Source organism: Medicago sativa, chromosome 6 (genome assembly GCF_051527215.1).
Source record: "Medicago sativa cultivar Bolivia chromosome 6, Bolivia_mono, whole genome shotgun sequence".
NCBI lineage: Eukaryota > Viridiplantae > Streptophyta > Magnoliopsida > Fabales > Fabaceae > Medicago > Medicago sativa.
Window position 1 is genome coordinate 8,876,722 of NC_140754.1, and position 52,292 is coordinate 8,929,013.

The window sequence follows — 52,292 nt, forward strand, 5'->3', positions numbered from 1 at the left end:
TCCAACTCGCCCTGAGGATCCATAAACAAGGCCGCCGAAATACATGCAAGAAGAAACATCGCCCTATTTCTATGAAAAAGCCTTCAAAAAATTCGCCTACCAAAGAACAATAAAAGACCGCCTCAAAAGGCTTATCAACCATCTCGCCATCCTGAACACACCTTGCAAGACCATAAATCTCAGTGAAAAAGGCGATTTCGGGAAAGAAGGAAAACATTTGTGTTAAAAACAAATCGGGAAATAAGGAAAGCATAAAACAAAAAGAGACAACGTCATAATTAATCACTTCGCCTTGTTCCAAGACTTGTGCTTGGGGGGCTGTGGACTATCGACTTCATAATTAATCACTACACCTTATCCCAAGACTCGTGCTTGGGGGCTGTTAACCATAAGTATATGACTAAGCACCAATAAATCCCTGAAAGATCAGCACATACTTATGGAAAACCCACGAAGCCCTTAGGGGGGCTCTGAAGCTTCGGTAGGAGCATCCAGAAACACCTGCAAAGTACAGGAAAACGCTATACAATAATTTTTTAAGAAAGGAACGTCATAATAATCACTTTGCCTTGTTCCAAGACTCGTGCTTGGGAGGCTGTGAACCGTCAATACCGTCCTAAGGACCTAGGAGTCATCCTAAACGGTCTTAGGGCTCTCTTGGAGGTCTCAGCGTCCTTCTAAAGGGATCTAAGGCCTAGGGAGAGCCCCTCTGTCCGCTTCTGGAAGCCTCTAGAGCTCGACGGAAAGACTTAAATGCCCTCATTGCTTGGGTCTTAAGTCACAAGTAATCAAGCCCATAGATGGCTATAAATACCACCCTTGAGAGCCTTCTCAAGGATGACCAATACAGTACAATTGCGTCGTCTGTAGGAAACGGTAAAATTAACCTATACCACACTTATAAACCTAAAAACCAATCGGCGATCTCGAAAAACGGTTGCCAGCGAATACCAAGCCAGCTTCGGCGATCAATTTTTGGCGAATACCGAATCTGTTTCGGCGATCAATTGTTCCAATAACCAGGTGCCATCGATTTCAATTCTCATGAATCCAGTTTCAGTTATTCATATATCATTGTTATTATTTATTTTTTATTTCTCTGGTTATGTTGATCGTTCTTAAATGCATATGGTTTCGGTTCCACTTTATAAATTTTTGCATCCGGTAAAAAGGCATATTGAGTGTTGATGACTTTCATTGTGCATATATATTAATATCTGATCATATATTTACGGCTAAAATATGGTTTCGGTCCCTGCAAATATGTCTCGTTTTGGTTTTAGTCTCTGTAAAACTTTTTTGTATTTTTTGGTCCCTGTAAAATGTTTTGTTTTTTAAAATAATCCCCCCATGGACTATTTCCAAAAACAAAATATTTTGCAAAGACCTTTTTAAAAATCAAAATATTTTGCAGGGGATATTTTTCTACAAAATGGTTTCAATCATCATGTGTCACATGTACAAATCAGCACAAAAATGAGGCCAAGGACCAAAACCTAAACGAGACATATTTGCAGGGACCAAAAACTTCAATTTTTTTTACAGGGACTAAAACCAAAACGAGACATATTGGCAGGGACCAAAATCATATTTTAGCCTATATTTACTCAGTTGTGTATAGTGATATACATGTATTATCAAATATTGATGCTTATCCGTTAATTTCCCTTCTTTGTTCCATTAAAATTGTTTTGGCATTCCTGACCAAAATAAAATAAAATTGTTTGGGCATTATAAGTTTGTTGCTTACACATAATAACACACAATTTAATTATTTCTCTATTACATGACTTTCTACAAACGGACCTTGTAAAGCCATATGCTTCTTGAATAATATATTTATACTTTTTGATTTGAAGAAATTTTTTTGCACAATATATTTTAAGGCTATATATTTAAAAATTTTGATTTGAAGAAAAAAAATTTGTTCAATATATTTTGTGACAATATATTTCTACTTTTTGATTTGAAGAAAATATATTTACACTATTTGATTTGAAGAAAATTTCTTGCCTAATATATTATGTGAAAATATACTATTTGATTTGAAAAAAATTTATTGCCGAATATATTTTGAGAAAATATATTAGCACTTTTTGGTTTGAAGAAATTTTTTTACTCGACATATTTTGAAACAATATTTGATTTACAACAAATTTTTTGCTCGATATATTTCAAGACAATATTTTACAACTTTAATTTGAAAAAGAATTTTTGTTCAATATATTTACACATCTAATAAAAATGGTTTTTGATATATTTTGTAAAGCAACCCGAATATACGCAGCAAAAATAAATCAATCACAATTGCTTGCAATTTTACACTTTTAACGTGCAAAAAAATCTTGTCAAAAAAAAAACGTGCATAAAAATGTATCTTCAATATATTGGTACGCGTAGAGTTGATATGAAAAACATTACTTACCAACTTAAGTCCTCATGCTTTTTCAAAGGCTCTTATCGATTTTGTTAATTTTGCATTGTTTTTCGGTGCTTATACATAATATGTGGATAATCAGACTTATGGACAATTAACTTTAACTTAATTTGTTTCACTTGCTATTAATTCTCGCTGTGTGATTTAGTTACAATGTAATAAAGAAAGAAAGATGAGTAAAACACAAGAGGTAGGACCAAGTTAATAAAAGAAAGACCACTCTAGTTACCCCGTGGCTGAAGTAGAGTGTTAGTATTGTTAAAGGTCACATATGAGGGATTATGGCGAGGAAAGTCTTAGTATTTAAGAGGTCCAAGTGACCCACCTCTCTTTCCTGGGAACCCCTTTCATGTACCATCTACTTTGCGAACTGAACTAACTGTTTAGTAAAAACATAAATAATGGATTAATAGTGCCAGACCCACGTAGAAGAATAACATTGAGCAGAAGAATAACATTGTGCCAGACAAAACTTCATAGGAGGAAGTAAAGACATAGAAAATAAAATACCAAGAAAGTTAAAATTCAAGTTAGTAGGTGAAAAAGAAGGAGTATAGAATAAAAAGAACGAAGTGGGCGAGTTAGTTTAAATCTAATAAGGAAGTAGTGAATTTTCATTTAAGAAAAGTATAGTAGGAAGACTTAGTTCCAATCTAATAGAAGAAATAAAAGTATTAAAAGCACAAGATAATCAAGTAAGTAGGTTATTTCAAATCTAATAAGAGAATGATAAGAAAAGGAAGGGGAGTATAAAATATGGGTGAGTTAATAAGAGAAGACAACGAGTAATTAGTTCTCATTAAATAGGATTGAGTATGATTAAGACTCCGTTATTTTAGAAGTTCGGAAGTAACATTATATTTAAGATAAATAAAGTTTGGGAGGAAAACAAGCCCGCCAAGGACAAGATTAAAAAAAAGGAAGAACTCACCAAACCACACGCCATAATGAAATGTAGAAGCAACGTCCCCGCTATTAAGAGCTTGAAGATGAAACACATAGTTATTCTAACCTTTCTCGACCTTTCATATTTATTTTGCAGGTTTTTAACGAGGCATCCTACTTTCTTAGAACTCTCTTTCTTCAGGTTGAAAAAGAACCCTTTTCAACAAAAAGCACGAAGTCACAAAAAATAAAGATACAAAAGCAAAAGCTATGAAAACAAAAGCTATCAAAACGAAGTTACAAAAGCAAAAACAAAAGAACTAAGACCCACAGGGTCAAGAAGACATAACGACACAAGTAAAATAAGGCCAAAAGGTCGTGAAGAATTAATGCCAAAAAGGAGAACCAAGGTCAGAAAGCCAAGATAAATTAAAAGCAAAAGAAGAAATAGATTTAAAACAACGAAGAACCATTAAGGCAAAAGAAGAAACAGATTCAAAACAACGAAGAACCATTATAAGAAAAGGGGAAACATATTCAAAACCATTAAGGCAAGTCAACATAAATATGAAACCTCATAATAAATGTCCCATCATAAGCTTAAAGAGTACTAAAGGCGCCTTAGAGGGCTCGCCCACTTAAGTTACATAAAAAATAAAGTTACAGAGTACTATAGTGCCATAAAGGGTTCACTCATACCATACACCAATGAACTCTCTGAAGAACATGTTAAATGCAGATATTGCCCATACTCCAATATCGAAAGAGCAATGTTACAACTAACCACTTTGTCTTGTCCCAAGACTCATGCTTGGGGGCCTGTGGACTATCGACTTCATTATTAATCACTTCTCCTTGTCCCAAGACTCGTATTTGGGGGGCTGTGGATCGTTAATGTATAATTAAGGGCACAACACCCTCCATAAGGGTCAAAACGGCCTTAGGCGCATCCTCTTAATGGCGCCGCATCAAAAGGCTTCTAGAAGCATCTGGAATGATGTATGGTAACTTATACGAACAATCGACCTTATAAATTCATCTCTTTGCCTTGTCCCAAGACTCGTGCTTAGGGGCCTTTGGACCGCCAATATATTCCTAAGGGATCGAATGCCATCGAGAAAAGCTTAGGCGCCCTCCAGAAGGTCTACTTAGGCCTAGACGCGCCCTTCTAGAGCCGTCGCCTCAACTAGCTTCTAGAAGCATCTAGAGATTAGTAAAATGACTTAATGCACAGCTTGTTTGGGGCTTAAGTCACGTGAAAGCAAGCCCACAAAGGGCTATAAATACACCTCTTGATAGCAATCTCAAGGCATCATAAAAACAGACTAAAGCCTAGTTTCTAATATTGTACTCACTGCAAGTACAATTTATTCTATTATCTTAGGTCCTTAGGAAGGTATTGACGGTTCAATAATGGTTCTAACAAGAATAAGAATTTAACAGAGTTTCTTATATTTCCTTCATTCATATCCAATGAGTTTGTTTCCTCCACTTTTGTGGGTTTGTTTCTTATTGATCTTATCGACAAGATTTATTGAACTGATTAGTCGTTAAGTTTCCTTTTTATCTTATCCACTAGAGTAACTTCTGCCGTAATTTATAATTAGAGGACTCCACTTAGTTCAAAAAGTTCAATTGAGTTGTCGAGAACTCTTTCTCTCTTCTCCCTCCAGGCTGTGTCAACGAGCTATTCTTCTCCTCATCTCCTTGTTTTTTCCCTTCAAAATTAAGAGTGTTCTTAAGACCTTAATCCCTATTCGGTATAACGTCTCTTTGAAATTAAGAATGGTCTTAAGAGCATAGTCTCTTCGATAAAACATGTCCCTTCAGAATAAATATTACTTTCAAGATCATAGTCCCTTTTTAGAATAATAATGTCCGTCAGAATTAAGAATGATCTTAATAATATATATATATATATATATATATATATATATATATATATATTTTCTTTCAATATTTTTCTACTTTTGGAGAATTTAAAAAGTCAGAATGGTGGCATCACCATATTTTAGTGGTCATAGGACCATAGTTGGAGAAGTTAAAAATTAGAATGGTGATAACACCATATTTAAGTGGTCTCAACACCATAATAGACTGATCACAATATCATATTAGAGTGGTTTCAGTATTAATGAGTGGTCTTAGTACCAGATTGGAGGTGTAAATCTCGAACGGTTGTAGCTGGCTTGTTTTATCCTGGAGACGGTGTGGTTGATAGTCTGCCTTGCACAATTTTAGACAGTGCGATGAAACGTCTTAAAAAGAGCAACATGGTTGTGACTCAACCTAGTAACAACTTTGGTATATATTATCTTTCAAAATAGAATTTAAAAATTCAAATACAACAGTTTGGAAATCCAAAACTAACACATTATGAACATACAAAGCTTCCCCGGGCATAAGCATAAGTAAATTACCTCAGCCAGTGTAATTTTTTAGGATGAAATTCAACATGTAATTTAATACACACTTTTACACTAAGGTATATATACCTGCTCATTTTTGTGGATAATTACATGTGTATATTCCTTTACCTAGGGGTTTTACCTTGTCTGTTGTGGATATTTTTTTTTGTATCCGATGTAATATAGGAGGGTATTCTTATTATTTTATTATTTTAGCTCAGGTTTAGTAATTTTCTATTTTTGTTTCAGTTTGTTATTTTCGGTCTATTAGGGTTTAGTTATTTCCCTCTTTAACCTTAACAGTTGTAGCTTAAGAGGCAAGTTTTATTCAGTCAATCATATTTTAGAGAGTTTTCTCAATTCCTGGTGGATTCCGGAGCCCTATTTTCAAAGGTTTGTCTGTTGCAAATTTGTTCTTTTTCTGTTTAAGTTTAGCGCTTACTAGCCTACGCTTTCGACTGTGTTAGTTGGTATCAGAGCATGTTTCTCTTGTTCTTTTCCAAACGTGATCAGCCATGGGAGAAGGAGGACTAAATTTGGCTATTAGGGTTCGTAATTACAACCATACTACTGATACATACAGAAAATCAGAACATACCCGTGAATCTGATTTGGGATACTATGAGCATAGATATTACAAAAAACTGAAGGATGATTACTACAAGTTTTAAATCTCTGATTCGATATATCGTTGTCCCTCCTTGACCGACCTTTTGAGACATGCTTCCAGATTGGCAGGTAACCCGCGTAAGACGGTTAAAATTATTGTTAAACATTCTACTTTGATAATGTATATTAAACGGTATCTTAATGTTAAAGTTGATGAAACATTTAGCATCATCAATAATGACACAACTAAAATAAACGATGCAGAGTTGGAAAGGTTGTAGGTGTAAATGAGGAAAGTGCCAAAAAGCTATATTCATGTGTTTTGGATGAATAGAAAGATTTTGAATTCAAAGATTTATCATAATGCTGAAACAATTGCTTTATCTTTGTCATCTTCAAGAAGTTTTTGAAATTAAAAACACTATTGTGTCACGCTCAAGGCAATATATTGGAAAAAAAACTATAGCTTGGCAACCAAAATAGACGAGGCAATTAAAAAGAACAAAAATTTGGAGGCTATCACAAAAGAAAGTGTCTGAATGGATGTAACCAGGTTGGAATATTCAATGCCTAACACTTATTGGGTTACTTGTGTTTCTTATATTGGATTGGTGCTGGAAGGCATGGGATCTTGTATGTGTGGGATATTCGTGGTGGAAGAGCACCTACTACATTCCTTCAATGGCATAAAGGCAATGCTATATTTTCCAAAGAAAACCGTCTTTGCATTTCACTCAATGTGATTCAGGAGGGTGGTCTCTTGTTCATTTGAGGAGTCGACATGAATGGAAAGCTCTTTATTTGAATGAGAACTCGGGGTCGAGTTCTTCAGAGGTGGAGGAGACTGATGTAGGAGGGATTCCTTAGTATTTTATTATTTTAGCCCAATTTTAGTAATTTTCTGTTTTTGACACTTTCTCTCCTGTTGCTAAATTCATAACCATGCATTTGTTACTTAATATTGCAGCTGCACACGGTTGGTTCCTTAAACAATTTGATGTGGATAATGCTTTTCTACATGGTGATCTAAGGCTTTGTTTGGGAATTTGGAGGGGAAGGGAGGGGAGGGGTTTGGGGGGTTGAAAATGTATAGAAAAATGGACAAAAAAATCACATTTTTTGAAAGAACAGTTTTTTAGAGAATGATAAACTAATACTTATGATTAATATACTTTTAATTTTAAGAATATAATAACAATATAGATTGAATTGGAAAAATTCATATAAACCCTCCATAACCCCTCAAAACCCTCCCCCAATACAATTTTTAAGTTCCCCCAAATGAGGGGGATTTTTTATTATGAGTAAAAAATTAACCTCCAAAGCCCCTCTCCTCCCAATGTCTTCTATTTCTTCCACTTACTCCTTCCTTTTTTCCAAAACCCTCCCCTCCCCTCCCCTCCAAACTCCCAAACAAAGCCTAAATGAAGAGGTAGACGGTGGTTCTTCCACCAGGACTTCAAACTGAATTTTCCAATCAAGTTTTTCGATTGCAAAAGTCCTTATATGGTCTATGTCAAGCAAGTAGACGGTGGTTCTCAAAATTGTCAAATGCTCTAGTTTCTATTGGTTTCAAACATTCAGAATATGATCATTCCTTATTTACCAAATCTCAGAATAGTTCTTTGATAGCCCTACTGGTTTATGTCAATGATATTATACTTACGGGAAATTCCCTCGATAGTATTGAATCTATCAAGAAATTTCTGCATGATACATTCAAAGTTAAAGATCTTGGTGATTTAAAAAATTATTATGGCCTAGAGGTGTTAGGTTGCCACAAAGGATTTCATCTTTGTCAACGGAAAGCAATGTTCAACTCATATGATTCATGATTCCAAGCTTTTATATGACATTTCTTCTCCACCTCATGATCCCATTGCATATCATCGTATATTTGGAAAATTATTGTATCTCACAAATACAAAACTTGACATTAGTTTTGTTGTTCAACAACTTAGTCAGTTTATGCAACATCCCACCATTCATCATTATGAAGCTGCCATAAGAATATTAAGATACATTAAAAGTTCACCTACACAAGGATTGTTTTTTCCAACAGAATCCTCTCTTCAGCTCAAAGCTTTTAGTGATTCTGATTGGGCTTCGTGCTTGACCACACGACGCTCCATTACTGAATTTTGCATATTTCTTGGCTCATCTTTGTTCTTGTGGCGTTCTAAAAAGCAAAACACAGTTTCACGGTCCTCTTCGAAAGTTGAATAGGGTACACTCGCATCAACCACTTGTGAACTTCAGTGGCTCACTTATCTATTTCAAGATCTTCAAATCTCTTTCATTCAGCCATCACTTCTTTATTGTGATAGTCGGTCTGCACGACATATTGCTTTGAATCCCACTTTTCTTGTAAGAACAAAACATATTGATATTGATTGTCACGTTGTACGACAATAACTTCAGGTTGGTTTATTCCATCTTCTTCCTATTACTTTTGCAAATCAGTTAGTAGACTTTTTTCACCAAAACTCTTGAACCCAGTGGCGGAGCCACGTTAGCTATTGTGCAAGCAAGTTTCCCCACTAATTTTTTGAGATTTTAGTATCCATCCTACATAATATTACATCATAGATCCCTAGTACAACACATACATATATACACATGATTAATAGAGTATGATAACTAGATTACATATTATAAATAATACATGCATCTCTCTTCTATGTGTTTTCCTACTCTTTGTTTCTTTTATTTAGCTCCATTTTTCAAAAACAGTACTTCTATAATGTTATATACCTATATATGATTTATGAGAAATGTTAATTTGTGTCCTTAGGACACAAAATAAGGATCTTATAATAGAATTTTAAAATAAATATTGCATTGAAAATACAAGTTTTTAAGTAGGAAGGTACAATTTTCAAGATTAAGTTTCTACATTTAGTTTCTTATCTTGTGCCATTAGGATACAAGTTAGCAATATATTATTTGAAATAATAATAAAAATTATAAAAGTTCTTTCTTTCTAAAAAAATGTTCTAGTCAATATATTTTTGAAACACTTATTTTATTCTATTTTCATTTTAGAATAAAGGAAATCCACACAAAAATATTTTAATATTTTACATATATATTTAATGATAGAAATTTATATGTAAATATTGCCCCCACTACTTAAAATTTCTGGCTCCGTCACTGCTAGAACCTGCAACTTTTTGCAAGCTTCACTCCAAGCTCGGAGTGATGAACATTCACTCTCCAGCTTGAGAGGGGGCGGGGTTAATAGTTTTTTATTAGAGCTAACTCTCACATTAATAGTTTTAGGGTTAATTAAGTTTTTAGTCCCTATAAATATTCACAATTTTGTTTTTAGTCCCTACAAAATAAAATCACATTTTTTAGTCCCTATAAAATTTTCCATCAGAATTTTTAGTCCTTATAAAATTTTCCATCAGCACTTTTAGTCCCTATTAAATTTTTCCATCAACATTTTTGGTCCCTAAATTGCTTAAGGAAAATGTCACAGGGACTAAAAGGTGTGATTTTATTTTGTAGGGACTAAAAGCAAAACTGTGAATATTTATAGGGACTAAAAACTTAATTAACCCATAGTTTTATTACAGAGTTAATTTGGCAGATTTGAACTAATTTTGTCAACTGTGTTTATGCTATATAAACACCACCCTATGTAATTTCATTTCAAGCAATTTTATCAATGACAATGTATCTGCCTTTCTAATATTATTTTCGGCTCATTAGGGTTTTGTTATTTTCCTTTTTAAGCTTAAGAATTGTAGCCTAAGAGGCAACTTTTATTCATTCAACAATATTTAAGAGATTTTTCTCAATTTCTGGTGGATTTCGAAACCCTATTTTCGCAGGTTTGTCGCTTGCAAACTTGTTCTTTTTCTATTTAGGTTTAGTGTTTTCTAGCCTACGCTTCCGTCTGCGTCACAATGGGTATGAGCTTAATTGTATTTTCGGTAATTAAGAGGCTTTAACATCCAAACCGATCAACAATAAAATTGTAAGCCGAACCAGAAAATTAAAACCGCACAAAACAAAAATTGATTGGATATGATTTTGTAACAATCACTTGGATAGGATTTTGGATACATAAATATTAGTATTAAATTAATTTTTTTATAGTATAATAATACTTATTAGTTAAATTAATATATATTTATTTACTATTCCCTATGCTTCAAATATAATTAATTTTTTTTATTCAAAAAGAAAAATTTATCTGAGTAAAAGGAGTTTTATTTTTCTATTTGATTTGGCTCTACTTATCTTACGATAGAATTTCGAATCACTTGAGTTTTTTCTCCTAAAAATCAAAGGATTAATACAAAAAAATAAATTTATTTGGGAATGATGCATCCAAAACATTAAAACTTTATAAGCTGCTTAAAAAAACATTTTTGTTTATTTTTTGGTAACAACTACACAACATAAGTAAATATTTGTTTAGATTTATTGAATAAATGATGTATGTGATCTATGTATATACTAGAACAATACATCAATTATTTACTGAATTTAAAAAGATAATTATGCTTATAATAATTACCGGAGGAAGATTAAGAGTATGAGTTGAGAAGAGTATGGGTTGAGATGTGTTTTTTTTTTTTTGAAAACTCGGTATCCGATCCAAGAATCGACTAATCCGAAGGGACCAATCCCACCGCCCACTTGCGGGGGGCCCCGTTTAAAGCCAGAGCAAGCTCTGTATGGACTTAGCCCACCGAAATTGGCACCAGAGGGAATCGAACCTGAGACCTTTGGAGGAGCAAACTCGAAGATCCCAAACCAACCACTAGGCCAACCTCAAATGGGTTGAGATGTGTTGTTAACACTCTTCTTCAAATATATTTAAAAAAGCTTATTTTGAAAGGTTGTTTTTTAAAGGTATGTTTAAAAAAGTTGAGTGTGTAATTTTTTTTTTAGCAAGAAAGTGTAATTAATATGTACATGTTGTGTAAAAATATTATTGACTTGTCATTGGTATATAGATTTATTCTAAGAATATTTTTTAAGAGTATTAGTTAGGAACATGTTAATGCAAATGTTTTTTTTTTTTTTTGACTTGTCATCGACTTGTTTTTTTATTATTAATTTTTGTCATTTTAATAACTCTCACTAATTAGTATTCTTTAAAAAACTGACAATTTGTTTGTTTGTTTTTTTAAAAAAACCGATAAGATAAACAAAATTAATTTGTAAAGCAAAAGTATGAACAAAAAAATAAGATAAAAGAGGATACTGAATCATAAGTTTCTGAAGCATTTGTACATGTCAAAATTGAAGAAAAGAAACAATGACCTCTCACTGCTATATTTATTATCAAAATAATAAATATATGCAAGAAGGGAAACTGAAAAAGGCTTTATAAATCCACTACTAAGTGCTAGAGAAGCTCTACAATGGAAACTGAAAAAAAGTCATCACACGATGAAGGGCTCCAGCCATGGGCAGGGCCAAAGCACCCCATCCCATTTTCACAAACATACACATTATATATAGTACATATATAATATAATTTATTAAAGGAGCTATATAATATTGGTTTGCGCTTCATCTAGGTGCATACACATTTGAGAAAAAACTAGAAACAAATAATTAAATAATATCTAATTTTAAATAAATAATTGATCGTCTGTATTTTTATGAGTGTGAATTGTGTTAATACATTGATGTGAAGTTTGAAGAAAATATTGGAAGATTAAACACCAAATAATAAGACTTTGAGCTAATGTGATGTGAATTGAAAAAAATAGAGAAGTAGGTAACACATAAAATAGAACACATATATTAGTAATGTTTAAATTGCGGTATTTAATTTTAAATACTTGATAATGATAAAAATTGTAATTATTATTTTTATTAATGGACATCACTTATCATAGATTAAGTTTTTGTTGGTTCTAACAAGAATAAGAATTCAAAGGAGTTTTTTATCTTTCCCTTATTCATGTCCAATGAGCTTGTTTCCTCCACTTTTGTGGGTTTGTTTCTTATTAATCATATCCACAAAATTTGTTGAACTGATTAGTGGTTAAGTTTCCTTTTTATCTTATCCACTAGAGTAATTGTTGCCGCAATTTTACCTAAATCAGTTACTCCACTCAGTTCAAAAAGTTCAATTGAGTTGTCGAGAACTCTTTCTTCTCCCTCCAGGTTTTGCTAACGAGCTATTCTTCTCCTCATCCCCTTGTTTTGTCCCTTCGAAATTATGAGTGTTCTTAAGACCTTAATCCTTATTCGGTATAATATCTCTTCGGAATTAAGAATGGTCTTAATAATATATATATATATATATATATATATATATATATATATATATATATATTTTCTTTCAATATTTTTCTACTTTTGGATATGATTTTGTAACAATCACTTGGATATGATTTTAGATAAAAAAATTCAAATCTAACCGAACCAAACCGAACTGCATACATAAATATTAGCATTAAAATAATTTTTTATTAGTATAATATATTGCATTATTATATTATTTTTTTGGTTTTTAATTTTTTTAATAATACTTATTAGTTAAATTTAATATATATTTATTTACTATTCCCTATCCTTCAAATATAATTGATTTTTTTATTCAGAAAGAAAATTTATCAAAGTAAAAGGAGTTTTATTTTTATATCTACTAGCGAAAAGACGGGCACATGTGCTAACGTTTGAAAATTTTGAACAATGTTTTTTATGAAATTTTAATTTTGATTAAAAGTAAAAATATAATTGTTTTTTACTTTCAAATTATAACAAATCAAACTGATTATCTATTTCAATGAAACTAACAATATAACAAAAATATATAATCTAAATTCCTTTTTTTTAATGACACCAACAACAATCTTTATTATAGAAAAGGTAGTTGTTTAAGGGTATAATTGGGATAATGAATATATATATATAGACACACACACATTCATCTAGTTTGTTACACTTTTTAAATGATAAAGGAAAAAAGTGAACATTTGTGTTTGTTACATTTTTATTTTAATTAAATTTATTCTTATCTATTTGTTACGTGTGTTATTTGTATTGAAAATTAAGGGTATTCTTGGAAGGAAAAATTCAAGTCAAAAGTGCTGAAAGGGGTAGTTTTCTTTATATATAATATAGATATGATTAGGGATGGCAATTGGACCCAAGCCCTATGGGTACCCGCAAAAAATACCCATAATGGGTAGGGTAAAACCCCGCTTTCATGGGTATGGATACGGGTTCGGGTAATACCCACACATTTAAATGGGTATGGGCACGGGTAAGGGTACCATACTGCCCAGCCCCGCAACCCTGCATATACATATTTATATAATATCATAAATAGTTTATTTATTTTTGGTGTATAATTAATTAATTTATTTAACTATTTAAGTCTAAACCTAAACCTAAACCAAAAAACTACTTAATACAATAACATCAATTTTTTAGGGATATTTTAGATGTTTTTTATTTGACTAAATACTACGATTCGTACTATTTTACGAGTTATTTTTAAAAAATTTGGAACATAATTTTATTTCAATTGTGATGTTTTTATTGTCTTTTCATAGTTGAAGTGCGGGTAATGGGTGCGGGTATGGGCACTTAGGTACCCATAGGATATGGGGAAGGGCACTGAAGTTGTTGTCCACGAGGGTACGGGCACATGTACGGGTATTTTTTACAAATGCGGGTATGGGGAAGAGCACTGTAAGTAGTACCCTACCTATAGGGTACCCATTGCCATCCCTAGATATGATAGTGTATAGTCATAGGAGTAAAAACTTGAAAAATTATTTTTTACTCAATTATTGGTCCACGAACCATGCTTTTGTGTGAGTATATATATATGATCCATGCAACTCATTTTCCTTCACATCTTCATTCCTCTCATAATTTCAACTCAAAACATGGGTAATTTCTTGGTAGGTATGGCATCAGGAAGTAGAGAGTGCATTAGAAATGACAACAAATATAATTGTCATGTTTGTGAATATAATGCGACAAGTAAGAAGACACTTCAAGACCACATGAAAATGCATCCAGGAAAATACAAGTGCAGAAAGTGCAAACGGACTTATGTGGTAAAAGCTGACAGAGATGAACATTTGAAAAATGGAGATTGTAGTAAGAAATAAGTCAATGTTGTCTTCTAAAGCTCCTTTCATGTTTTATGTATTACTTTCATTGTCGTTGTTTTATTTGGATGTGTTAGTGTTCTAAGAGTCTTCATTGTCGTTGTTTTATTTGGGTGTGTTAGTGTTCTAAGAGTCAGTGTTGTCATATTTTGTATTTTCGTATTATGTATTTGTGAGAATGCTCTTTGTTGTAACCAAAAATAAAAGAGAATGTTCTTTGTTTAACGATTGTTTCCTCTCGTTTGCTTTTTATGTAATCTTTTTTTTCCCTTCTACTTAAACAAAAAAAGGAACTTCTAGATGTAATTAAAAGAGTGAAAGAAACTAACTCTCTATGATATAAAAAAAACGTATCGGTATATAAGAAAAGAATATAAAATGAAAAAACACACCAAATCACATGGTGAGATTTTATTTGGGAATGATGCATCCAAAACTTTAAAACTTTATAAATTGCTTAAAAAAACATTTTTGTTTATTTTTTGGTAACAACATCTAGATCTAGACTAGATTTTGTCCAACGTAAGCCACTCCACTCCATCCAATATCTCTCCTTCTATCTAGTTAGTACTTTCCTCCATACCTGAAGTTTTTGAACCACTAGATTTTAAGTCTCTCATCATTACTAATAGTTGTATGTAATGTTTTTCTCTCTTTCATGCATATTTTATGCTTGTATCTGACCTATTTTTGTTGAAAATATATGTTATGAAAAAAATATTTTACCCTCATGATTTTAGTTGAGAAAAGATTTAGTTCAACAATTTGGCTACTAATTTAGTCCAAAAAATAGTTTACCCTCATGATTTCAAATCCTATAAATATACCAAACTGCAACAATATATTTCATTAGGAAATCAGAAAACCTTGATTTGCAACTTCAAGGGTTTACGGGCACCAGTGATTGAAGCTGGTCAAGAGAAGGTGTTTTGGTAACGCTTTAACCTAATCCCTTTTTCTTGTTTCCTATAATATTCTTACTATTTGAGTTTTCAGTATCTTTAATTTCTTGTCAATGGAGGCAGTAGATTGGGGAAATTTAGAAGCACTTCCTCTTAGTTTGATTTTTGACAAGTTAGTAGAGCGTATCGATCACATTTATTTCAGCGTGGTATGCAAGAATTGGTATTCAATCGCAAAGTTTAGTTATCAAAATCGCCAAATCAAAAACAATGTATTACCTATGCTAATGATTCCCACAAAAAGAAGGTGTAGAACAAAGAGATGTTTATATGGGATTTCATCCAACAAAATTTACCACTTCCAGTTACCAGTCCCTTATAACAAGAGGCTTTGTGGTTCAAGTCATGGTTGGGTAGCAAAGGTGGATTTTATTTCCAAACTTACAATAATAACCCTACTAAATCCCTTCAAAAATCTAGTTTCCATCCCTCTACCACCCATCTACATGCCAGATATATATAGCAGAGTTAGATATTATGAATGTAACGTTCATAAGGTTATTTTATCGGCAAATCCTACAATCAGGCCTCACGATTCTGTTGTAGTTGCAATTTATGGTATGCGTAAATGTCTTGCTTTCATAAAAGTTGGACAAAAGTTTTGGACTTATGTTGATGACGACTATTTTTGCTTCAGTGATGTTATATTTTATAAAGGGTTAGTCTATGCTGCGGGACGATGGAATAACATTGTCTCTTTTGATATTTGTAACTCGAAGGATTCTTTTGATTGTGAGAAGATCATTCCTAATGTTGTTTCACCATGGGGGGATGATTTTGCTCATCGAGCATATTTTGTGAAATCATTGGAGGGAGACTTGTGGCTTGTAAGGAAATTTATTGGTTTTCCCGATGATGACACTGATGATGAAGATAGTAACTTGCCTAGTAGTGGTACTAAAAGATTCGAAGTGTATAAGTTGGAATTGGATCTTCAAAGTGGTAAGCTTATACAAATGTTAAAGCTTGATAGTTTGGGAGACAATGTTTTATTTGTGGGTGATAGTGATTCTGTATCTAGCTATGTCGGCTTCGTATTTTGTTAATTATCTACAAAAGGATTCAATTTATTACACTGATGATTATTTCGAAGAAGCACCGGATCCTTAGCCTAATGGACCATTTGATATGAAAATCTATAATGTAAAAGATGGAAGCATTAGTAAGCATTGCAATTTCGAACATTGGTTCACACGGATGCCACCTTCGGTGTGGGTTCTTCCACCATTTCAGTGGGAATAATAGCTTCAACTTGAAGCATGTTACTTTGTTTTATTTTGATCAGATTATGTCTTTTCATATTTGTTTATTTAACTAGTATTGAGAGCTTATGCAACAAACATGAAAAAAAATTGTTGAGACAGTTAAAGTTAGTTATTATTTACAATTTATTGCGTTGATTGAATGTCTATAGTATTGTGTAATTGATCTTACATTAATTATTACTGCAATATGAATTTGTCTTTCTCTTGATAATAGCAATTTGTAGAAGGTAACAAATACTGTAAAACATTTTTACTTATATGTCCCTTGGCAAAAATGGCTTTCTTATTATTAGCTTGAAGTAGAATAAAATTGTGAGTGACACCATAAACTCATGAATGCTCAAAACGTCACTTGATCAAACAATGAACTTACTTTCTTTCTTCAAAATATTACTGAGATCATAAACATGAAGGATTTGTCTTTTGACCTACCTTTAGGCTAATAAAACTTGAACTAAAACTAACAAACAAACAACAATTTCTAACTCTGATGAAACCTAAGCATACGTGTGTGTGTGATCACATGTATCAAGTTTCTACACCACACTACCAAAGAAGTTGCTGATGGTGACAAAGGCTGGAAATGGAAAAAGTTATTTGCTTGAAACATATGCAATCTAACACAAAATAGTGAAATTTTTGGCTTTAAAGTAGAAAAATAAAGCCCATAATAGACATTTCTTTCTTTTCAAAGAAAACAAAAATAAAGTTGTCTATTATCATGTCATGAATGAAAAACAATTCTTCATCTTAACATTGTTTGATTAACAATACATGGAAGATTTATGGGCTAACAATAATTTCTTTGTTATTCCTTTAAACCACAAAACCAATATCTATCGCAATATGATAGATGAATTTCACTAATATGGTCATAATATGAATTTCACTGCATATTTTACTATTTAATAAGAAATAATGACCTCTCACTGCTATATTTATTATTTTATATATACAAGAAGGGAAACTGAAAAAGGCTTTATAAACCTACAACTAAAAATGCTAGAGCTCTACAATGGAAACTGAAAAAAGACATCACACATGAAGAGAATCCAGCCATGAAAATTGAAGAAAAGAAACAATGACCACTCACCGCTATTTCTTTCATCGACAATATTTGTTGTTTTGTATTTTGGTGTCATGTGCTTTCATTCTTTTAGGACGTTCTTTTCTTTTGTGATAGCAATAACACCTTGCCAGGAACTATCATCCTTTAATTATATTAAGCTTAATCTATATGTTTCAATGTTGGGTAAATTAGTTTTTACTGTTTCAAAATAAAATTGAGCAAAAATTTTTGCTCAATTTTAATTGAAGAAAATTTGAAGAATTTTTTTTTTTGCTCAATAATTTGAAGAAATTTTTTATTTAATATATTTTAAGAAGAAAGAGATGGTGACAAAAGCTGGAAATGGAGAAAGTAATTTGCTTGAAACAAATGCAAACTAACACAAAATAGTGAAATTTTTGGCTTTAACCAATGAATAGAATCTAATAAGAAATAATGAAGAGAATCTAATGCAAAATCATTTCTGCTTTCCTCAGCTGCAACAGAAAATACAAACTAGTATGAAATTTTTTTTGGAGTCCAAATTACCTATACTTGAGGAGGATTTAATCCAAACAAACTTGAATAAAAAACTAATCAAACTAATAAAACTTGAATTAAAACTAAAAAATAACAACAATTTCTAACTCTAACTAAACATCTTCATAATATAAACCTAAGCATACATGTGTGTGTGATCACATGTCTCAAGTTTCTACACCACACTACCAAAGGAGTTGCTGATAGTGATAAAGGCTGGAAATGGAAAAAGTTGTTTGCTTGAAATGAATGCAAACAGCTCTGATTCTCAAACACAAAATAAAAAGATTAAATTTAGTCATCAATTAAAACTTACCAACACAAAACATGAAAGAAAAGCAACAGACCTAGATCATAGCAGTGAAAAATTTGAAATACAAACTAGTGAAATTTTTGGCTTTAAAGTACAAAAGCAAAGGGCGTGTAGTTATTGCTGGTGCAGGGATTGCTGGTATGTATTTTAATTGGATTGGTGGTGGTAGATTGAGTTTTAAAGAAGGCATCTTTTTTGGTTTCTTTTGCCTTGTGGGCCTCTGTATGTGTGACCTTTGCATAATGGTGTTTTGTTTTTGCTTGCCACGCTTGTATTGATTGCTCCAAACCAATGTGCTACTATAGCATCTTTGGAATCTTGCTCTTTGTCACGTAGCTGCTCCTGCTTATTGGATTTTTGCCTTGGTCACCATCATAGTACCTTCTTTAATTTATCTTCTATGCTATTAGTCTTGGTCAAAGCTCTTTTGCTTCAGGCCTTGTTGTTTTTTATTTTAGCTTTCATTTAGTGGCTTCATTATAGTTGGGGGATTGGTATATCTTTGATAGGTCCCATTGTCTCTCTTGCGTGTTAGGGTTTATTTGTATTGAGAGTGTAATATTTGGGCTAATCCTCCAAAGCTTCATTTGTACTTGATTTGTGGTTTTAACTGAGTTATTGGTTATACCGTCTTATTAATGAAATCTCATCTCTTTCGACAAAAACAAAAAAAAAACCTGCTGAAGAAATTTCCAACAGAAGAAAACGACAAATAAAGATACGTAATGTATTCATTGACTTGAAATGAATCACTTGATGGCCAAGTTGGGTGCTCCTCAACCATGAAAAAATATATGAAGTTTATCACACATTTTATTTGTTAAAATCCATATAAATTTCATTTATTTGTTAAAATCCATATAAATTTCATAGAGATTTGGTAGATTAATAAATTTTAACCAACAAACAAGACCGTATTAAAAGATGTGTTAGAAAATTTGTTACTAATATTATTTTAGATGCAACTATTCTTTTTTTTTTGGGGGAGATGATGTATGCAATTACGTAATGGCCAAGTTTGGTGGTCCTCGTAGAATAAATAGATTTAAATACCCATTTTATCTATTGATTCATGATTTTAATCCACCAATTGTTTTATTAAGAAACTAACCATTCAATTTTTTCTCCAACTACATATTTTTTATTTTTTTAAGAAGTCAAACTAACTTATTAGATTTGACACGTAAAATTGAGCTTGAGACCTTAAGAGTGTGTTTGGATGGATGGGAGAGGAGGGCTTACTTTTATTTTTTAAATTACAGACATTATAAAATGATTTTTAGAAAATTAAATTAACAATATGATAAATGATTATATAATACTTCAAAAACACTTCATTTATTTAAAAAAAAACACTTTACATTGTTCATAATTTAAAAATTCAAAATGAATTCTAAGTGCTAGGAGAAGCTCTACAACGGAAACTGAAAAAACAAGAAAAAAAATAATTAATGGTTTGCGCTTCATTTGGGTGCATACACATTTGAGAAAAAAACTAGAAAAAAATAATTAAATAATGGATCGTATGTATTTTTGTGTGTGCATTGTGTTAATACATTGATGTGAAGTTAGAAGAAAATATTGGAAGATTAAACACTAAACAATAAGACTTTGAGCTAATGTGATGTGAATTGAAAAAATAGAGAATGAGGCTCCCATGTAAAATAGAACACATACATTAGTAGTGTTCAAATTGCGGTATTTAATTTTAAATACTTGATAATGATAAAAATAATAGTAATTATTATTTTTATTCATGGATATCACTTATCATAGATTTTGTTTATGTTTGTACTTGCAAAAGTACAATAATCGATATTAAGGTTTAGTATTGTAATGGTCATGCCGTGAGATGGCTCTCAGAGGTGGTATTTATAGCCCTCTATGGGCTTGATTACTTGTGATTTAAGCTGGTGGAGGCGACGCCCTCAGAGGGGCGCACCCTAGGCCTTAGAGCCCTTTAAAGGGCGTTGAGACCTCTAGGAGGGCCCTAAGACCCTTTTGGGAGGACTCCTAGGTCATAAGGAAGGTATTGGCGGTTCACAGCCCCCAAATACAAGTCTTAGGACAAGGCGTAGTGATTATTTTGACGTACCTTTCATAAAAAATTGTTATATGCATATATATTATATGTTGATTTTAATCGGTAGATTATTGCACATCCGTCATGTTTTAGTTATTTTAATTGCTTCAAACTTTCATCGACAATATTTTTGTTGTTTTGTATTTCGGTGTCATGTGCTTTCATTCATTTAGGGCGTTCTTTTCTTTTGTGATAGCAATAAGACCTTGCCAGGAACTATCATCTTTTAATTATATTAAGCTTAATCTATATGTTTCAATGTTGGGTAAATTACTTTTTACTGTTTCAAAATAAAATTGAGCAAAAATTTTTGCTCAATTTTATTTGAAGAAATTTTTTTTTTTTGTTCAATAATTTGAAGAAAATTTTTGCTTAATATATTTTGAGAATATATATGTAACACCCACGGCTGACGAGAGCAGGGGAGTGATCGCCGGTGCACAAGGCACGACAATGAGCGGCTCCCAACAGTTTCTAGAGGAACCGAATCACATCGGAATGAGAGGGATACTGAGGCCGTGTAGGTATGGGACTACATGGTTGAAGGAAGACTTATAAGAATTGTTAGGTACTACCTATATCAACAAGATGCATCTTCTTTTTGGTAGCTCATTACATAAGAACTTCATAGTTAAGCGTGCTTGACTTGGAGTAGTCTTTGGATGGGTGACCTACCGGGAAGTTTCCCGGTAAGCGTGCGAGTGAGGACAAAACACGCTTAAAAGACTCGTGTTGGTTTGTAGGGTCAGTCGACAATGCTTAAAGTCGTCTGGGATGTTACAATATATATATACACACACACACACTATTTGATTTGAAGAAAATTTATTTCCAAACATATTTTGAGAAAATAGAAATATACTATTTGATTTGAACAAAATTTATTGCCCAATATATTTTGAGAAAATATATTTACACTTTTAGATTTGAAGAAAATTTTTCGCCCAATATATTTACACTTTTTTTTGTCTGGGATGTTACAATATACTAGACTCTTGACCCGTGCTACCGCACGGGTCTTTCCAAGAAGAAGTTAAACGAATAAGTCGCAACAATGTAAACATATATAGTTTAATAGAAGTCATATAAAAATTAAAAAATAAAATGAATTGAAAATTGATTTCATCGGTTATGGCCATTATTTGATGGTGAAATGTCAAAAATTTAAAATTACAAAACAGGTTGACACTATTAAAAATTACAAAAGAAATTAATAGAGATAAATGTTGCAATAAAAATAAAAATCTTCATAACATTTGAATCTTACCAAAACACCTATTTACTTTTAGCAGATCCAAAAACATACTCCCGCCGGTCACATTTATAAGCAAAAATGCACTTTTTAGGTTCATTGAATAAATAATGAATTTGGTCTATATATTGACCAAATACATTAAGTATTGAATGAATCTAAAAAGTAATTTTTTGCTTATAAATATGACTGGAGGGAGTAATTTATTAAGCTTATTTGTTTGCTTTTTGATAACAAAAGTTAGGAAAATATTTTTTTTAAAAGGAAAATTAACACACATGTTAGCATGATCTCGAAAATCAAAATAAGTAGAACTATAACTAATAATCAAGACCCGTTAACTATAAAAAAAACCACATATTTTACTGATATTAACTAAAATTTGAAGTAAAATTGGTGATGTCCTTTTTTCAGTTTACAATAGGATCCCTTTAAACAACCATTTATAGGTGGTATGGTACCCATGTACTTTTTTGGATGATGACTAAACCGATTGTTAGAGATTCCACATTGAGGCTTAAAGTCAATTATATAATCCAGAAGAATAATTATTTATATATAAGTTTAAATATATGTATTAAGTTTAGAGATATATACAAAGAATTTCCCATTTTTTACCATTAAACAATAGAATTTTCCATTTCAGAATCTCAACAATAATAATGTGGAGTGGCGTAAACTTTCTATTTTTTGGTCATTGCTACTATCTTTCTTCCATTGAGAATCATGCTATGAGTATCCTATTTCTTTTCTCTTTCTGAAAAGCTTTTTGGTTACATTCTCTTTCTGAAATGCTACAATATGAATCTGTCAATGTGAAAGAAAAAAATTAATACCAGTAAAAAAGAAACAGCTTTAACTTGTAAGAAACAACAACACAATGATACATGTACACATCTCATATTCCCTAACACTTATTCAACACCCTATTTTATCTTTATGATCAAAAGTTTATGCATAAAAAAAACAACAAAAGATTCATATTCATCCAATAAAACACACTTAAGCTTTTTTTGCAAAAAAAAAAAAAGATTCATATATTTCAAATGAGGATTAGTGCTATTACATATAGTTTTTTGGCTCCCCAATTCCACTATATTGGGGAAAAAATGTTGTGGAATATACAAAGAACTTAGATATCAAGGACTAAAGCTAATATTATTTCAAAAATAAAAAGGACTAAAACTAATATGCAAAATGGAGTTATATATGTCATTCTCAATGTCAGAGTCAAGAGTGATCACTCTATTTATAGGTTGATGGGATAAATTAAAGGTGAAATCCTATTTATAATTTTATATAGTTCAGATGGCTTCAAATAACACAATATACCCAACTTTTTGTCTCTGCATCAAAAGGCTCTGAAGTATTATCCTCCTTATCAATCATTGTTGAAGATTTTTTTTGGTAAAAATCCCCAAAAAAGATTATTAAACTGTTTCTAATCAAACCCATAAAACAAAATAAAAAATGAAAATGAAAGATGATTCAACTTACATAATTTGTAGAGGAGGGAATTTGGATGAATATTAAAGACAATACACACTTGAATCTGCAATAGTGAGGAGGGACAACATCAGTGTAATTGTAGCCCAAACCATGTTGTCGATGAAGAACAGTCCTAAAACTCACTATTCCAAAGCAAATTAAGAAAACAATTTGTACCTCGAACGAATCAATAATCCATTTTAGCCATTCAGATACACATTAAGAAAAAGGTCAACAATTGAAGATAAACCAACTATCCTCAAAAGAAAAGGAATTGCACATGAATAAAAATGATGAGAGAAAAGTACCTCAACGACAAAATATTCAAGACGACGGCGAGGTAAACAGGAGGAGCGGCGCTGGTACAACCTTAAGAAACTGAGTGATACAGAAAACAGGAAATTAAAGATCATCCTTGCTGCTCCTTGAGTAGGCCTTCTAGCGCCCTGCATAAAAAGAGAATAACAAATTGTTACCACATTGATTCAAGTCCAGCACAGGAAAAAAAATGACACTGTTGCATTCTTACATCCCTAACATGAAACTGAATGCAAATCCTTTTGTATTGAAGTCGTAATTCATTCACAATTTTGTCAAAATCAATGACTGGATTTAGATTCAAAGGAGCTGCACAAAAAAACACCAAGCAACTGATTAGAACCAAATATATTCAATGAAACATGATTAGATTGATCAGAACAGAAATTGTATGGAAATCAATTAAGATTAACTGTAACACAAAGGTATGTGCACGACACTATTTATACCGGACTCATAGACAAAATGAATTTGAATCATGGTGACATGTGTACACAACGAATTGGGGAGTTGGAGAGACTTCTCGTGGAATTCAAATTCACTTGCTGCATGGAGAGATATGGAAGGCCACATTAAATGTTTAATGGATCAGTGGGTAGTTGGCAGGAATGACCGAAATTAATGCAAGAAAATTTTGTTAATTTTGTTAATAAAGGTTGGAGCGATCTGTATTGTCAAAAAAATAGGAGTGGATATGCAACATATAAATGGGAGTGGAATTTGTTAAGAAGGACTGTAGCGACAGATAAGAGTGGATATGCAACAGATTTGTTGTTTTTATTGTTAATAATATTTTGTTAATAGGAGTGGATAGGAACAATTTGTTAATAGGAGTGATTTTTTTTATGTTTATCTGTTTAGTAGGAAACGATTAGGAACAATACGATTTTTGGCTTGAAAAAAATAGGGTTAATAGGGTTAAACAAATCGGAATTAAGCTTTAGGGTTAAAACAGTAAATTTCAGCAATAGGGTTTAGGTTAAAATTAGAGCTAAAATAAGCTTTCGGGTTAACTTTTATAGATAAATAGATTAGGGTAGAAAATATTTGCTTCATAAAAAAAAGGCAGGAGGATAGGAATAAAATTGGTGCGATGCATTTTTTTAGATGGAATTTGTTATGTTAAATAATTGCAATCCTAAAAGTGTAGAAAATATTTGCTTAAAAAAAGAATGATAGGAATAAAAAAAAAAAGAGGATAGGAATTCAAAAAAAAAATAATAAGGATTCGGCCGGCCAAAAGGAGGATAGGAATAAAAAAAAAAAGGAGGATAGGAATTAAAAAAAAATAAGAATTCGAAAAAAAAAGGAGGATAGGAATAAAAAAAAGGAGGATAGGAATTCAAAAAAAAATAATAAAGATTCGGATGGACAAAATTATAGCAAACTTGATAACAAAATTCGGCTGACATTAATTAAGTAAGATGATCAATGGCTAAAATTGAATGGCGCCTAAATATGCAAGATCCAATGGCTCAGAAAAGTGGAGGGAGAAATGGGGGGAAAAAATTAGGGTTAGAAATGGCTTTAGGGGTTAAGCTTTATTATATAAGATATAAGATATAAGATATACACACACACACACACTATTTGATTTGAAGAAAATTTATTTCCAAACATATTTTGAGAAAATATAAATATACTATTTGATTTGAACAAAATTTATTGCCCATTATATTTTGAGAAAATATATTTACACTTTTAGATTTGAAGAAAAATTTTCGCCCAATATATTTACACTTTTTTTTTGAAGGAAGAATATGTACACTTTTAGACATTGAAGAAAATTTCTCGCCCAATATATTTTGAGAAAATATATTTACACTTTTAGACATTGAAGAAAATTTCTCGCCCAATATATTTTGAGAAAATATATTTACACTTTTAGATTTGAACAAAATTTCTCACAGAATATATTTTGAGAAAATATATTTACACTTTTTTATTTTAAGAAGAATTTTCATTCAATACATTTACACATCTAATAAAAATTCTTTTTAATATATTTTGTGAAGCAATCCGAATATACATAGCAAAAATAAATCAATCACAATTTCGTTCAATTTTACAATTTTAATGTGCATAAAAAATGTATCTTTAATATATTTTTACGCATAGAGTTGGTATGTAAAACATTACTTACCAACTTAATTCCTCATGCTTTTTCGAAGGCTCTTATCTATTTTGTTCATTTTGCAATTGTTTTTCGGTGTATATACATAATCTGTGGACAATCAGTCTTATGGACAATTAGATTTAAACTTAACTTGCTTCACTTGATCTTAATTCTCGCTTTGCGATTTAGTTACAATTTAATAAAAAAAAAAAGATGAGTGAAACACAAGAGGTAGGACCAAGTTAATAGAAGAAAGACTACTCTAGGCACCCCGTGGCTAAAGTAAAGTGTTAGTATTGTAAAAAGGTCACATATGAGGGATTATGGTGAGGAAAGTCTTGGTATTTAAGAGGTCTAAGTGACCCACCTCTCTTTCCTGGGATCCCCTTTCATGTACCATGTACTTTGCGAACTGTACTAACTGTATAGTAAAAAATAAATAATTGATTAATAGTGCCAGACCCACGTGGAAGAATAAAATTGAGCATGAGACTTAGTTCCAACTTCATAGGAGGAAGTAAAGACATAAAAAATAAAATACCACACAAGTTAAAATTCAAGTTAGTAGGTGAAAAAGAAGGAGTATAAAATAAAAAGAACGAAGTGGGCGAGTTAGTTTAAATCTAATAAGGAAGTAGTGAATTTCCATTTAAGAAAAGTAGTAGGAAGACTTAGTTCCAATCTAATAGAAGAAATAAAAGGATTAAAAGCACAAAATAATCAAGTAAGAAGGTTATTTCAAATCTAATAAGAGAATGAAAAGAAAAGGAAGGGGAGTAGAAAATATGGGCGAGTTAATAAGAGAAGACAACGAGTAATTAGTTCTCATTAAATAAGATTGAGTATGATTAAGACTCCTTTATTTTGGAAGTTCGGAAGCAACATTATATTTTAGATAAATAAAGTTTGGGAGGCAAACAAGCCCGCTAAGGACAAGATTAAAAAAAAGGAAGAACTCACCAAACCACACGCCATAATGAAATGTAGAAGCAACAACCCCGCTATTAAGAGCTTGAAGATGAAACACAGAGTTATTCTAACCTTTCTCGACCATTCAGATTTATTTTGCAGGTTTTTAACAAGGCATCCTACTATCCTAGAACTCTTCTTCTTCATGTTGAAAAAGAACCTTTTTCAACAAAAAGCACGAAGTCACAAAAAATAAAGATACAAAAGCAAAAGCTATGAAAAATAAAGCTATCAAAACGAAGTTACAAAAGCAAAAACAGAAGAACTAAGACCCACAAGATCAAGAAGACATAGCGACACAAGCAAAATAAGGCCAAAATGTCGTGAAGAATTAACGCCAAAAAGGCGAACCAAGGTCAGAAAGCCAAGATAAATTAAAAGCAAAAGAAGAAACGGATTCAAAACAACGAAGAACAACAGATATTATAAGAAAAGGGGAAACATATTCAAAACCATTAAGGCAAGTCAGCATAAATATGCCACGTGTTATTTTTTTTATTTTTTATTTTGCCTTGGGGGGCCAAAACTGCTACAGTTGCAAAACTTGGGGGGCGGTTTTGAGGTTTTTTTTCTTAGGGCCAAAATCGCAACTTCGTGAAAGTTAGGGGACAAAAACTGCTATTAAGCCTTATTTTTTTTAGCAAGAGAGTATAATTAATATGTATATGTTGTGTAAAAATATTATTGACTTGTCATTAGTGTATAGATTTATTAAATATTGATTTTTCATATTGTAAGAATATTTTTGAAGAGTATTAGTTAGGAACATGTTAGTGCAAATGCTTTTTTTTGGCTACTTATAGGCATTCAATGCAAAATGAGCAATGTGGTGATTGATAATAAATAGGATCAGAAAACACAAAAAGTGTCAAACACTCCTTAACGTTTGTTTTTAGACCAAGTGCAATGGCCTATTGAATGTGCCATTCAACATGTTTAACCATTGGAGTGGGGGGTGTTGAAAGTGAGTTGGAGGAAAGAGATGGTGAAGATATTCAACAAGTTGAATGCCTGGCCCGAACAGACATGTGGCGCGACGCGAGTGGCCTAAACAGGCGCGTGCATCTCACGCGCCGACAGGGAGAGTGAGTGACAGGCAACGCGGAGAGAGAAAGAGAAATGGATAAAAGTTGTGACACGTGGCTTGCTACGATTGGCTGCTTGGATTTTTATCTTCTTAATAATTTGGACTCAATTATATCATTGCAAATATTTTTTTTTACCAAAATTCGTGATTTTTTTTTCTCTATAAATAGAGACTTGGATCATTTGATTTGGACACAGAAAAAAAATCAAGTTTTTCACTCTCTTAATCTTATTATTAGCTTTTCTTTTGAAGTTTTAGTCTTTGATTAGTGAAATGGATCCCAATAACAATCAATTCAACACCCAAAATTTTTCTGATTACCCGTTTAGCTACCAAAATCCCAACAATTATCAACACCCAAATCAATTTCCCAACCAACATCCTCAAAACCCAAATCAATTTCCCAACCAACATTATTTAAGTTAAGAAAATAAAAATAAATTATTTAAATAAATGTTGTTTTTACAAAAAACAAAAAAAAATTGTTAAGCGTTTCTTTATTTTAATTTAATTATAATCGATAATTGTAATTTTATGTAATTATAAAAACAAAAATTTAAAATTAAATAAGAATAAGAAATAAAAGGTGGTGGGGTAGAGTGTTGAATGAAAAAACCATTGGAGAGGTAAAAATTGAATGGGTGTTGAATTAAGAGAGAGAAAATGATTTCGAGTGTTGGGAATTGAAAAAGTGGATGTTGAAGGTTGTTGAATGTATTTTACCATTGTACATGGTCTTAGGATAGAACCCTTCTTTTAAGACTTCTTTACTTGTTTTTTTTATTTATAAATTTTTGTCATTTTAATAACTCGCTCACTAATTAGTTTCCCAAGCATTTGTATAAGTCAAAAGTGAAGAAAAGAAACAATGACCTCTCACTGCTATATTTATTATCAAAATGATAAATATTCCCTCTAGTCACTATTATAAGCAAAAGTTTATTTTTTAAGTTCATTCATTAAATGATGTATGTGATCTATATATAGACTACATACATCATTTATTGAATGAATCTAAAAAGTGAACTTTTGCTTATAATAGTGATCGGAGGGAGTATATACAAGAAGGGAAACTCTGAAAAAGGCTTTATAAATCCACTATTAAAGTGCTAGAGAAGCTCTACAATGGAAATTGAGAAAGGACATCACACGATGAAGGGATCCAGCCATGGGCAGGGCCAAAGCACCCCATCCCATTTTCACAAACATACAAATTATATATAGTATTAGTTAAGAGAAAAACTAGAATTTTTTTAAATAATATCTGATTTTAAATAAATATTTGATCGTCTGTATTTTTATGTGTGTGCATTGTGTTAATACATTGATTTGAAGTTAGAAGAACATTGGTAGATCAAACACTAAACAATAAGACTTTGAGCTAATGTGATCTAAATTGGAAAAATAGAGAATGAGGTTCCACGTAAAATAGAACACACACATTAGTAGTGTTTAAATTGCAGTATTTAATTTTAAATACTTGATAATGATAAAAATAATAGTAATTATTATTTTTATTCATTGATATCACTTATCAGAGATTTAGTTTATGTTGGTTCTAACAAGAATAAGAATTCATCTCTCAAAAAACAAACAAGAATAAGAATTCAGCTGAGTTTCTTATCTTTCCTTCATTTATATCCAATGAGTTTCCTATCTTTCCTTCATTCATATCCAATGAGTTTGTTTCCTTCACTTTTTGTGGGTTTGCTTCTTATTATTGATCTTCCCGTTATTTTTTCTAAGACCTACGTTGGTTTGATTGTATGTCTTTCCTTTTTAAAAAGGAATGTACCAATCAATTTAGCAAATTCACTATCTTTAAATTTTAAGATTCGCACACAACTAATTTGTCCAATTTTTTTTATCATGTTTGGGATAAATAATGGGAATCGTTCAACATTAGTGTCGGTCTCCATTTATGGAATTAAATATTTTTTCTTAATACCGTCAAAAGAGTTACTATTTCTTTTGATTTTTTTTATTTACAATAAAAGAGTTATATTTCTTAATTTATATAGAAGATTTGGTTAAATGAAAATTTACTTTTGTGATACATTTTCTTAGTTTTTCTAAGATGTATGTACATTGGTTTGATTCATATATCTTTCTTTTTATTACCAATCAATTAAACAAAATCAATATCCTTAAAATTTTACTTAATGTGACAAAATGAATAACTCAAAGATTTGCACACAATTAGTTTGTCCAATTTTAATTATGTTAGGTTTTCAACCTCTATATATAAATAAGTACACACATATATATCTTAGCCAATACCACGAGAATTTGTTTTCTTTGCACACAGAAAAAATACCTTTGTCAAGCTACAATGGAAAAAACATTGAAAACGATGATGAAGTTGATGATGTTGTTTGTTGCTAATGCAACTATCCTAGTGGAAGTTGTTCTTGGTGCAAGAAGACTCGAAGAAGATTATTGTGTGCCATTGATCGAAGCTTGCATAGTAAACCCTAAATGTTGTCCTCCTCCAGGACCTCCACCTCCTTATTAAAACTCTTGCGATGGTCTCATCACTCGAATAAAAGTTTTCTCGTGGAACTGTTTCATTTGTTGGGAAGGTAAAAATACAATTATATATATATATATATATATATATATATATATATAATTTTTTTTGTACGTGGATTAGAGTATCTCTTGTACTTTTTTTAATAAAAAATTGTTTGCTAATAAAAAAAGTATAAAAAATAAAATCTTAGCACTTTTTTATATTTCTATTACTACAATCAGTTTTTGATTGAGAGTTATGGGATGATCATTTCTTATGTAATAAATTAAAATTATATGATGGATACTATATGATTTAGGATTATGATTCCTTTTGCTAAAAAAAAAAAGGATTATGATTCCTTTTTGTCTGTTACATTTTGTATTTTGTCACTTTTTTTTTTTTAATCTTCTACAATATATTGAAACGAAAATGTGAATCATAGCAGTATCATCTCAATTCAATGTGATATACCAAGACCATGGTTCAGATCTCTTCCCTCTTAACTAGAGGTCATAAGTTTAAATTTAACTTTGAGAATGTAGTGTCAAAATTTTGATGAAGAGTTTTATCATTCATTGTAATTTCATATGATCGATGAGTTAAATTTTGCAAATGAGCATAGAAAATATCGTATTTAAAAAACAAATTGATCATTTTTTATATATAATTATTATTGTTTTTGTCAAGTAACCTAGTAGCTAGAAATTTACTCCTTAAAGTGAATAAGTGAAGAATCTGAGTTTCAAACCCACCCTTACATATAATACGATGTCCCTGGCAACTGAGATATAATCACAGATGCTATATAATTAGTTTTTTAATAACCGTAAAAACTATATTTTACATTAATATAAGAACGATTCTAATCATTTAATTAAAAAAAAAAACCTATTCTCATCAAGATATTTTATGAGTTAAAATGGTTAATCCATTTCAAAGGACTATTTTGGGATTTTCAGATTTCTATCATCGATCATCATCTCACAAAGGTTTCTAATGAGATCAACAATTTTAATGAAATCATTTTCTTTATCGAACATTTCAACATTATTGGGTTTCCAAAAAAGATGAGGAGAGAGAGTGAGCTAGAGAGAGAGAGAGGCGGCAGCCATGGGGGAAGCCTCAGGCAACCGCGTCGGCACCACTCGCCGGCATACGGGAGGGAAGGGACGCCTGCCAGGGTGGCACAAAGGGGAGGGGATTCAGGGGAATGGACTACGGTGAGCTACAAGCGTCGGAAAGCGATCCGACCGGGTGATCGAGGACAGGACAAGCTTAGGGTTTCTTCTCGGCATGGAGGATACAGGGAGGACCGGTTACACTCTTCAGGAAGACGCAATCAGGATCATTCTCAGGATTCACGCTATCTGTCATGTGATTCAAGAAATTTTGATGAATTAGGGTTTCCACTTATCAGCAACAGGTTTCATGCACGTACCAGGTTTCCTTCACGCACCAGGCTTCCTTCACGCAGCAGGTTTCATTCACGTTCAAGGTCACGTCATCATCATTCACGGCCACACTATCAGCATCATCATTCTCGACCGCATTATCAGCATTCCCGACCACACTTTGATCATTCACGGTCAGGACCTTCTCAACACCATCATTCTCGGCCAGCATATTCTCCAGCTGCAGTTTCACGCCATCAATCCATGTCTGATCGTGGGAGATCATACAGTAGGCAGGGGGCACATTCCAGGCATTCCAGACATGTTTCTGCTTCTATTCCACCTGCTGCTTCATCACAAGGTAACAACTCAGTCCCTAGGGCTTCCTTCTATGTCACAAACTTACCTGATTATGTGCAATATGTTGATGTCCGTAAGGCTTTTGAGGTTTGTGGTATTTTGTCGGATGTCTATATGGCTAGAAATAGGAATGCCCGTGGTCAAAACTATGGTTTTTTGCGTTTTCTCAATGTGAAGGATGTGGTTAAGTTGCAGAAAGCTCTTAATAATGTATGTTTTGGTCAGAATAAAGTGTGGGCAAATATCGCACGCTTTGATAGGTTTGGGGAGGTTAAGAAAGATTTGTTGAAGGAGGTGGAGGATGGTAAGAAATCGGCGGAAGTGGGAGGAAAAAATAAGTCGAAAAATAATGCCGAAATTGAAAAAAAAAATATAAAAGAATCAAAAAATAATGGAGGAAAAAATAAGTCGAAAAATAGTGATGAAGGTAAAAAAATTATTGTGAAAGAAAATAATATTGAGGGAGAAAAAATCAATGAGGGAGTTTTTGATTCGGAGAAGGAAGGTATGTCGTTGGCTAGAAAGCAGACACTTGAACAGGTTAAATTATATGCTAAGGGTAGTGAGGAGGAAAGGGAACAAGTTCGTTTAAGTTCCGTTGCGGGAGGCATTGGTGGTGCTAATGTCATACGTAAGTTTTTGTCTGATAATGAAGATGTTGTGTGGGCTCGGAAAGGGGCGTTGGCAAGAGTGCTAAATGGAGACTATATTCCTATTGTGCAACAGAAAATCATTGATGCTGGTTTTGATAATGTTCGGGTGTTACCTAGAGGTGGAGATAATGTGGTTTTATTTTGTCCCGGTGAAAAAGATATGATGTCCGTTTATTATGAAGCTGCTGATTTTTTTAACTGTTTCTTTTCTGATATGCGTGCTTGGTCCTTGGCTGAGGACATTGTGTCTGAAAGAGGTGTTTGGCTTCGGATCTATGGTGTTCCCTTACATGTCTGGCATTTTAAATTCTTTGAATTTATTTCATCATCTTGTGGGAGACTGTTAAAAATTGATCCTTGCACTACTAATTTGGAGAGGTTTGATTTTGCTCGTATTTTACTTAGCACAAAATGTTCTGATGCTATCAATGTGGTGGAGAATATTTTGATTGATGATAAACAGTATTGTATTAAATTTGTGGAAGAATCAGAAGCAGTTTTTGCTCGTGATGTTTGTTTTGAGGAAGAAGCTTCTGATAATGTTTCTGAATGCTCGGAACATTTTGAGGATTTGCATAATGAAGAACCCATTGTTGAGGCCCTTATTGATGATCTCAAGGAGGCTTGGGAGCACTCTGATGATAAGCAAATAGCAGCCCCCTCTGCTGCACCTTCAGCTGCTCAAAACAGCCATGTCTCGGCTTCTTTAGACATTCAACAACAACAGGTATCTTCACCTCTTGATCCTGTGCAGCCAAAAGATTTAGAAGGACAACCATCAGTCCCTTGTGCTTCTTCCAATAGTGTACACACCGGGGCAGCAAGCAAAATTAATTCAACAAAGGCAGCATCTTGTTTCAACACTCGAAACTCTTCATCAATTTCGGGTCCTTGGAGCTTTGACTGGATCAAGGATCATCATGTAGGTGATGCTGGTGTTGTTTTTTCACATAAAAAAAAAGAATAAGGTGATGAAACATCGGCATAAAGTTACTCATAATCCTACTCTTATTAGTCTCCGCCGTATTGCCCGTATGCCACTCAAAGATCGACAAAATTTAATTCATATGCTCAAGAAACTCAACAAAAAATCAGCAGCTCCCTCTTGTTCTATTGACAGCAAGAACAAAGAATGTTTGGACGCGAAATCATCTTCAACATCATCTGGGGAAGATTGGAAGAATTGGATTTCTTTGCATGATAAATCTAATGGTCATGGCAAAGATATTGTAGATATTGGCAAAGCTATTAATTTACAATTCAAGGGTGATTGTTCTAATATGTTCCAGGCTCTCTCTCGGCCTAATAATTTGGAGAGGAAGACAATGAAATGTGATGTAGGCGTTGAGGGCAGCCACGTCAATGTTGCGGTCCCTTCAGCAGGTTGTTATTTTTTGTGTTGTTACTATTCGTGTTGGTGGTCATCATGAAATTTATTTCTTATAATATAAGAGGGTTGGGGACTTTTGAGAAAAGAAAGGAAATTCAAAAGATTGTGAAATTTCACCGTCCGTGGATTTTATGTGTTCAGGAAACTAAGTTGGAAAGTATTAATGAGTTTCTTTGTTCTTCGCTTTGGGGTAATCAAAACTACGGTTTCTCTTACAGACCATCTGTGGGAGCTTCCGGTGGCATCTTAACTATTTGGGACACGGCGGAAGTTGATGTTATTATTACTAGGAGCTTGGCTCATGTGGTTATTATTCAAGGCAAAATGGTGAAAAATGGAGCTGATTTTTCTCTTGCAAATGTCTATGCACCGTGTGACCCCCTTCGACGGCAAGATGTTTGGACTCACCTTGGAACAATTATTGGCAATTTTAGAGAGTCTTGTTGGTGTGTTTGTGGTGACTTTAACGCTATTCGGTCTCCTGCTGAACGCAAGAGCAGAGTGGTTGGTTCTTTTATTGAAGATTATTCTCATTTCAACCAGTTCATTGATAGTAACATCCTTTTTGATCTTCCTCTTTGTGGTAAAAATTTTACTTGGTTTAGAGGGGATGGTGTTTCTATGAGCCGTCTAGACCGTTTTCTTCTATCCGAAGATTGGTGCGCTACTTGGCCCAATATGATGCAACGTGCTTTAAATCGCGGCCTTTCTGATCATTGTCCCATTTTGTTGTCTGTGGATGAAGAAAATTGGGGCCCTCGTCCTAGGCGCATGCTGAAGTGTTGGGGGGACTTACCAGGGTACAAACAATTTGTTAGAGATAATTTGCAATCATATCATATTGAAGGTTGGGGCGGCTTTGTTCTTAAAGAAAAACTGAGGATGATTAAAGGAAGCCTGAACACGTGGCATCAGAATCACACTCAAAACCTTGAAGGCCGCTTAAGCAACATTCAAGACCGTATTTCCTTTCTTGATGCTAAAGGGGAGGAGGATGATCTTTTATTGGAGGAAATTGAGGAGCTCCATTCTCTATCTTCAGACTTTCGTTCATTATCTCATATTAACACCAGCATGCAGTGGCAGAAATCTAGATTACTTTGGTTGAAAGAGGGAGATGCCAACACTAAGTTCTATCACAGCATTATGTCATCTAGGCGACGATCAAACTCCATTTTTTCCTTATCTGCTAATGGCGCTATTGTTGAGGGAGTTGAAGGAATTCGGGGACTGGTTTTCAATCATTTCTCATCTCATTTTCAATCTGTGGCTGCTGAAAGACCTTGCATTGAGAACCTCAATTTTAATATGCTTAATATAGTTCAGTGTGGTGAGCTAACCAAACCTTTTTCAGTTGATGAAGTTAAGCAAGCGGTTTGGGATTGTGACAGTTTTAAAAGTCCTGGACCAGATGGTGTTAATATGGGGTTTGTTAAGGATTTTTGGCCGGAACTCCGTGATGATTTTATGCGCTTCTTATCTGATTTTCACAAGAATGGTAAGCTGTCTAAAGGCATCAATAATACTTTTATTGCTTTAATTCCAAAAATCGAGTGCCCGCAGCGCCTGAATGACTTCAGACCAATCTCTATGGTTGGAAGTCTATACAAAGTTCTTTCCAAAGTTCTCTCCAATAGATTGCGAAGGGTTATGTCTAGTGTTATTTCAGATACACAATCAGCTTTTATTCATGGTAGACAAATTCTTGATGGTATTCTCATTGCTAACGAGATTGTGGAAGATGCTAAGCGCCTGAAAAAAGATTTGCTTTTATTCAAGGTCGATTTTGAGAAGGCTTTTGACTCCATTGATTGGTCATACCTTCAAGCAGTCATGAAAAAAATGAACTTCCCTACCTTATGGCGTAAGTGGATTATGGAATGCATCAGTACGGCCACAGCTTCTGTCCTTGTTAATGGTAGCCCAACAGATGAATTCAAATTTGAACGGGGGTTGAGACAAGGTGACCCTCTTTCTCCCTTTCTATTTTTAATAGCAGCTGAAGGTTTGAATGTCATGATGAATTCTTTAGTAGAGGCTGGCCTATTTTCTGGCTACAAGGTGGGCGTCAATAATCATGTTTCCATCACTCATTTACAATTTGCTGATGACACCTTGTTGATTGGGGAACGAAGTTGGGCTAATATTCGATCTCTGAAAGCTCTACTTCTTCTCTTTGAGGCAACATCTGGTCTTAAGGTGAACTTTCACAAAAGTATGTTAATTGGTGTTAATATTCATGACTCTTGGTTGGCTGAGGCATCCTCTGTTCTTAATTGTAAATCGGGCAGAGTTCCCTTCCTTTATTTGGGATTGCCTATAGGGGGTGATCCTCGAAAGTTAAAATTTTGGCAACCGTTGATTGATCGTATTAAATCAAGATTATCGGGTTGGAAGAGTAGAAATCTCTCTTTGGGTGGCCGTTTAGTTCTCCTAAAGTCTGTCTTGTCCTCTCTTCCGGTCTACTTTCTTTCCTTCTTTAAAGCTCCCGCAGGTATCATTTCTTCTATTGAATCTTTATTTAACTGTTTTTTTTGGGGGGGCTGTGAGGAAGTTAGGAAAATTTCTTGGATTAACTGGGACACAATTTGTTCCAAAAAGGAGGAAGGCGGTTTAGGAGTGCGGAGGATTAGGGAATTTAATTTGGCTTTACTTGGTAAATGGTGTTGGCGGATGCGGATTGAGAACATGAGTTTGTGGTATAGAGTTTTATCAGCCAGATACGGCGAGGTAGGAGGTAAAATCGCCGAGGAGGGGAGGTTTAACTCTGTTTGGTGGAATAATTTGATAAATGTTAAAAATGGGGCTGATGTGGGAGTTGGGCGGTGGTTTGATGATAATGTGGGGCGGGAGGTAGGAGATGGTGCCCAAACTTTATTTTGGTGGGATCCTTGGATTGACGGGTTAGTTTTGAAGAATAGTTTCAGCCGCCTTTTTGATCTTGCTACTAATAAAATGGCAACGGTGGCTGAAATGTATTCTCTTGGGTGGGGGGGTGAGGGTGTAGCTTGGCAGTGGCGGCGTCGTTTGTTAGCTTGGGAGGAGGAGAAGGTGCGGGAGTGTTGTGATATTTTATCTAATATTGTTTTGCAGCCTACTCATCCTGACAGGTGGATTTGGCACTTACATGCCTCCAACAGTTATACTGTATCAAGTGCTTATAACCATATGTTGACATCATCTAGTAACAACTTGGCGGTTACTCACATTACTGAAATTTGGAACAAGGAAGTGCCCCTGAAAATCAGTCTCTTCGCTTGGCGCTTGTTACATGATAGATTACCAACAACGGACAATCTAATTAAAAGACACATTTTACATCCGAATGCTCAGTTATGTGTGGGTGGATGCGGAACGATAGAAGATGCAAAGCACTTATTCCTCTCTTGTGATTTTTTTGGCAAACTTTGGTATGGTATATCTCATTGGCTTGGTTACAACATAGTGTTTCCTGAAAACGTGTCAGACCATTTATATCAATTTGGCACCTTTAGCGGTTTTTCTAACAGCAAACACTCAGCTCTTAACCTTATTTGGCTATCATGTGTGTGGGTGATTTGGCTTGAAAGGAATGCTCGGATTTTTCATCAAAAAGAAGCTTCGTTTAACCAATTGCTAGATAAAGTTAAGCTTCAATCTTACTGGTGGCTCAAGGCAAATCGTCCTAATTTTGTTTTCTCCTATCATTCATGGTGGTTGAATCCTTTACCTTGCTTGGGAATATTTTTGTAAAAGGGCAACATTCTTTTTTTGAGCTTGTTTTTGTTATTACTTGTATTTGACTCTTTCAGCTGGGGTTTTGGCACTCCTTGTGCTGAAATCTCCAGGGTTTCAGTAATATAATCCATTTTAGTTTCTTCAAAAAAAAACATTATTGGGTTTCTTATGAGACTTATTTGGAACAATTGCAGCTGTAAGGGGAATCGATATCATTTCTCATCATATAATTTATTTCTCCCTTTAGGATATTTTTCTATTTGAGAATGTAACACACCTCTTACATGGTTATCCATTTTTGGGAATAAATTGAAATGTTGACACCCACCCAATTCTAGCAAATTTCAATAAGATTAGATGTTTTTTCAAAATAAAATAATAAGACTAGATGCTAGCATTCCACTTGATTTTTGTACTTTCTTTCCTTTGATAAGGTATATTTGATTTTGAGAACTTACATTGGATTAATCTAGATGAAAATGATTTTTTTTTTTTGAAGGATAGATGAAAATGATTTTATGCCTTATTATTTTGGAGATTTAATTTCAAGAAAGTCTAGACCATATCAGAAAACTATTGATAACGTCATCTCATGGGATGCATATCTTTAATGACCCAAGATAGGTCCAAAAAAACCGTTGTTTCTCCCTTTAAAGATTATGATGAGTTAATTGCATCATGTATTTTAAAGGTGAGCCATCATGTTTTAGAATGATCTAGAGAGACCCATTACATTGAGTCATTAGTTAAGTTGTTAGAATACAAATGCTATAAATAATGGATTAGTCGTTGTAATCATTATCAAATGAATAAATGAAGAAATTAATTTGTTAGAATAGTGTAGTTATAACTTTTAAACCCTTTGGAGTAATTTCTTCTTCTTTGCAGGTACCATGAAAAGTGGTACCTTACCATATCCTTGTTGGATGCTACAATATTCTCATGAGAATATATAAATCAAATCAAATAGTATTAATACGCTTAATCTAACTTCTAAAAAAAAAGCTTAATCTAATATTTGAATTATATTCATATTAATGATTTTTTTGTATATATACGAAATTATAATAGTTACTCGAGAATGTATATACATGGAAGAGCCGAGGTTCAAACCCTGATCATAACCTCATGTTAATGAAATTTATTGTTGTACATAGTTGATGGTGATATTTGATAATTAAAATTAGTTTAAAAACCTCAAATGAAAAGTATAAAAATTGATATACACTATTTTTTTTTTTGAATTGGTAATAAATTTTGATAGTTCTTAATATATATACATATATCCTCTCAAAAAATATATATACATATATTTTTTTTTTGAAAAAAATAATTGTTGTATTATTTGATACGACCCAATTCGAGTATGGATCACACTCCAGAAATTAGAGAGAAACTAGAGATAAAAGAAAGAAAATTCATTATATTTTATGTTGATTCTAGAATATACTAGAAGAATTATTATTATTCTCTTATCCTCGATTATCCTATCATTATTCTAACATTAACTTAAATTTCAGTTGCATTCTTGTCTATTTTTCGGTCTAAATTAATCATATGGTGATTTAAAATTCTACAAAAATGTTTATCTTCAACTAATCTTTTTAGATAGAGGTTTATGCAGATCAGATTCAATCAATTTTGAGAGGAAAAATCATATGATTCAACCCTTTCAAGACTCTTTATTTGAGACTTCATCTTGTTTACGATGGAAGGTGTGTGACTTCGACCATAACGACGTCGAGATGGTCTGTAGTTTCAGTTGTTATGACGTTGAGACGGTCTGGCATCATATTGTTTCGAGACTTTATCGTGGTTACAACTTAGTGAAGGCATTCTAGAAGGAAGACAGTCTCTTGGGTTTACATTTCACCTTTTCACCATGTGTGCTAGTAGGCAGTAATTGAGTGAATGTGCTGAAAATGGGATAAACATCCTTGGGGGGAAAGATCTCTAGTTTATTTATAGTATTGTATTATGAAGGTGCTCCTCCTATTAGTTCATATATCTGCTCTTGAGATTGCTTCAGATTTGGTTCATCTTATTTAGAGAAACTAAACTTGAGATACACGTTATTGCCTATTTAAATCCATTCTTTAATGCTAGAAACGACTAACTGTTTATCTTATATTTTGTTGCTGTTGAAGACAACGGAGCACATAGGCACTGTTGACTTTATGACATGAGAATGAACCTGAGACCTTGCGACAAGTACAAAAATATGAGTTACAAAATTGTGAGTGAGTTTTTCCCTATGGTTAAAGTACGTATAATAGGTATGGGTACAAACACTTATGTACTTATAGGGTACAAGTACGGGTATTGAAGTTGCTACCTGCACTGCACGAACATGAGTTTGGTTACAATAGCACCCTACCTCACCTTATCCATTGTGCATTATCATCCCTAGTTTAATTCGTATCCATTAAAAAAATTAAATAAAGAAGGGTACCAGTCAATCCAATTATTAATTATAAATCAATAAATATATTTTTTATAGAGTAAATTTATTCTTTAACTAGTAAAAAAAAATAGTCAATATCTTTAAACTTTTTCTTCTTTTTTAGAACCATTTTTAATTTTTTTTGCTTAATGTGATAAAATGTATAATTTCAAGATTTGAACACAATTAATGGACAAATTTTTCCAATTTTGAGTATATGTTAGAATTTCAACCTCTTTGTATAAATAAGCACACACATGCCTTAGCTATGCCACAAGAATTTGTTTTCTTTAAAAAAATACCTCGAGTTATGTTGTTTTTGGATTTCCAAATATTTGAATTTCCAAATTCCATTATCTACCGAAGTTGTTACTAGGTTGAATCACGACCAGGTCGCTCTCTTTAAGACGTTTCGTGGCACTACCCAAAATTGTGCAAGGTAGACTATCAACCACGCCGCCTCCAGGATAAAACAAGTCCAGCTACAACTGTGCGGTTAACTACTGCACCGTAGAAAACCGTTCGAGAATTACACCGTTAAGATCATTCTTGATTCCGACGGGACATTATTATTCCAAATAGGGATTATGATCTTAAAAGTACTCTTTATTCCAAAGGGACATATATTACCGAAGGGACTATGAACTTAAAAGTACTCTTTATTCCGAAGGGACGGAAAGGAGTAGAAAAAGGAGAAGGACTTGTCAAACAAGTCGAAGGAGGGAGAAGAGATGAAAGACTCGTCAACACAAGTCAAAAAAGGGAGAAGAGAGAAAGAGTTTCCGACAACTCAATGAAACTCTTTGGTGTATGGAATGCACTGTGTGAGCTCTCTATTTATAGAAAAAATTCACAACTAATAAGTGAGAAACTTTGGGAACAAGTAATACATTACTTTGTCATTAAGTAATTCACATATTAGATCTAGTACAAAAATATCTCAATTGAGTACCAAAATATATTATATTTAGTACAAAAATATTTTAGCAAAGTACCAAAATATATTATATTTAGTACAAAAATATTTTAGCAAAATTTGGGGACTAAGAAAGCACTTTCTAATATCTAATAATGATTAATGATTAAATTAATTATTTAATTTATCATTTCCAAATAATAAAATATATATCAATATATATTTTTCTCTAGTGCTTATGTACCCCCATTAATTAGAGGTACACCCCCACTATATAAACACTACTAATGTGTGTCTTCCATCCGATGTGGGACTTCCATTTTTTTCAATTCACACAACACTAGTTCTACCCATCATGGGAATTTGTGTTTAGTCTTTTTACTCAATTTCCACACATGTTCCAACAAGTTATAATGGAGATAACATTGAAAATGATGTTGATATTGATGTTGTTGTTTGCTGCAATTGCAATTATATCCTGGTGGAAGTTCATGGGGCACAAAGACTTGATGTTATTTGTGAGCCATTAAAGCCAGAAGCTTGCACTATTGCATATTAGACCCAAAATTTGCCTTTTTAAATGCTTAGCTCTTTTTTTATATTTCTAGTAGTATATCCTATATTCTGTCAAAAAAGTAGTATATCCTATATTATAATAAGGATTTTTCTAACCTATACAATCTTTGTACATGATAAAGAGTGATTAATGCAACACTTTACGTGTTTCTTCAAATCTTATTAACGATTCTTTTTCTTGAATTTATTTTTTTCTTCTATCCTCCTCTATTAAGTATTGCACGGTTCCTGTACAATGCCATTTAAAAGACACATTCTACGAACACACTAAAGCTAAACATTTTATTCTCTTCTCATGTCACTTAAAGACTCATTTCATTCTACAAGCAGTTTATCAGCACAATTTTCTCTTCTAGTGTTTAGTATCAAGCTGAGTATGCGGCATAAACACGTTTTGGACCTACCACCTCAATGTTTAACAGTTACGTAAACACTTTTTAACGAAGTTTGATGAAAAAGGGTAACAATGTAAACATATTATGATTTAAAGGACTAATTGGTTACATTCAAGAATAAATTGTTATAAGTATCTAACTTTTTTTTTTTTTTTGGTACAAATAAGTATCTAACTTAAATAACCACAAGATGTGTTTGACTTAAAATGTAACGATGATAATATCAAAATAACTCTTCTTTATATAAATTGAGTTAACAAGTAAACCAAGTTAACTTAGTTTACGTAAAATGAGTTTACATATTATTTATGCGTAAATCGTGAGTTTACATAGGCTACATGAACTAAGTTGCCGATGAATTGTAACTGATTTAAATGATTTTTATACAATTGTAATTATATTTCATTTTAAAGGTATTTTGGCCATTTCATGGTGTAATCAGAATTTTTTGGAATATGAGCAGAATTTGTCTTATCATAGTAGTGTTATCTCAAGTTCTCAACAATAGGGGTTGATAGCTCAACTAGTTTAACTTAAAAATGAATGAAGTTGGACGTTTGAGTTAAAAAAGCTCTTATACCCCTTGATTTGCTGAGAGACCCCTCATTTTCCCCAAAATACCCTATCGGATTCTACAATCCGATTGGATTAGATGTTAAGACCCGATGATTTGATTTTGAGGTTATAACCCGATCCAGTTCCGATCTACTTCAAGAGTTACAACCCGATCCAAAAAAATTATGTTGCATCTTCCAATATACTAAACCTTATTTATCATTCTCATATTCAGCTTTTGAGTTACCATACCAATCACCATTCTCACAAACATGGGTCAGTGTTTTTCTCCTCACTTCATTCAATCACACTCACACTCACACTCACAAAAACTTCAATCTTTTTCCCTCTAATTTTCATTTTTCATCTCCTTGTATTACATTCAGATGAAACAAAACAACAACAACAACAACAACAACAACAACAACAACAAAAGAAACAATGACCTCTCACTGCTATATTTATTATCAAAATAATAAATATATGCAAAGGGAAACTGAAAAAGGCTTTATAAATCCACAACTAAGTGCTAGAGAAGCTCTACAATGGAAACTGAAAAAAAGACATCACACGATGAAGGGATCCAGCCATGGGCAGGGCCAAAGCACCCCATCCCATTTTCACAAACATACACATTATATATAGTACATATATAATATAATTTATTAGAGGAGCTATATAATATTGGTTTGCATTTCATTTGGGTGCATACACATTTGAGGAAAAACTAAAAATAATAATTAAATAATATCTAATTTTAAATGAATAATTGATCGTCTGTATTTTTATGTATGTGAATTGTGTTAATACATTGATGTGAAGTTTGAAGAAAATATTGGAAGATTAAACACTAAATAATAAGACTTTTTTTTGATAAGGCAAGAGTCCAAAGACATAAAAAGGAATAGCAAACAATCCAAAAGATGGAATGTCTTCCAGATTCCAGTCTATGTCAGAGGCTCATATATATTATTAAAAAAAGAAAAAAATAAATACAAACAAAAAACTGGGGGGACATAAACCTAACCCAGTCAATCCACACAGTGTAAGTCAACCCAATCGGGTGATACAAAGAAATAAAAACAACACCAGTGAATTTCTAACATGTGGTGTATGGACAAACCGTCAACACGGAATGGATCCAAGAACCAACAACTCCTTACAAAAGCAACAAGCATGACGTCTCTTTCGAGCCGAACAGTCCAACATCAGATAGACTGATGAGGATTTTGAAACCTCCTCCAAATTATATAGAGTCAAACTTCGTGAAGATGAGAGATTCGACCGCCAACACGGATACAGAACCCCACGCCAACAATCCACGATGTTGCTGCGACAGAAAGCTTCCAGCCATTTCTAGCCAAATCTCATGGAAAGCAACTCAAAACCAATTGAAGGCCAGATCGAGGGATGGTCAATCAACGGGTCTGAGCACCACGAACACCGCCAACACGGTAACCCGCACGTACCATTCGCAGCAACAACGGACAACAAGTGCATGACAATTTCTTGCCTAGAAGACTTGTTACGAAGCACATCCATGAACTTGGAGGATCTAAATCAAAGGTCTAGATTTTCTAACCAACACAGATGTGAACACACGTGAACACATGGAACAAGTTTTAGAACGAAACTGCCGAATCTTAGAAAACAGATCCGGTTTTGGAGAAACCCATAACAGAAGCTGCAACCACCTCCAAGAGGAAGACCGCGGCAGCTTATAAGACCAGGCAACAGAACCCCGACGGACCAGCATCCAGATCTGATGAGAGGAGGATCAGCCACAAAGTTTTTAGGGAGCACGAAGCAGACCGCAGCGGTTTCTTTAACAGCCCCGAAGGGGGGCCAGAGGTGGTGACGTGACAGAGATTCCGCCGGTCGCACCACCTGCGCGAACAGCTACATGACGGAGAAAGGAAAATAATCACCTAAGATTTTCAAAATAAATAAGACTTTGAGCTAATGTGATGTGAATTGAAAAAAATAGAGAAGCAGGTATCACATAAAATAGAACACATATATTAGTAGTGTTTAAATTGCGGTATTTAATTTTAAATACTTGATAATGATAAAAATAATAGCAATTATTATTTTTATTCATGGATATCACTTATCATAGAATTAGTTTATGTTTGTTCTAACAAGAATAAGAATTCAACTGAGTTTCTTATCTTTCTTTCATTCATATCCAATGAGTTTGTTTCCTTCACTTTTGTGGGTTTGCTTCTTATTGCTTCTTATTGATCTTCCCATTATTTTTTCTAAGACCTACATTGGTTTGATTGTATGTCTTTCCTTTTTTTTAAAAAAGGAATGTATCAATCAATTAAGCAAATTCACTATCTTTAAATTTTAAGATTCGCACACAACTAATTTGTCCAATTTTTTTTTTATCATGTTTGGGATAAATAATGGGAATCGTTCAACATTAGTGTCAGTCTCCATTTATGGAATTAAATATTTTTTTCTTAATACCGTCAAAAGAGTTACTATTTCTTTTGATTGTTTTTTTTTACAATAAAAGAGTTATTTCTTAATATAGAAGATTTGGTCAAATGAAAATCTACCTTTGTGATACATTTTCTTAGTTTTTCTAAGATGTATGTACATTGGTTTGATTCGTATATATTTCTTTTTATTACCAATCAATTAAACAAAATTAATATCCTTAAAATTTTACTTAATGTGACAAAATGAATAACTCAAAGATTTGCACACAATTAGTTTGTCCAATTTTGATTATGTTAGGTTTTCAACTTCTGTATATAAATCTTGGCCAATACCACGAGAATTTGTTTTCTTTGCACACAGAAAAAATACCTTTGTCAAGCTACAATGGAAAAAACATTGAAAACAATGATGAAGTTGATGTTATTGTTTGTTGCTATTGCAAATATCCTAGTGGAAGTTGTTCATGGTGCAAGAAGACTTGAAGATGATTGTTTGCCATTAGTGCCAGAAGCTTGCATATTAAACCCTAAATGTTGTCCTCCTCCAGGACCTCCACCTCCTTTTTAAATTTCTTGCGATGGTCTAATCACTTGAATAAAATTTCTCTCGTGGAACAATTTCATTTGTTGGGAAGGTAAAAATACAATTATGTATATATATATATATATATATATATATATATATATATATATATATAATTGTTGTACGTGGATTAGAGTATCTATTGTACTGTTTTTAATAAAACTTTGTTTGCTTATGAAAAAAACTATAAAAAATAAAATCTTAGCGCTTTTTTATATTTCTATACAATCAGTTTTAGTTTGAGAATTATGGGATGATCATTTCTTATGTAATAAATTGAAATTATATGATGGATACCATATGATTTATGATTATGATTCCTTTTTGCCTGATACATTTTGTATTTTTTTACATTTTTTATTTTATTTTCTACAATATATTGAAACCAATACGTGAATCATAGTAGTGTCATCTCAATGGTATGTGACACCAAGATCATGGTTCAGATCTCTTCCCTCTTGACTATAGGTCATAAGTTTCAATCTAACATTGAGAATGTAGAGTTAAATTTTTTGCTGAAGAGTTTGTGATTCATTGTAATTTTATCTGATTGATGAATTAAATTTTAGAGTTGCACATAGTGAATATCTTATTTAAAAAACTATCAATTGATCATTGCTTTATATATAAGAGATTAATTAGAATAGACTAACAGTGTAAAACAACTTTACACTATCAACCAATTAAAATCATCTAATTACACTGTAGTTCTTTAACAACAATAATTAAGAAGAGATTAATTAGAATAGACTGACAGTGTAAAACAACTTTACACTATCAACCAATTAAAATCCTTCAATTATACACATCATCTTAAGTTTTTAAAAAAGGAAAAAATCATCCTTCAAAAAAAAAAAGGAAAAAATCAAATAAAATATGGATAATAAATGTCATATCTCACATTTATTTCCTCAACAATTCATCAAACTATCTCTCACAAGACACAATCGTAATACTATTTAGCATGCTAGAAACAAAGGATTGCACAAAATATTATTTTCATATTATTTATCCATGAAAAACTCCTATGATAGAAAATGAACTACTCCTATTCAATTGAGAGTAGTCTTCAATACTTTTCCATGTATGACTGCTATGATGAATAATGAACCACTGTTGAAAAATAACTTATTCCTAAACTAATACTATGGACGTAATGGAGGGGATGGTGTGAGAGGCCATAAAGATGTTCATGATTTTTTTTCTTCTTCAAATCATCACTATCTCCTTCAGCCTTTAAGGAAAACTAAGGTTTTTTTTTTTTGATAAAATGGAAAACTAGGTTTGGAAGAGTGAAAGGATGCAGTATCATATAATGTAGACTGAAAACTACAAAATCAAATGCCCAAATAAAGAAAGGTGGTAGAAGACATTAATTGGAAAAGATTGTATTTGATTTTTCCTTTTTTTAAAACTTAAGATGATATGTCTAATTAGATGATTTTAATTGGTTGATAGTGTAAAGTTGTTTTACACTGTCAGTCTATTCTAATTAAGAATTGTATTTTACACTAATATAAGAGTGATTATGATCATTTAATAAAAAAACTCTCTTCTCATCATGATATTTTATGAGACTTATTTATGAGTTAAAATGGTTAATTCATTTCAAAGGAATATTTTGGGATTTTCAGATTTCTATAATCATCATTTCACAAGGTTTTTAATGAGATCAACAATTTTAATGAAATAATTTTCTTTATTCTATCAAACATTTCAACATTATTGGGTTGTGAGACTTGTTTGGAACAATTGCAGCTGTATAAGGAAAATCGATATCATTTATCATCATATAATTTGTTTCTCCCTTTGGGATATTTTTCTATTTGAGAATGTAACACACCTCCATCAAATGTTAGATATAAATTAAACCAAATAGAATTCTTTTGAAAATGCCAAAATAAAACATACTAGTATGGACACCCGTGCCAAGCACGGGCTAGAATTTCGTCGTAATTAAAATATTGGATGAAGATGTATTATTCTCATTTATGTGGTTGCTCTATGTCTAATGAGTAGATTAATACCAGTGCTGGCTCTTTCCATAAGGTCCAATGATGATATTATAACTCGGTTTTGCGAATGAAGCATGGGTGAATCCCAGTGACAAATGTCGGCTGCGGAGAGTCTTATACTTAAGTGAGATATGTTGATGTGTTGACTGTGAGCTAGAGTTTCACATTGGATGTGAGAGTAGATGTTGAGCAACATATAAGTGATATGATCCATATACATAATTTCTTAAGGTTTAGGTTAAGATGTGGTGTCAAACTCACGTGTGTGGATTATCTTTGTATGTTGAGATGATCAAACTCAATGTAGGATTATGCGAAAATCACAATATTGTTATCAACCGGTTTTTTAGTTTTTGGATGTCATTTGTTTATTTTCATCTTAAAGTTTAGTTTTTATATGGCATTCTCTTCCATATGTTTTTTTTTTCATTCAACGTCTATTATTTCAATTTATTCACTTTTGGACTTTTGTGGCAGGTGAAAATGGTAAATTGTCGATGTGTTATGTTGAGTTGACAAAAATATATATTTATTAGACAATTTAAAATCATGTAACGTTTTCCTTAAAAAAAATCATGTGACGTTTGTTTAATTGAATCTAATTTTTTGGTAAAATAATTACCCAAAAATCTCGGACTCCTTCGACCAACCCATAAAATAACCAGCAACTCACACTATTCTCTATACTCTCACAAAAAAAAATGCACAATACTTATTTTCTTTCGCCTATCTTCCCTTGTGTTTTAATTCTTTATTGATTTTTTTTCTTTTAATTTTCTTTATTTCTTCTCATGGAAGAAAGAAACATAAACCCCTCTCCATGAAACCACCGCCAACCAATTTTTTTGAACATTTTGTGATTTCAATTGACCATATTTAAATACATAATGTAATTACGGAGGTGGATAGTTGAATGATAATTTATCAAGTGTGTATTAAAGTTCTGTATTGGATGGAATAATAGATTTTGAACATCATATAAGTGAGATGACTCCTGATGCCTAAAGATTTTGGACGAAGATATGATATCAATCTCACTTGTGAGGTTTCTCGTAATCTAAGATGGTAATCAAACTCTATGCATAATCCCCTAGAAGTTCCAAAATCATGATGAACTGTTTTGTTAGTTTTTATATGTCATTTGTTTAACTTTTTTATCTTAAATTTTAGTTATTGAATTTCATTCACATTCATTGTTTTTTTATTCAGCATTCCTTATTTCAAATTCTTTAACTTTGGTCTTTTGTGAATTCTGATAATGAAAAAAGATAAATGTATTATTTTGAGTTTACAAAAATATATACTTATTAGAAATTTTAAAATGATGTGACGTTTTTTAATTGAGTCTATTTTTTACGTAAAGCAATTACCCCAAAATCTCCTAATCCTTCAACATACCTACAAAATTGCAAGCAACTCAATCCATTTGCTATACTTTAAAGGTTAAAGCACACACCCCTTACTTGTTTTCCTTACCATCTATCTCATGTAAAAAATTCCTTTTTCATATTAGGTCTCAGTTTGTCCTTATAATTTGGATATGTCACCATATTACACATGCAAAAAGTCTCACATTTAAGAGAGATGTTAATGTGTCATATGTGAGGTATAGTTTCACATTGAATTCAATGGTAGATGGTAAGGAAAATATAAGTGAGATAACTTATGCACATAATGTCTTAAGATTTTAGATGAAGATGTGGTGTGAATCTTACTTTTGTGGTTGATCTTAGCCTAAACTGATTATATATAAAAAAAAATAGGCTCCCTCAAAAGACACAATATTATGATGAACTATTTAGTTAGTTTTGGATATCATTTATTAAATTTTTTCATCTTAAAATTTATAGTTTAGGGATGTCATTTGCTTTGATGCTGTTTTTTTTATTCTATCTATTATTTCAAACCATTTTACTCTTAGTCTTTGGTGGGATCTAAGAATTGAAAAATGTAGAAGTGTCATGCTGAGTTGAAAAAAATACATGCTCATAAGCTCATTAGATATTTTAAGTCGATATGTGGTGTCAATCTCCATTGTGCGATTGTTCTTTGCATAATATGAGGATCAAACACAATATAGGCTCCCTGTGTCGTCCCAACATTAAGATGAACTATTTTGCTGGTGTTTAGATGTCATTTGTTTATTTATTTTTTTAACTTAAATATAGTTTTTGGATGTCATTCGCTCTCATGCCATTTTTTATTCAACCTTTATCATTTAAAATTACTTTACATTTCGTCTTTAATGGGATGTTACAATGGAAAAATGCAGATGTGTTATGTTAGTTGACAAAGCACATGCTTATTAGACATTTGAAAATGACGTGACGCTTTATTAATTAAGTCTAATTTTTTGGTAAAATAATTACCCAAAAATCTTCAACCCCTTCAACAAACCCATATAATTACCGGCAACTCAGTTTATTCCCAATAATTTTTCGGATAAAGCATGCTACATATATTTTTTTCCCTAATCATTTTTATCATGTTAAAATTCTTTTTTCGTATTCTATTTTTTGTTTTTAATTTCCTTTCTCTATTATCATGAAATGAATAAACATAAATTTGCCTTCATGAAATCACTATCAAACTACCTTTTTGAACATGACCTTATTTGACTATGTCACATATTTACGGATGTGGATAGTCACACACTTGATTAACATATGTTAATGTATCAAGTGTGAGTTGACGTTCTACATTGGATAAAATAGTAAATTTTGAACAACATATAAGTGAGATGACACATATGCTTAATGACTTAAGATTTTTTGTGAAGATGTGGTGTGGCAATCTCACTTATATGGTTGCTTTTGACCTAATATGGTGATCTAACTCAATGTAGGCTCATCTGAAAGTCTGAACATTATCCCAAAATTATGATAAACTACTTTGTTAGGTATTGGATGACATTTGTTGATTTTTTATCTTAAATTTAGTTATTGGTTGTTATTCACTTTCATGCTATATCTTTTATTTAACCTCTATTATTTCAAATTCATTCACTTCTAATCTTTGGTTGGATTTGACAATGAAAAATTGCATGTGTTTTGCTTTTTTTTGAAAAAATATTGCATATGTTTTGCTAATTTGACAAAATAAAGGGTTGTTGTATTTATTATTAAAACAATGTGACATTTTTTATTTAGTTTAATTTTTTGGTAAAATATATACTAAAAAATTTCGAACTCCTTCAACAAACTCGTAAATCACCAGGAATTCACTCTATTCTATATACTCTCATAGACAAAGCACAAACATTTGTTTTTTTCTTATCATCTCTCTCATGTTTGAATTGCTTTTTTGTCTTCTATCTTTTTCTAAATTACTTTCTCTCTTCTCATGAATGAAAAGAATAAAAACATTCATCCATTAAATCACCACCAACCCACTTTTATAGCATGTTATGTTTTCTCTAATCTTATTTGGTTATGTTACCATATTACAAATGTACAAAGTCTCACACGTAAAGGAGATATGTTAATATGTCATATATGAGTTAAAACTTCATATTGGATGCAAGAGTATGTGGTGAGAAACATATAAATGAGATAACTTATATACCTAGTGCGTTAAAGATTAGGACGGAGATGTGGTGCAATTTCATCTTTGTGGTTACTCTTAGCCTAATGTGATTATCGATGAGAAGACTTTTGGTATTTGCTGGAAAGTAACCATGGAAAAATATTGATGTGTTACTTGAGCTGATAATTACATATTTATTTAACATTTTAAATGATGTGATATTTTTTTAATTAAGTAAAAAAGAAATGGTAAAAAGAAACGTCATATTAAACATTCCCTTAATTAAGGGGTGTGATCGTAAAAAGAAGTGGTATACTTATTCAGTCATTTAAATTGAAAATAAATCATATTTACATCAAACTGAAGAAAATATCTATATTTACGATGATGTGTATTATTTATTTTTTTATGAACGATGATATATATATACTTGTTAGTAAGCATTCCATTAAAATTCACCAAAAGAAAAATTTGTTGGTGGACATATTCAAAACTACCAAATACATTTGAAAAAAAATAAAAGAATATATTTTGCAAAGAAAACTTGTTATTTTTAATTTATTTATTTTTTATAAGTGAAAGTTTAGTGAGTCAGACTCCAATGGCTCATCTGAATTAGGATAGATTTTGAGATTTATCGAGCTCTAATCGAGATACTTACGTACCACCCATCAAGAAGTTTTCACGTTAGCAGTAAAAGCTAAACTCACGACAATTGAACCAAATCTTCATTGAGCAAGAATATATGTTTTTGATACTAAATGGGAGAAATCCATAAATTGAAAGTTGAATTAGGAAAACATGTTAGTACCACTTGAAAGACATTTATTTAACAAATTAGTAAACACCCACAATTAACATATATCGGTATAACTTGACCCAAAAAAAACAAATATAGACATAATTGATTTTTTGTGTAAATGCTG

General features: G+C 32.3%; 1 protein-coding gene and 1 pseudogene across 1 annotated transcript; one reads left to right on the plus strand and one right to left on the minus strand.

Moving 5' to 3' along the window:
* The first annotated feature begins 14,955 nt into the window (after window positions 1–14,955).
* On the plus strand, window positions 14,956–16,812 carry LOC146912579 (putative F-box protein At5g55150; annotated as a pseudogene).
* A 5,494-nt stretch (window positions 16,813–22,306) lies between these two features.
* LOC146912580 (uncharacterized) lies at window positions 22,307–24,190 on the minus strand. The gene is made up of 5 exons (XM_085720752.1): window positions 24,160–24,190; window positions 23,922–24,019; window positions 23,701–23,838; window positions 23,402–23,456; window positions 22,307–22,711 (listed from the first exon to the last, which is right to left on the minus strand). The coding sequence occupies exons 1-5, from the start codon at window positions 24,188–24,190 to the stop codon at window positions 22,629–22,631; spliced, it is 405 nt and encodes a 134-aa protein (XP_085576878.1). The 3' UTR covers window positions 22,307–22,628.
* Between the last annotated feature and the right edge of the window lie 28,102 nt (window positions 24,191–52,292).

Coding starts and splice junctions, on each gene's coding strand:
- LOC146912580 (XM_085720752.1), bottom strand. CDS start 24,190: ATGATTCAAATTCATTTTGTCTATGAGTCCG. Junction 24,020..24,159: donor TCATTTTGTCTATGAGTCCG/GTATAAATAGTG, acceptor TTTTTTGTGCAG/CTCCTTTGAATCTAAATCCA. Junction 23,839..23,921: donor TTCAGTTTCATGTTAGGGAT/GTAAGAATGCAA, acceptor CTTTTTATGCAG/GGCGCTAGAAGGCCTACTCA.